We start from the raw sequence: 72,089 nt of genomic DNA, 5'->3' as shown, positions 1-72,089 counted from the left end.
TAGAGAAAGTGTGGTTCAAAGAAGAAAATGAGTGGAACTTGACTGTACATAGAGCTATTTCTTACCTTGCTCAATAATTTCATCTTTGTAATTTCATTTGATCCTCTGGATATGAAAAAATAGGCAGTGTTAATCTCATTTCAAAGACTGATAATTCTTAGGTCAGGTTCCCCAGGAAAGAGACTCTGAGACAGATTTAAGTGCAGGTTATTTATTTGGGAATGCTCCTAGGAACAAAACCTATAAAGCAATGAAGGGGCAAGATTGGCAGAGGGAGAATTTGAACAGCAGTGCAATTGTGACAGAGGCTTCAGTTAATCCCATAGGGGCTTTCTGGAGCTGAGATGGTTTACTAGAAATATTCTGCATGAAGTAAGAGGGTCCAGCCTTTGGACTTCCAGTGTCCATTCATGGTATGTGGACTATCTCCTGGTAAGGGGAATAATCTGGATAACTCTCTATGCTTGGGAGGAATTCCACAGGAATGATGGCTGTGAACTGCTGCTGGCAGTGTTGTGGTCTTCAAGTTGGGATCTTGGATCTTGGTGGCATGTAACAGGATCCTTTACACTCATGGTGAGAGAAACTAAGATTTGTCCATGTTCAACAGTGTCAACTCTTCTTTGCACGCAAATGCCTGTGTTCTCTCTACTATCATGTGAACAAAACTGGAATTTTTAGTTCAATAGGATTAAACCAGGATCATGTAGCTGCAGAAAAAACTAAAAATGGATTTGGACTGAGTTATTAGAATTAGAAAAACCGAAACTAGTCTGAGGAACAAGACCAAGAAAGAATATCATTGATGAAGACTGCTTGAAGGAACCTGTAGTGTTTTGACCAAATAATGAGGACAATGTGTAAGCCAAATTCAGATACTCCAGTGGCCTCCCTCTGAAGAGGTATTAGAGCCATAGAATCATATACTTTCAGAGTTGGAAGGAAGTTCAGAGACAATCTAGTTAATTTGTGTCCCAAGTCTTCTTTTCTTGGTCAGTGAGTGTTCAGCTTCTTTATGAAAGCTTTTGGTGACAGGAAACTCATCAGCTCCTTGACAGAATAGTTCTACTCCTCAGAAAGTTTTCCTTTACATTGAACCAAGGCTGTTTCATTACATTCATTATCACTCATTGCACTTGTTCTCTTCTATACATTTAATACTCCTAGTACCCATGCTAATTGACAGTCCTTAAAATGTTTGAAATTGGTTCTTCTACCCTGTTAAACTAATGACTGTCTGCAGGTTATCTCCAAGCTTTGTTTTCTCTGGCTCTTCTCCAATACCTGCATTACTTATATGATTTTGATATTTTGAATGGATTAACAGAAAGTACATGTGAAATTAGTATGTAACAAAAGCCTATCATGTTAAGTAGGAAGTCTCCCAGAACAGTAGAGAATGAACCAAATATAATACTTTAAAATTCCATTTGGATATATCACCTTGCAAATCATTTTTTTTTTCATTTTTAAAATTTGGTTTATTTTATTTTATTTTTTTAAATTTTTTATTCATATGTTAATCCCCATACATTACATCATTAGTTTTAGATGAAGTGTTCCATGATTCATTGTTTGTGCATAACACCCAGTGCTCCATGCAGAATGTGCCCTCCTCAACACCCACCACCAGGCTAACCCATTCTCCCACCCCCCTCCCCTCTAGAACCCTGTTTGTTTTTCAGAGTCCATCATTCTCATGGTTTGTCTACCCCTCTGATTTCCCCCGCTTCATTCTTCCCCTCCCGCTACCTTCTTCTTCTTCTTTTTTTTTTTTCTTAACATATATTGCATTATTTGTTTCAGAGGTACAGATCTGAGATTCAACAGTCTTGCACAATTCACAGCGCTTACCAGAGCACATACCCTCCCCAGTGTCTATCACCCAGTCACCCCATCCCTCCCACCCCACCCCCCACTCCAGCAACCCTGTTTGTTTCCTACAATTAAGAATTCCTCATATCAGTGAGATCATATGATACATGTCTTTCTCTGTTTGACTTATTTCACTCAACATAATACCCTCCAGTTCCATCCACGTCATTGCAAATGGCAAGATCTCATTCCTTTTGATGGCTGCATAATATTCCATTGTATATATATACCACTTCTTCTTTATCCATTCATCTGTCGATGGACATCTTGGCTCTTTCCACAGTTTGGCTATTGTGGACATAGCTGCTATAAACATCGGGGTGCAAGTACCCCTTCGGATTCGTACTTTTGTATCTTTGGGTTAAATACCCAGTAGTGCAATTGCTGGATCATATGGTAGCTCTATTTTCAACTTTTTGAGGAACCTCCATACAGTTTTCCAGAGTGGCTGCACCAGTTTGCATTCCCACCAACAGTGTAGGAGGGTTCCCCTTTCTCCACATCCCCGCCAACATCTGTCGTTTCCTGACTTGTTAATTTTAGCCATTCTGACTGGTGTGAGGTGGTATCTCATTGAGGTTTTGATTTGGATTTCCCTGATGCTGAGCAATATTGAGCACTTTTTCATGTGTCTGTTGGCCATTTGGATGTCTTCTTTGGAAAAATGTCTGTTCATGTCTTCTGCCCATTTCTTGATTGGATTCTTTGTTCTTTGGGTGTTGAGTTTGATGAGTTCTTTATAGATTTTGGATACTAGCCCTTTATCTGATATGTCATTTGCAAATATCTTCTCCCATTCTGTCGGTTGTCTTTTGGTTTTGTTGACTGTTTCCTTTGCTGTGCAAAAGCTTTTTATCTTGATGAAGTCCCAAGAGTTCATTTTTGCCCTTGCTTCCCTTGCCTTTGGCGATGTTTCTAGGAAGAAGTTGCTTCGGCTGAGGTTGAAGAGGTTGCTGCCTGTGTTCTCTTTTAGGATTTGGATGGACTCCTGTCTCACATTGAGGTCTTTCAACAATTTGGAGTCTATTTTTGTGTGTGGTGTAAGGAAGTGGTCCAGTTTCATTCTTCTGCATGTGGCTATCCAATTTTCCCAACACCATTTGTTGAAGAGACTGTCTTTGTTCTATTGGACATTCTTTCCTGCTTTGTCAAAGATGAGTTGACCATAGAGTTGAGAGTCCATTTCTGGACTCTCTATTCTGTTCCATTGATCTATGTGTCTGTTTTTGTGCCAGTACCATGCTGTCTTGATGATGACAGCTTTGTAATAGAGCTGGAAGTCCGGAATTGTGATGCCGCCGGCTTTGCTTTTCTTTTTCAACATTCCTCTGGCTATGCGGGGTCTTTTCTGGTTCCATACAAATTTTAGGATGATTTGTTCCATTTCTTTGAAAAAAGTGGATGGTATTTTGATGGGGATTGCATTGAATGTGTAGATTGCTCTAGGTAGCATTGACATCTTCACAATATTTGTTCTTCCAATCCATGAGCATGGAACGTTTTTCCATTTCTTTGTGTCTTCCTCAATTTCTTTCATGAGTATTTTATAGTTTTCTGAGTACAGATCCTTTGTCTCTTTGGTGAGATTTATTCCTAGGTATCTTATGGTTTGGGGTGCAATTGTAAATGGGATCGACTCCTTAATTTCTCTTTCTTCTGTCTTGTTGTTGGGTTATAGGAATGCCACTGACTTCTGTGCATTGATTTTATATCCTGCCACTTGACTGAATTCCTGTATGAGTTCTAGCAGTTTTGGGGTGGAGTCTTTTGGGTTTTCCACATAAAGTATCCTATCATCTGCAAAGAGTGAGAGTTTGACTTCTTCTTTGCCGATTTGGATGCCTTTTATTTCTTTTTGTTGTCTGATTGCTGTGGCTAGGACTTCCAATACGATGTTGAATAGCAGTGGTGATAGTGGACATCCCTGCCGCGTTCCTGACCTTAGGGGGAAAGCTCTCAGTTTTTCCCCATTGAGAATAATATTCGCTGTAGGTTTTTCATAGATGGCTTTTATGATATTGAGGTATGTACCCTCTATGCCTATACTCTGAAGAGTTTTGATCAAGAAAGGATGCTGTACTTTGTCAAAAGCTTTTTCTGCATCTATTGAGAGGATCATATGATTCTTGTTCTTTCTTTTGTTAATGTATTGTATCACATTGATTGATTTGCGGATGTTGAACCAACCTTGCAGCCCAGGGATAAATCCCACTTGGTCTTGGTGAATAATCCTTTTAATGTACTGTTGGATCCTATTGGCTAGTATTTTGGTGAGAATTTTTGCATCCATGTTCATCAGGAATATTGGTTTGTAATTCTCCTTTTTGATGGGGTCTTTGTCTGGTTTGGGGATCAAGGTAATGCTGGCCTCATAAAATGAGTTTGGAAGTTCTCCTTCCGTTTCTATTTTTTGGAACAGTTTCAGAAGAATAGGTATTAATTCTTCTTGAAATGTTTGGTAGAATTCCCCTGGGAAGCCATCTGGTCCTGGGCTTTTGTTTTTTGGGAGATTTTTGATGACTGCTTCAATTTCTTTAGTGGTGATAGGTCTGTTCAGGTTTTCTATTTCATCCTGGTTCAGTTTTGGTAGTTCATACATCTCTAGGAATGCCTCCATCTCTTCCAGGTTATCTAATTTGCTGGCATAGAGTTGCTCATAATATGTTCTTATAATTGTTTGTATTTCTTTGGTGTTGGTTGTGATCTGTCCTCTTTCTTTCATGATTTTGTTGATTTGGGTCATTTCTCTTCTCTTTTTGATAAGTCTGGCCAGGGGGTTATCAATCTTGTTAATTCTTTCAAAGAACCAGCTCCTAATTTCGTTGATCTGTTCTACTGTTCTTTTAGTTTCTATTTCATTGATTTCTGCTCTGATCTTTTTATTTCTCTTCTCCTGCTGGGTTTAGGCTTTATTTGCTGTTCTTTCTCCAGCTCCTTTAGGTGTAGAGTTAGGTTGTGTACTTGAGACCTTTCTTGTTTCTTGAGAAAGCCTTGTATTGCTATATACTTTCCTCTTAGGACTGCCTTTCCTGCATCCCAAAGATTTTGAATAGTTGTGTTTTCATTTTCATTGGTTTCCATGTATTTTTTTAATTCTTCTTTAATTTCCTGGTTGACCCATTCATTCTTCAGTAGGATGCTCTTTAGCCTCCATGTATTTGAGTTCTTTCTGACTTTCCTCTTGTGATTAAGTTCTGGTTTCAAAGCATTGTGGTCTGAAAATAGGCAGGGAATGATCCCAATCTTTTGGTACGGGTTGAGACCTGATTTATGACCTAGGATGTGATCTATTCTGGAGAATGTTCCATGGGCACTAGAGAAGAATATGTATTCCGTTGCTTTGGGGTGGAATGTTCTGAATATGTCTGTGAAGTCCATTTGGTCCAGTGTGTCATTTAAAGTCTTTATTTCCTTGTTGATCTTTTGCTTAGACGATCTTTCCATTTCAGTGAGGGGGATGTTAAAGTCCCCCACTATTATTGTATTGTTGTCGATGTGTTTCTTTGCTTTTGTTATTAATTGCCTTATATAATTGGCTGCTCCCATGTTAGGGGCATAGATATTTACAATTGTAAGATCTTCTTGTTGGATAGATCCTTTAAGTAGGATATAGTGTCCTTCCTCATCTCTTATTACAGTCTTTGGTTTAAAATCTAATTTGCCTGATATTAGGATTGCCACCCCAGCTTTCTTTTGGTGTCCATTAGCATGGTAAATGGTTTTCCACACCCTCACTTTCCATCTGGGGGTGTCTTTGGTTCTAAAATGAGTCTCTTGCAGACAGCATATCGATGGGTCTTGTTTTTTAATCCAGTCTGTTAGCCTGTGTCTTTTGATTGGGGCATTGAGCCCATTTACATTCAGGGTAACTATTGAAAGATAGGAATTTAGTGCCATTGTATTGCGTGTAAGGTGACTGTTACCATATATTGTCTGTATTCCTTTCTGGTCTATGTTGCTTTTAGGCTCTCTCTTTGCTTCGAGGACCCCTTTCAAGATTTCCTGTAGGGCTGGTTTCGTGTTTGCAAATTCCTTTAGTTTTTGTTTGTCCTGGAAGCTTTTTATCTCTCCTTCAATTTTCAATGACAGCCTAGCTGGATAGAGTATTCTTGGCTGCATATTTTTCTCATTTAGTGCTGTGAATATATCCTGCCAGTCCTTTCTGGCCTGCCAGGTCTCTGTGGATAGGTCTGTTGCCAATCTAATGTTTCTACCCTTGTAGGTTACATATCTCTTCTCTCGAGCTGCTTTCAGGATTTTCTCTTTGTCTCTGAGACTCGTAAGTTTTACTATTAGATGTCGGGGTGTTGACCTATTTTTATTGATTTTGAGAGGGGTTCTCTGTGCTTCCTGGATTGTCATGCCTGTTTCTTTCCCCAAATTAGGGAAGTTCTCTGCTATAATTTGCTCCATTATACCTTCTGCCCCTCTCTCTCTTTCTTCTTCTTCTGGGATCCCAATTATTCTAATGTTGTTTCGTCTTATGGTATTGCTTATCTCTCGAATTCTGCCCTCGTGATCCAGTAGTTGTTTATCTCTCTTTTTCTCAGCTTCTCTATTTTCCATCATTTCATCTTCTATATTACTGATTCTCTCTTCTGCCTTATTTATTCTAGCACTTTGCGCCCCCATTTTTTATTGCACCTCATTAATAGCCTTTTTGATTTCTACTTGGTTGGATTTTAGCTCTTTTACTTCTCCAAAAAGGGTTTCTCTAATAACTTCCATATTTTTTTCAAGCCCAGCTAGTATCTTTAAAGTGATGATTCTGAACTCTAGATCTGACATCGTACTAATGTCCGTATTGAGTAGGTCCCTGGCAGTCGGTACTACCTCTTGTTCTTTTTGTTGAGGTGATTTTTTCTGTCTTGTCATTTTGTGCAGAGGAGAATAGATTAATGAGAGAACAAAATGCTAGCAGAGTAACCACGTCCCCAGAAAATATACTCTCAACAAATCAGAAAAGACCTGAAGCAGTGGGATAAGAAAGGGAAAGAGAGAAAAAAGAAAAAGAAAAAAAAAGAAAAAGATAAAGATAAAAACAAAAACAAACAAAACAAAACAACAACAACAACAAAAAAACCCAGAATGTGATCAAATATGATCAGGCTGGTATATAGATCAGTGCCACACACTAGATTTGGGGTGTATTTTGGTCTGTTAGAAGAAAGTGCCTCCCAAAATTTTAAAGAAAGAAAAACTTATATATGTACAAAAATAAGTGTTGATAGGATGAAGTAATGGAATATGACTGTAAAGATGGAAATTATAAAAAATTTTATAAAAGGAATTGATAAGAAGTTGTTTGAAAAAAGAAAGAAGAGGATTTAAAAAAAGAAAAAAGAAAAAGAAAAAAAAAGGGAGAGGATGTGATCAGGCAGGGGAATAGAAAATACCATATACTAGAGATTTAGGGTATATTTTAATCTGTTAGAAGAAACTATCTCAAAATTTTAAAGAGAGAACAACTTATATATATAAGCCAAAAATATGGGTACCTACTATGAAGGGATAGAATATGACTCTAAAAATGAAAAATAAAAATGTTTTTTTTTTTAAAAAAAGGGATTGATAAGATGTTGGTTGAAAAAGGGAAAAAGAAAAATTCAAAAAGAAATAAAAAGACAAAAAAACAGTTAAAAAAATTAACTTTAAAAGACTAAGGAATCATGGTAAAAAAGCCATGAATTCTATGTGCAGTATTCCCCTAGCGCTGGAGTTCTGCTGTTCTCATTCATCGGTAAACTTGGTCTTGGCTGGCTGTTCTCGCTGATCTTCTGGGGAGGGGCCTGTTGCCGTGGTTTCCAAATGTCTCTGCCGGAGGCGGAAGTGCCCCGCCCTTGCCCCCTCCCGGCTTAGTCATCTGCTCGGGTTTGCTCTCCGGGGCTTTTGTTCCCTGCGAGCTTCCCGTACAGCTTTGGAGGCGGAGAGTGAAAATGGCAGCCTCCCAATCTCCGCCCCGAGGAGCCGAGAACTCGGGGCCCCGCTCCTCAGTGCGCCCCCAGAGAAAAGCCGTCAGTCACTCCCGTCTCCCCGGTCTCCGGCCGCACTCCGTGCTCACCCGGCCTGTGACCGTGCGTTTCTATCTCTGGGACCCGACCCGGGTGGAGTCTCCAACCCCAGCAGATCCCTGCGGTGCACTCCCGCGCGGCTCCTCCCGGGGGATGAAGGGGAGTCTCCCCGGATCTGCTGCTTGTTGGGTCCCTGCTGGAGGAGCAGTGGCCCGACTGTGCCGCGGATCACGGTTTATGGCCACCCCGAGCTGAGAACCCGCGCCTGGGCTCTGCCTCTGCAGCCGGCTTCCCTGCTCCGTTACCTGGGAGCTCTGCCACACTCAGGCACCCCCGGTCTTTCTGTGACCCCGAGGGTCCTGAGACCCCACTGTCCCGGAGGGTTCCACCCCCCGCTTAGCCACCAGAGTGACATCCCTCAGTGGAGCAGACTTTTAAAAGTTCCGATTTTGTGCTCCGCGGCTCTATCACTTGCCAGAAGCGGCCGACGGAGGCCCCTCCCCCGCCGTCTATCCTCCCGAATATCGCCTCGGATTCACTTCTCCGCACGTCCTACCTTCCAGAAAGTGGTCGCTTTTCTGTTCAGAGAGTTGTTGCTATTCCTTTCTTCGATCTCCTGTTGAGTTCGTAGGTGTTCAGAATGGTTTGATCCCTATCCAGTTGAATTCCTGAGAGGAGACGAAATCCAGGTCTCCTACTCCTCTGCCATCTTGCTCCGCTCCTCCACCTTGCAAATCATTTAAATTAGATTAAGAAAATCTAAGGGCTATCTGATGTCCCAATTCTATTATTTCCATTATTCTCCTATAAATAAGATATAAAGAGTTTTTCCTCTTTTTTTTATAGTTGGTATTTACATGCTAACCTGAGTTTATATATAGTTTGAATATTAGTTCTCAATTCTCAATGAAGGATTCACCTTCTAATGTAAAAGAAAACTTTAAGCCCATCCTCTTGTATGAAGGGATTTTTAAGATGCTTTTAATGTATCTGTTACAGAGGCCTCAGCAATGGTTTTGGCTATAGGACAACCAGCCATATTTATTTATTTATTCATTGACTCCTATGTGTTGCTTACTTATTATATAATCAGGCTCTATTCTAGTTGCTATGCATGAAAAGTAAGTGGAACACTGCCCTGAGAGCTAAGCTATGGTGTGATAGAATTCATGTGAGAATGGAGGGGGAGTTGGAGAGACCCTCACAGAAAGCATGACCTCTGAGTTAGGCCATCAAAGTTGAGCTGATTTCCTTACATGGAAGATTAAAGAAAATGAATACAATCATTGCATTTCATAGAGGGAAAATTTTTAGAAACCATCTATCTAACCTGTATTGTTTAAATGATGAAACTGAGGCTCAGAGAGATTAATTGATTTCTTCAACGTCACCCAAATTGTGGTAAAATAGGATGAGAGACCAAAAACACCCCAGTTATTTGTATACACTAACAATGAAAATTTCAAAAGAAGAAGTTTAGAAACCAATTCTGTTTATAATAGCATCAAAAAGAATAAAAAACTCAAGAATAGACATAACCAATGAGGTGAAAACCTTATATGTTGAAAACTACAATATGTTGCTGAAAGAAGTTAAAGACACAAATAAATGGAAAAACATCTTATGTTCACAAATTGGAAAAATTAATACTGTTAAGATGTCAAGACAACCCAAAGTAATCAAATGATTCAGTGCAATTCTTATCAAAATCTCAACTTGCAGAAAGAGAAAATTCATCCTAAAATTCATATGGAATCTCAGGGGACTCCAAATAGCCAAAACAATCTTGAAAAAGAAGAACAAAGTTGGAAGTCTCACATTTCCTCACTTCAAAACTTACTACAAAACTACAGCAACCAAAACAGTACAGTACTGGCTTAAAGACGGAGACCTAGACCAACAGAATAATAGAACAAAAAGTCCCCAAATAAGTCTTTGCATATATGGTTAGATGATTTTTGACAAGGGTGCAAAGACCATTCAATGGCAAAAGGGCAGACAACCCTTTCAGTAAATGGTGCTGGGAAAACTAGATATACACATGTAAGGAAATGAAGCTGGCTCCTTACCTTACACTTTATACAAAAATTAATTTAAAGTGAATCAAAGACCTAAACATAGGAGCTAAAACTGAAATGCTTAGAAGAAAACAAAGGGGGAAAATTCATGAAATCTGATTTGGCAATGATTTGTTGGATATGACACTGAAAGCTACAGGCAACAAAAGAAAAACATAGATAAATAAATCGGATTTCATTAAAATTTAAAGCTTTATGCATCAAAAGATCATCAACAAAGTGAAAAGGTAGTCCACGGAATGGGAGAAAAAAAATATTTGCATACCATATATCTGAGAATAATATCCAGATGATATCCAGGGTAATAAAGAACTCTATAACTGAACAACAATAACAGAACAATAACCTGATTAAAAAATGGGAAAGAGGGCTTACAACTTCCAGTCTGACATGTAAGAATTTGGAGATCAGTACTTTGTATTAACAATAACTAAAAAGTTGAAGAAACTGAAAAACCAGCTCTTCTTAGATCCATCAGAGCAATGCGGTCACAGGGCAGACTGCTGCTCCTAAAATTGGACAGATGGGGGATACAGAGAATCACAACTCACCAGAACAGAAACCCATAAGCAGAAACCTCTGTTGGAAATAGTACCAGGGTAGGAAAACCTAAACTGCAACTGGCCAATTGCTGGAGGTTCAGCATAGACAAGTCTGTGAGATAAACTCTGGGGGGTGGGTGCTTTTTTGAGTTTTACCTCCTGGAGCTCTACCGGGTTCTCATGGTGAGTATCAGAGAAAACATGCCATTTAAAAACATACCAGAGTGTTCTTTTCTTTGGAAAGAGGGCTGCCCTCAAAAGGATCTATTTTCCTAGAGTCTAAACTATTGGGATTTATCAGAGCCTAGCCACCTTGGAGAAAGGGAAATACCCAACTCCAGCTTATTCTAGCCTTCCACAAAAGGAGGGGAGAGAAATCTTGCATTCCAGCCCCCACCAGCCTCCCAAATTTGGGAGGAGGATACCCAACTTCAGCCTCTTACAGACATTTTGTCCTACCCAAGGCAGGGAAAAATTGAAAGGTACCTTTGGACTTTACAGCCCAGGGGCACACATTCACTGAAAGACTGAATGACTAGAGTTAGTCATTTCACTAAATCACAGGACTATAAAATACTTCCCCTCTCCCTCACTTTATCATCACATTACTAAAGGGTTATTTACCTGAGTTCTTTTCACATGGTGCATCATATTCTGCTTTCAACAACAACAACAGCAACAACAAAACAACAAGTCATACAATAAGGCAAAAAACACGGTTTGAAGATATGGAACAAGCATCAGAACCAGACTCAGATATGGCAGGGATGTTGAAATTGTCAGACTATAAATTTAAAACAATTGTGATTAATATGCTAAGAGCCCTATTGGAAAAATTAGACAAGATACAAGAACAGATGGATAATGGAAGCAGAGAGGTGGAACTCCTAAAAAAGAATAAAGAAATACTAAAGATCAAAAATGCTGTGAAATAAATGAAGAATGCCTTTGAAAGGCTCATTATTAGACTGAAAACACCTAAGGAAAGAATCTCTGAGTTTGAGGATATATCATTGGAAACTTCCAAAATTGAAAAGCAAAAGGAAAAAAGCCTGAAAAAAAATGAAACAGAATATTCAAGAACTGTAGGACAACTACAAAGAGAACATATGCATAATGCTAATACTAGGAGGAGAAGAAAGACAGAAAGAAATGAAAACAATATTTGAAGCAATAATGACCAAGAATTTACCAGATTGCTATCCAGCACTGTTATGGACCGAATTGTGTCCTTCTCCAAGTTCATATGTTGAAGCACTGACCTAATGTGAAAAAGCATATAATGAAGTAAATAACGGTTAAGAGAACTCATGAGTGTGGGGACATAACCTAATGGGACGCGTGTCCTTGTAAGAAAGGAATAGACACTAGAGATCCTATCTTTCTTTCTTCATGCTTGCACAGAGATGAGTCCATATGAGTATATATAGAGAAAGCAGCCATCTACACGATGGGAATAGAGGTCTCACCAGAAAGCAACCCTGATGGCACCTTGATCTTGGAATTCTAGCATCAGAACTGTGAGAAAACAAATCTTTCTTGTTTGAGCTACCCAGTCTATGTATTTTGTTGCAGCAGTCTGAGCAGACTAATACAAACACCAAACCACAGATCCAGGAAATTCAGAGAACATCAGGTAGAATAAATGCCAAAAAAATTACACCTAGGCGTATCATATACAGACTGCAGAAAATCAAAGATAAAGGAAAAATCTTGAAAAAAAGCCCAAAGTGGGTGGGTGGGGGCACCTTACCTATAGAGAAGCAGAGATAAAAATTACATTCAACTTCTTTTTAGAAACCATGTAAGTGGGGCGGCTGGGTGGCTCAGTTGGTTAAGCGACTGCCTTCGGCTCAGGTCATGATCCTGGAGTCCCAGGATCGAGTCTCGCATCGGGTTGCCTACTCAGCAGGGAGTCTGCTTCTCCCTCTGACCCTCCCCCTTCTCGCTCTCTCTTTCTCTCAAATAAATAAATAAAAATCTTAAAAAAAAAAAAAGAAACCATGTAAGCAAGGACAGAATAGAGTGAAATATTTAAAGTGTTGAGAAATTTGAATTTCCCTGATGGCTAATGATGATTAATTTTTTTATGTGTCTGTTAGCCATTTGACATTGAGAGGTGTCTGTTCATGTCTTCTGCTCATTTATTGACTTGATTGTTTTGGGGGTGTTGAGTTTGAGAAGTTCTTTATAGATCTTGGATATCAGCCTTTTGTCTGTAGTATCATTTGCAAAAATCTTCTCCCATTCCGTGGTTTGCCTCTTTGTTTTGTTGACTGTTTCCTTTGCTGTGCAGAAGATTTTATCTTAAGTCCTGAAAGTTCATTTTCACTTTTGTTTCCCTTGCTTTTGGGGACGTGTCTTGAAAGAAGTTGCTGTGGCCGATGTCGAAGAGGTTACTGCCTATGTTCTCCTCTAGGATTTTGATGGATTCCTGTCTCACATTGAGGTCTTTCATCCATTTTGAGTTTATCTTTGTGTATGGTGTAACAAAATGGTCAAGTTTCAGTCTTCCATATATAGCTGCCTAATTTTCCCAGCACCATTTATTGAAGAGACTGTCTTTTTTCCATTGCATATTTTTTTCCTGCTTTGTCAAAGATCATTTGACCATAGAGTTGAGGGTCCATATCTGAGCTCTCTATTCTATTCCATTGGTCTGTGTGTCTGTTTTTGTGCCAGTACCATGCTGTCTTGGTGATCACAGCTTTGTAATCACATTGAGATACCACCTTACACCAGTTAGAATGGCAAAAATTGACAAGGCCAGAAACAACAAATGTTGGAGAGGTTGTAGAGAAAGGGGAACCCTCTTACACTGTTGGTGGGAATGCAAGTTGGTACAGCCACTTTAGAAAACAGTGTGGAGGTTCCTCAAAATATTAAAAATAGAGCTACCCTATGACCCAGCAATTGCACTACTGGGTATTTACCCTAAAGACACAGATGTAGTGAAAAGAAGGGCCATATGCATCCCAATGTTCATAGCAGCAATGTTCACAATAGCCAAACTATGGAAAGAGCCAAGATGCTCTTCAACAGATGAATGGATAAAGAAGATACAATGGAATATCATTCAACCATCAGAAAGGATGAATACCCAACTTTCACATCAACATGGATGGGACTGGAGGAGATTATGCTGAGTGAAATAAGTCAAGCAGAGAAAGTCAATTATCATATGGTTTCACTTATTTGTGGAACATAAGGAATAGCATGGAGGACATTAGGAGAAGGAAGGGAAAAAGGAAGGGGGGCAATTGGAGGGGGAGATGAACCATGAGAGACTATGGACTCCAAGAAACAAATTGAGGGTTTCAGAGGGGAGGGGGTGGGGGGATGGGTTAACCTGGTGATGGGTATTAAAGAGGGCATGTATTGCATGGAGCACTGGGTGTTATACACAAACAATGAATCATGGAACACTACATCAAAAACTAATGATGTACTGTATGGTGACTAACATAATAAAAAAATAAAAATAAAAGAACTGGGCAAAAAAATAAAATAATTTTTATAAATAAAGCAACAAAATAAAAAAAAAAAACCAGCTGGCTCTTGCAATAGTGTTTCTTTCAGTCCTAGAACATGGACATAAATCACTTGTTCATCCTGCTTATTTGATGTGTCAGTACAGTGTTAGTGATGAGATCTTCAGATTTTTAATTTAACATTTCTAGGATTTTTTTAAGCCTTTGGTTTTATGCATGTGCCTGTGTGTGTGACTGGATGCCATTTTTCTATTCTCCTCTATCTCTGGATTTATCTTTATTGTGGTAAAATATACATAATAGAATTCACCATTTTAAGTATATAATTCTGTAGCATGAAAGAGATTTCTATGAATTGCTTGACCATCAACAACACCTCCAGAACTTTCTAATCTTCCAAAAATTGAACCTCTGTGCCCATGAAACGCTAGTCTCCAATATTCCCCTCTCCCCAACTCCTAGAAACCACCCACCATTCTACTTTCTGTTTCTATGATTCTGACTGTGTTAGGTACATTACATAAGTGGAATTGTACAATATTTATCTTTTTGTAACTGGCTTATTTCCCTTAGCACACTGTCTTCAAGATGCATCCATGTAGCATGTTAGAATTTCCTTTCTTTTCAAGGCTGAGTAATAGCATACTGCATGTATGTATCACTTTTTGTTCATCCATTCACCCATCAATGGACACTTAGTTGCTTCCACATTTAGGCTATTGTGAACAATGCTGCTATGAACATGAGTGGACAAATATTTGTTTGGTCCCTTTTTTCAATTCTCTTAGGTATGTACCCAGAAGTGGAATTGCTGACTCATATGATATTCTGTGTTTAATTGTTTGAGGAACTGCCATACCCTTTTGCACAGCAGCTGTACCATTTTATGCTGCCAACAGCAATGCATACAGTTCCAATTTCTCCACATCTTCACCAACACTTGTAATTTTCTGTTTTCTTTTTTGATAATAGCTTGACATAATGGGTGTGTAATAGTATCTCATTATGGTTTTTATTTGCATTTCCCTAGTGGTTAGCAATGCTGAGCAATTTTTCTTGTACTTATTTGCCATCTGTATATTTTCTTCAGTGAGATGTTTGTTAAAGATCTTTGACCAGTTTGTTAATCAGGTTTTTGTTTTCATATTGTTCAGTTTTAAAAGTTCTTTGTATATTTTGGATAACAGTCCTTAAGAGATGTGTCTTCTGTAAATATTCTCTCCCAGCCTGTGGCTTAATTTCTTATTCTCTCGATATTGTCTTTCCCAGAAAAGAGGTTTTTAATTTTAATGAAGTTCAGTTAATCAGTTTTTTCTTTTGTGGATTGTGCCTTTGCTGTTGTATCTAAAATGACATCACCACATTCAAGGTCATCTAGGTCTTTTCCAATGTTATCTTCTAGAAGTTTTATAGTTTTCCATTTTATATTTAGATCTGTGATCCATTTTGAGTTAGTTTTTGTGAAGGGTGTAAAGTCTGTGTCTAGATTCACTCTTTTGCAAGTGGATTTCCAGTTGTTCCAGCATCATTTGTTGAAAAGACTATCTTTGCTCCATTGTACTGCCTTTACTCCTTTGTTGAAGATGAGTTGACTGTATTTATGTGGGTCTATTTCTGGCTCTCTATTCTGTTCCACTGATCTATTTGTCTGTTCTTTTGCCAATACCACACTGCCCTGATTACTGTAACTTTATAGTGAGTCTTGACATTGGGTAGTGTCAGTCTTCCATCTTTGTTCCTCTATTTCAGTATTGTGTTGACTCTTCTGGGCTTTTGCCTCTTCATATATATTTTGGAATCAATTTGTTGATGTTCACAAAATAACTTGCTAGGATTTGGGTTGGGATTGCATTGAATCTATAGATCAAGTTTGGAAGAACTGATATCTTTACAATATTAAGTTTTCCTATCCATACACATAGAATATCTCTTCATTACTTTAGCTCACCTGTGATTTCATTCATCAAAGTTTTGTGGTTTTTCTTCTGTAGATCTTATACATATTTTGTTAGATTTATACCAGAGTATTTCATTTTATGGGGTGCTAATGTAAATGGTAATGTGTTCTCCTTCTTCATTGTCAGTGTATAAGAAAACAATTGAATTTTGCATATTAACCATGTATCCTGCAGCCTTGCTATAATCACTTATTTGTTCCAAGATAGTTTTTTTCTTGATTCTTTTGAATTTTCTATATATGTGATCATGTTTTCTGTGAACAAAGATAGTTTTATATCTTTCTTCCCAAACGTATACCTTTTACTACCTTTTCTTATCTTAGAGCATTAACTAGAACTTCCAGTACTATGTTAAAAAAGAGTGCTGAGAGGGGACATTCTTGCCTGGCACCTGATCTTAGTAGAAAAGCTTGAAGTTGCTCACCATTAAGTATAGTATTATCTGGGGGCGCCTGGGTGGCTCCGTCAGTTGAGCATTTGTCTTCAGCTCCGGTCATGATCCCAGGGTCTGGGGTCAAGCCCCACATCAGGCTCCCTGCTCAGTGGGGAGTCTGCTTCTCCCTCTGCCCCTCCCCCTCCTCTCCTGCTCTGTCTCTCGCTTTCTCTCCCTCTCAAATAAATAAATAAAATGTTTTTTAAAAAAGCATATTATGTGTAGGTTTTTTGGAGACATTATTAAGCTGATAAAATTCTCTATTCTTAGTTGTCTAAGAGTTTTGATCATGAATGGGTGTTGGATTTTATTAAATACTTTTTTGGCATCTTATTGATATGGTCACATGATTTTTCTTTTTTAATCTATTGATTGGATTTTCAAATGTTTAACTTGACTTGCATACTGGCATAAATCCCACTTGGTCACAGTGCATAATTATTTTTACATTATTGGATTCAATCTGCTAATATTTTGTTGAGAATTTTTTGCATCTATGTTCATGAAAGATTTTGGTCTAAAGTTTTCTTTTCTTATAATGTTTTTATCTAGTTTGGCATTAGACTAATGCTGGCTTAATAGAATGACTTAGGATGTATTTTCTCTGTTTCTATAATCTGAAAAAGATTGTAGAGAATTGGTATCATTTCTTCCTTAAATGTTGGGTAGACTTATTTTATCAATATGCATATAATGCTATAAATTTCTCTCTAACCATTGCTTTCACTGTATCCCACAAATTTTCATTTTCATTTAGATTAAAAAACTTTTTTAATTTCTCTAAAATTTCTTCTTTGAGCCATTTGTTCTTTAAGAGTGCATTGCTTAATTTCCAAATATTTTGGTTTTTGATCCATTCTTACAATCTTTTTCCTTTAATGTGTGTATTTAGAACATTGATTTTTAAGGTGATTTGAGATATATTTGGATAAATATCTACCATATTTGTAATTGTTTCTATTCATTGTTGTTGTTTTTTGCTCCTATTTTTGTCTTCCACTACTTTTCTGCCATTTGTGGTTTTAAATGAGCATTTTAAATGATTCAATTTTCTCTCCTTTCATAGTATATAAATTATACTTCTTTTTTACTTTTTTTGTGCTGCCCTAGAGTTTCTTTTTTTTTTTTTTTAAGATTTTATTTATTTATTTGTCAGAGAGAGAGAGAGAGCACAAGCAGGAGGAGTGGCAGGCAGAGGGAGAAGCAGACTCCCTGCTGAGTGGGGAGCCTGATGCGGGATTTGATCCCAGGACCCTGGGATCATGACCTGAGCCAAAAGCAGCTGCTTAAGCAACCGAGCCACCCAGGCATCCCTGGAGTTTCTAATAAACATTTACAACTAATCTAGTCCATTTTAAATAACATTATACTACTTCATGGGTAGTCTATGTACTTTTTTTATTAACTTATAATGTATTACTTGTTTCAGGGGTACAGGTCTGTGATTCATCAGTCTTACACAATTCACAGCACTCACCATAGTACATACCCTCCCCAGTGTCCACCACCCAGCCACCCCATCCCTTCAACCCCCCACCACTCCAGCAAACCTCAGTTTGTTTCCTGATATTAAAATTCTCTTATGGTTTGTCTCCCTCTCTGGTTTCATCTTGTTTAATTTTTCCCTCCCTTCCTCTATGATCCTTTGTCTTGTTTCTCAAATTCCTCATATCAGTGAGATCATATGATACTTGTCTTTCTCTGATTGACTTATTTCGCTTAGCATAATACCCTCTAGTTCCACCCACATCGTTGCAAATGGCAAGATTTCATATTTTTGATGGCTGCATAATATTCCATTATATATAGATATACCACATCTTCTTTATCCATTCATCTGTTGATGGACATCTGGGCTCTTTGTATAGTTTGGCTATTGTGGACATTGCTGCTATAAACATTGGGGTGCAGGTGCCCCTTCGGATCACTACATTTATATCTTTGGGGTAAGTACCCAGTAGTGCAATTGCTGGGTTGTAGGGTATCTCTATTTTCAACTTTTTGAGGAAGCTCCATACTGTTTTCCAGAGTGGCTGCACCAGCTTGCATTCCCATCAACAGTGTAGGAGGGTTTCCTTTTCTCTGCATCCTCGCCAACATCTGTTGTTTCCTGACTTGTTAATTTTATACATTGTGAGGTGGTATCTCATTGACATTTTGATTTGTATTTCCCTGATGCCAAGTGATGTTGAGCACGATTTCCATGGGTCTGTTGGCCATTTGGATGTCTTCTTTGCAGAAATGTCTGTTCATGTCTTCTGCCCATTTCTTGATTGGATTATTTGGTTTTTGGGTGTTGAGTTTGATAAGTTCTTTATAGATTTTGGATACTAGCCCTTTATCTGATACGTCATTTGCAAATATCTTCTCCCATTCTGTCGGTTGTCTTTTGGTTTTGTTGACTGTTTCCTACAAAATATTCCTAATTCTTTTCTCCTACTCCTTGTATTATTGTTTTTATTCTTTTCTCTTATATATAGACGTATGTAAATATATACATGTATAATCAAATACATCATTGCTCTTAATATTTTGAACAAACTATTATCTGTTGACTCAAATAAGAATTTAAAAAATATTTAATTACCTTTATATATTCCTCTTCTGATACTCTTTCCTCTTTTATATAGATCCAAGTTTCTGACCTATACCATTTTTCTTCTTTCTAAAGAACTTCTTTTAACATCTCTTGCAAGGCAAGTCTACTGGCAACAAATCCTCTCAATATTTGTCTGAGAAAGTCTTCCTCTTTCACCATTGAGGAATTAATTTCTCAGAATACAGAATTCTAAGTTAGTAAGTTTTTTTCTCTCAACACTTTATTATTTTTTTAAATTTTATTTTATTAGGTCATGTTAGTCACCATACAGTACATCATTAGTTTTTGATGTAGTGTTCCATGATTCATTGTTTGCATGTAACACCCAGTGCTCCATGCAATATGTGCCCTCCTTAATACCCATCACTGGGCTAACCCATCCCCCCACCCTTTCCCCTCTGAAACCCTCAATTTGTTTCTTGGAATCCATAGTCTCTCATGGTTCATCTCCCCCTCCAATTGCCCCCCTTCCTTTTTCCCTTCCTTCTCCTAATGTCCTCCATGCTATTCCTTATGTTCCACAAATAAGTGAAACCATATGATAATTGACTTTCTCTGCTTGACTTATTTCACTCAGCATAATCTCCTCCAGTCCCATCCATGTTGATGTGAAAGTTGGGTATTCATCCTTTCTGATGGTTGAGTGATATTCCATTGTATATATGGACCACATCTTCTTTATCCATTCATCTGTTGAAGCGCATCTCAGCTCTTTCTACAGTTTGGGTATTGTGGACTTTGCTGCTATGAACATTGGGATGCATATGGCCCTTCTTTTCACTATATCTGAGTCTTTGGGGTAAATACCCAGTAGTGCAATTGCTGGGTCATAGGGTAGCTCTATTTTTAATATTTTGAGGAACCTCCACACTGTTTTCTAAAGTGGCTGTACCAACTTGCATTCCCACCAACAGTGTAAGAGGGTTCCCCTTTCTCCACAACCTCTCCAACATTTGTTGTTTCTGACCTTGTCAATTTTTGCCATTCTAACTGGTGTAAGGTGGTATCTCAATGTGGTTTTGATTTGAATTTCCCTGATTTGCCATCTCTTTTAAAAAAGAATTTTGTATTAACTTTCCTGTTGAATGGAATTCTATTCCAAATGCCAGCAAAGTGAACCCAACATTCATCTGGAAAGAAAAAAATAAACAATGGAATAGTCCAGAAAATGTTGAAAAAGAAACAGAAGTGGTTGGGGATTTACTCAGCCCACCAGTGACAATCACATGGTGCTTTGAACAATTACAATAAGGAAGATAGTGTTACTCTGATGCATAAGGTGGAAGCTGGTAGAGAAACACGGGCAATCACACACACAAAAATGTCCTTAATACACAGTTAAATCTGTTTTAAAAATCTGTGTATATTAAAAAATCTGTTAAAAAAATCTGTGAAAGCAAATGAAAGAAAGCACAAAATATTAACAGAAATTATCTGTAGTTTGTGGCTTGCCCATGAGTTTCATATTCACCTGCAGATTGGTATTTTGTAAGTTTTCAGCAATGATTGGTACAGATTTTGAAATCAAGAAAGGGCATTCATTTTCAAAAAAGAACAGACAAAGAATGCTGCCAGGCCCAGGAGAGCATGAGTATGCTTTTTGGAAAGGCCCTGCATCAGTCTTGCCTGCCCCGAGCAGTTCTGCGCTGCTCTCCCCATGCTCTTGCTCTCACAGTCAACTCGATGTGTGGGCAGAAGCAGAATAAAATGCTGATCTTGAGGAAATGCCGTGAGATGCTATCGGGGAGAAGCTAAGAAGTAATTTTGAATGAAGACTGGAAGGATTTGTCAACAAACTGGAGGGAATCCAGAGAAGAACCAAGGAATGACTGAAGACCTGGGGCTGAGGCTGGCCTTGCAACCAGAGATGAAAAGAAAGTGTGTTTAACTTGGCAAGACTCTAAGTAGAGACTTAAAAACAGCATTGGAGCCCAATCAAACCGCCATTAACAACTGCCAGGCAGATCCCCATCCTAAGTGACCCTGAAAGGTCAAGACAGCCTCTTAAAATTTCCAGCACTTTTTAGTTCAACCTGAGGTTAGAGACCATATCTTCCACAGCACAGACTGCTCTTGCATGTGCGCCAGGAACCTGTCTTCCACGTGCATTAAGGAAGCAAGTACTGCGGACAGAAAGTGGGTCTCCAGGGGCAACTGCAAAGGGTCCCCATGACAGAAGGTGCTGGCAGGGCCAGGATGGGCCAGCGGCTTTCCCCGGGGTTGCACGACATAATGCTCTAACACAGTGGTTGTCTGGGCTTCACTTTTCCAGCTTGTTTGTGTGTTTATGTGCAGAAACAACAAAGGGATGCTTAGTGTTTGATGGCAAAAGAGAAGCAGAGATACATGGAAAAAATAAGGCCAAGGGAGTTGTGAGAGAGACCCAGGGAGGCACTGGGGGGAGAGAAATGAGAGGAGATAGAAGCTGCAGCCCCAAGAAGACAACAGGAAACCAGAAAGGAAGGAAGGTCAGAAGAGGCCATGGTGATCTGTCCTGGGGTGTCATGCAGTTGGAGATCTTGACTCATCAGAGCTGCTCAGACCGTTTAAAGGAGAACAGAGATCTGTGGCAAAACAACCCTGTTTATTTTTAATATGGAATTGTATTTTGGTAACAGAAAGGAAAAGAAGCAAGAGGAAATTAAGAATGGAGCTAAGGAACTCTGCATTGACTCTGGAGAGACTCTCTGAGAAGGGCTGTATTCAATGGCCTGTGGCTGGGCTGGGGCTGCTCTCGTTCTGAATTTGGGGAATTCGTGATCTGGTTGCTTCACCACTCTGAGGCACTTAAACCCTGCCAGAGAGCACATGCTCTCTGTGTCATAGGGAAATACAGATTGCTGATGTTGACTCTAAGCATGGTATACCTATCCTCTCTACTGGAGATGCCCACATCTGAAGACCAGCTGAATTATTTGCTTGCTTTTGGGAGTCAGTTCTGGATTTAAGCATGATTCCTTTAAAAATGTGATGTATTTATTCATACATTTGCAATTAAATATCCCCATATTGGGGGTGTGTACTCGGTTATAGGGGAGCAATTCCCCAAACATTTGGGTACTGCTCCTGCAGACTAAGGCATATAACAGGGTTTCTCTGAGCACAGTGCTCAAAAAGAAGAAAGTCACAGAGAAACCAAGGTTAGACTAAATGTATCTGCACATCAGAATCACCTGGAAACATTTAAGAAATACAGTCTTGGGATTTACTCCAGGACCCTTAAGTAGGAACTTCATAGTGAGACGTAGGAATCTGTATTTTTGAAAACTTTTTTTGTGTCTGAATTAGCATGGTGCACAATGGAATGAAGCATCTTCTCTTTCCTGTCTCTACTTGCTGAATATATTCTGAATATGATTCCCAATAAGAACTTCCTCAGTCAGAGCTCATCATGTCTTTCTCTGGCAACGGAAATGACGTCTTCCATACTGAGTTGGATGATTTCTCCTGACATTTGGATCACCAGATCTCTCTAATAATTCTGGAATTTACACAGCTGGCTGTCCACTAGATGCAATTTGGAGGGTTGCTTGAACAAAGATGCCACGTTGATTCTATTGGTATTTTTCACCAGGTCAACCTCCATATGGTGAATTCACATGCAAATGTCCCTTTTTTCAGGTGAACATTATCCTAAACATTTATAAAACAAGGCCGTTCAGCAACTCCTCTGAGGTCACCAGCCAGTCTGTTTTCATGGCAGCTGTTTGTTGCATGAAAACACATTTGTTAACTTTTCTTTAGTAAATTTATGTTAGGGTGTCCTTGGGTGTTTGGCGGCAGGACAGGAATATGGAAGAAAGGAAGAAAAAGAATGGTGGAGAGGGGTTGGGGGTGGTGGAAATTCTAAACAATGCTCTTTGTCAGTGGGCCTCACTTTGGGTTAGTGCTCAGACTGCAGGCTTGAAGCGGAGGAAAGATGGCCATTGACTCATTGTCACCAACTCTGAGTAAGACTTTTGACCTTTTGGTGTCTTAGTGAATGAACCCACATGGAAAGAAGCAGTGGGAAAAAGTAACATGATCAAGCTGGCCATGAGGTCTCCTAGGTAAATATATGATGATATTGGAATTGAGAGTGCTTGTGACCTTCTGTGGCTTCTTTAGTCTGGGGAGTTATAATTGCTGCAGCTGTAAGACAACCCTGTCATTTTGCTTTGTGGGGAGGAGGAGAGAGCCTTTGATGTGTAACTCTGGGATCACTGTGGGAGCTAAGAAAAGAGTAGTCATCTGGCCCCCGCCCATATTTCCAGTTCTCTGCAGAACAAGTGGCAAGAGGTTTCCATGGGATCGGTTTCTTTAAAAAGTTAATTTGATTGTACCAATTTTAAGTGCGCAATTGGAGGAATTTTAATGAATGTACACACCTGTATAACTACTGCCACTCAAGAGATAGAATCCGCTCTTCACCCCCCAAAAGTCTCCTTGTGCCCTTCCCAGGAATTCTCCCCCTGCTGTCAGCTCCTGGCAACACCTAATGTGCTTTTCATCACTATATGTTACATTGGTCTTTTCTAGAGTCTTGTGTAGATGCAACCTCTTATGTATGTATCCTTTTATGCCTGATTTCTTTAACTCAGCTTGATGATTGTGAGATTCGTCCATGTGGCATTTCATTGTAGGACAGTACCACAATGTGTTTGTCCAGTCACCTGTCCACAGACATTTGAGTCTTTCTGGCTTGAGGTTGTTGTGAATGCAGCTAGTCTGAACATTTGTCTGCAAGTCTTTGCGTGGGCATAGGTTTTCATTTCTCTTGAGTGAAGAGCTGGGGAAGGAACCGTTGAATCATGTGATAGGTGTTTGGTTAACTATAGAAGGGTTTGGCAGTTTTTCAAAGCAACTGTGCTATCCCATGTCCCCACCAGTAGGGTATAAGCCTTCCAATTTCTCCATGTTTTCTCCAGCAGTTGTTATTGTCTGTCTTTCCATTATAGCCAGGTAAGACAATGTGCAGTGGGATCTCAACAGAGTTTTACTTTGCATTTCCCTGATGACTAAGGATGTTGAGCATCTTTTCACATGCTTATTGCCCATCAGTTTTAGAAACAGAACTTTTTATTAATAAGGGAGAGCTATCTACTACATGACATCTGTGGCCCCTTCCACACCAGCAGAGAAGATGAAGTTCTGTTTGCTGGTGTGGAGAGTGATCTTCTGCTTATTGCATGGAGTTGGCCTGGAATGTGGCCACCACGACCTCCTTGAGCCCTCACCTCTGCTCATGATTTCACTCTTCCTTCTGAGATCACCTGTGGCCTTTTAGCAACCTCCTTTCTCCTTCCAGGCTTCCCTCAGTGTTTGTCCTTGGATTCAACCGGTAAAAATATTTTTTTGGTAAAATCAATACACTCAGATCTGCTCTGGTTGATTCATTATGCACTGTCCCCATCTTTGAGGTGGCTCTTACCCTGATGATAATAATCACAGCCTCCTGTAGTAGCTGCTAAGAAGCACCATCCACATTCCCTCTTTTTTGTACTGAAGCCTTCATTTCCCAACTGCCAGGCCTGTTGCTGGCTGACAGATCACAATGAAGTCCATGCCTAGAATTGCCCTGGGCCGGAAGGATCTGCCTTATCCCTGAGGAAATATTTGAAGGGCCATGTCAGCTTCAAGCTTCCTACGGGATCAGTTGAGCCCAAGGCTGCAAATGCATTAGAGTTCACCTTTTCTCTGCCCCATCCTGCTTCTGCCTGCATGCAAATCTTTTGTCTCAGAGCGTGTTTTCCTGGGTGTATTAGCTTCCTGTGGCTGTAATAACAAGGTACCACCAACTGGGTGGCTTAAAGTAACAGAAACTTATTCTCTCAGAGTTCAGAATGCCACAAGTCCAAAGTCAAAGTGTTGGCAGAGTTGGTTCCTTCTGGAGGCTCTGAGGCCAACCCTTTCCATGCCTCTCTTCTACCTTCCGGTGTTTGCCAGCAATCCTTGGCTTGTAGACATATCACTGCAATCTCTGCCTGTCCTCACATCACTTTCTCCTCTGCATGTTTTTAAAAGGACAATTGTCATTGAGTTTGGGGTAGGATTTACTACCAAGGCAACCCATAATGATCTCATCTCAAGATCCTGAACTTAATTACATCTGCAAAGATACTTTTCCCAAGTAAAAATAATATTAATAGGGTTTGGGCAGACATATCTTTTGGTGAGGGGCCACTGTTCAGCCAACTACACTGGGAAATTGACCTAGAGCAGTTGCTGACAGGGGGCTAGCAAACTTATTTTAATGTTCCTACATTTGGAAGATGGATCCACCACCAGCTGGCTGGCAATGGGTGAGTGGAGCATGCAGTAGTGGGGCAATCAATACTTAAACTTCTGCTGGCATTGAACTGGGATGGGAAGGAAATGCATTGGATAGGTGCCTCCAAAATTCAAAGAAAGTGGTAAGGACTGTGGAACCAAATGGATATTATATTGTGACAAGACAGCAAAAGCCTGAGAGTGATTAATCACCAAACTAAGATGAAATGTGAAAAACTTATAATATCACTGACAGCATAAAAAGATTCATCTTCTGAGGGGCACCTGGGTGGTTCAGTTGGTTAAGTATCTGCCTTGAGCTCAGGTCGTGATCCTGGAGTCCCTGGATCGAGCCCTGCATCAGGCTCCCTGCTCAGCAGGGCATCTGCTTCTCCCTCTGCTCCTCCCCCTGCTCATGCTCTCTCTCTCTCTCTCTCTCAAATAAATAAATAAATAAATAAATAGAATCTTTAAAAAAAGACTATCTTCTGTAGATGGAGGGCAGAAAAACTGAGGATAAGTCCTGGGACTTAATTAAGGAGTAGCAGAGCTCCAGAGAAGGCTGGCTTCTTAATCTTGGCAAGTTTGCTATGCCCAGGGAAGAGCCCTGTTTGGGAAGGAGTGGGACTCTGGGGTTGGGATGCACTCAAAATCTGGAATTACCCCAGACTTTCTTGACACTTAGGGCCTACAGAAATGGCCACTTATCCATGGGAGAGTTGAGTCCTTCTCCCCTTGCTTGAGGGTAATTTGAGGTTTCTGCCTAAAACATCCCACACCCTTCCTTTAGGATCTGCTCCATATCACTTCCTGGCCACCAGACCAACCACTGGGCTAACATCACAACATAACAAGGCTGGGGAAGTGCTACTTCCATTAAAGGAAGTGAGAGACTGTATCTCCATAAAGCTGCAAGACTAGCCTACTTGGACCAGCAAGAAACTGAAGGGTGTGTATGTAGCAGGATGCTGAGGGTACTTGCTCAAAAGGGATGCAGTTTACGTTTGGATAAGATGAGAGTTTCTCAATGTAGAAGTATTCTCTTGTGATGCAGGAGCTTTGCCCCAGCAAGGATCCTAAGAAACAGTACTAACACATTGCTATGACGGCTTCTGAGGCTTGGAGAAAGCAAGAGTCACACCAAGTGAAGTAGAAACCATGATCCTTTTGTCACACACATGGACAAAAAGATCAAAAAGTTCAGAGAAAAGGACATGCTGGAGTAAGGCCAGAAAACTCAGCCACCCATTCTGTTCCTCAGGACAACTTGAAGTTCATTCCCCAGAACGATAAGGAGCGTGCTGGCAAGAACTGTACAATATCTCTAAGAAGCACCAGGGGCCATGCTGCTACAGAACGATTGTGGGATCTTGAAATAATAAGAGGACAGTTGGTGGGGCTCAACTGTCAGAAGCAAAGTGTCTGCTTGCATGTCCTCATGACATGGCGCTGGCCTTCCTACAGAACGTGAGAGAAAGGAGAGAGGGTATTCCAAGGGGAGGCTACCCTTTTAGCGATCTGACCTCAGCTGTCACTGCCACAACAGCCCATTTGTTGGAAGTGAGTCACCACTACTGGTCCACATTCAAGGGGAGGGGACACTGGGTCCACCTTTTGGAGGGATGGTGGTTAAAACACTTGTAAACATCTTCTTATCATTGTAACTCAAAAATCTGTGGGTTTAGATGTCGTAGTTCCTAAATGGGAATATTTTCACCAGGAGGCATGAAGCTGTAAGATACAGCTGCTGCCCAGTCTCTGTTGGCCCTTGCGTCAGTAGATCAGAGGGCGAGGGAAGGAGCCGGCAACTTGGCCCAGGGAAGTTAGCCTGGTTATGAGGTGAGAAGGGGTGGTTGTTACTGAGTGGGGATAAGAATAAACACATGACCCACTGGGCCATTTCTTGATAGTCTCCTGTCCAATTTTGTCAGTCAATGCACAAGTATAGTGACTGTGGCCTTAGAGTCTGAAAAATACCACCCAGGTAAAGTCACCTAGAGTAGGAAGGTGCTAGCCATGGGTCAGGGGAATCTAGAATAGCTATAGAGGAGGGAGATGATGAGCCCCAGTATGGGTCCTGAGACCAGATACTGAAGCAGGATTGTCTTCCATCCCATGGAAATTTGTGTATAATTCTCTCTGGAAAAACAGCCACCTAGGATTCTTCAGGAGATTTACCCAGGTGGGGTCCACTTATCACATGAAGGAAGTGCCCCTGGGTCACACAGTGGTGGGCTGTGGTGGATGCAGGGTACATCCCAGACACACAGCCCCTCCTGGACTGAGGCCTTCATTCCTCCAGCTGCTGGAGCATTGCCTGCCTTGGCTAGCAGCCAAGTCTCTCTAGGAATGGCCCTTGGCTGACAGAGCAGCCTCGCTCACAGCTATTACCTTCGTCTCTGGGGACAACCCACACATAATGACTGGTCTGATGTGAGGGTACAAAGCCTGGCCCCTTGCTTCAGTTTGAGACATCTCTGAAGGGCCATCACAGCTCCAGAGCTCACCGGGGAATCCTCTGCAGCCTTGCTGCACTGCAGTTTCCCTTCTTCCCTTCACTTCCCTACAGCTGTTGCTCTCCCCAGCATATCCCCCATAGGTGTCCTATCAGCTCATATGGATCTTAGTGCCCATTTCCCAGAGAACCCCACTGATGACACCACTGTTAATGTAGTGGTTCCTGTTCTGTGCTCTCACTTTGCATAGATCATCTCTCCAAACGTACTCAATAGGTCTATGACGTAGCTACTACCAGTATCCACATTGTACAGATGAGAAACCAGAAATCATCTGCCCAAGTTCAAAGACAGAGTAGATGGTAGTCAACTTTAACTCAGATCTGTCTCTAGAGCCTGAAGTCTTGGAGTTTACCTTTGAAGTTTCCTTATTTTGTGGTCCTGAGACTATGATATTATTTAGCATAAATATTTTGTCATATTTTGGAATGTATCTTCTAAATGACATTATAGATGTAATAGATGTATGGATTAGCTTTGCCTCAGTAACAAACAAGCCTAAAAACTCAATGGTTATAAAAAAATACATGGGTTTCTTGTTCACATTACATGTCAGCAGCTCTGAGTGGTCTGTCATGGCTTTCCTCGGCACATTTTCTCATTCCAGGACCAATGCTAAAGTTTAAGCCCTTATTTGAGTATGTCCTTCTTATGGCAGAGGGAAAAAGGAAGACAGCTCATGGAAACTTGTAATGGAAAACGTTGTATCTGCTCACAGAAGCACATTAGTCCTCAAGCCCAAAGAAAGTGACAGTGATGTGTCCTTCATTTACAGGCAGAGGCGTGTGAATGAGTATGAACGATAAAGCAGCTGCAAGATTGCAATCTTTTGCAGCAGATATCCATGTCAGGGCTATGGCAAATCAATAATTCATGTTCACCAGTTAATTTAAATTCAGAAATCACTTGTGTGATGCATTATGTAATGCACAGTGAAGGAAGATTCCAAGTGTGCAGAAGAGGTTGAGTAAAACCAAGGGGAGGTGCTGTGGTGGCGAGGGGACTCAGCAAAGAGAAGTGTGTGGCAGTTCTACCAGACTAGCCTTTGTGAGTTGGGCAGGATTCTTATTCTCCAGGTCGGGGACCTCCTTCACCCAGCCAGTGTTTGGAGGTATCTGTGAAGGCAGGATGCCTGGGTTTGCCATCATAGGAGAATGCAAAGAAGCATAGTCAAGTTTTTTATTTTCCAAGAGGTTTTTGGTTTTATATTTTTGATGTGAAAATAGTGATTTGGAAATACCTTTTCCCCCCCTGTGCTTTGCTTTCCGTCAAATTTGGTACCACCGAGACCCAATGAACGCTACTTGGTGAGCTGCCAAACTAAACACATCCCAGCCAGCGCCTAATAATGGAAACAAACATATGATGGGAAAGCTTCTGGATGTTTTGTGGAAATAAGCTCCTGATGAGTCTGCAAAAACAATTATTTCTTCTTCGTTCCTTAAATCTCAATAAATTAGATTAAATCCACCAGGTTTCTTTTGTTGTAAGCTGCAGATTTTAATTCCAAATGCCTAGTTTTGACTAGTCATTTCAAGGAGTTAAAAAAAAAAAGTTTGTATCTTTCACAGGGAATCTCCTGTGTTATAAGGAAGTTCCAAAAGATGGGAAATTTTTTTCAAAAAAAAAACATAAAGACTGGCTTTATATTTATTCAATTAGATTTATATCTGTTGTATTAACATTATACAAACTTTAACTATTACTAATTTAAATATTACTTTTAATTTACTGGCACATTTAAAAAATAACCCACCCACTTTACCATAATTGTAGGGACCTGGAGGAAAGCTAGTGACATTTGCAAATTCTCTATTCCTTTGATTAATATTGATCCTGTCATCAGTCTACAGAAATGAGTGTCCAATTCCACATGTACCCATATCCCTCCGTACTGTTGCATACACTGACTCAGACAGCTCTTCCTTACTTGGGAGATTCGAATTTGTAATTATTTACATGAATATCATTCACGTTTGAGCTTTGAGAGAACCAGGAGGATTGTCCATGCCAGTCAGTGCCTTTTTCTCTCTGTGGATATAACTATCTGTTTTTTCATCCTCTATGAACTGGCTAGAAATACAATTATTTTGAAGTTAATTAAAATTAAGCAATTACTTTTTCAGAAACCTGTCACGAGGCCAAAATGTTAGCCTTCTAACTTATAAAAAAAAGAATTAAAAAAAAGTAATTTCCTGAACACTACTTTTTGAAAGATAATGGCCAGAAGACATGAATTTCCAAAGTTTTGCAAGCTTGGTAATGGACAAGGGGGAATTCTCTCTACTGTACAGACTTCTCTTTTCACTTCTCTGCTGTCACTGACACAGCAGCTGCATTCAAGGGAGGGTGAGGCCAGCTCCTTGGAGCTGTGCAGAGTTTTCATTCATGCCCTGTATCCCATGCAGAGTCATGGCAGGTGATTCATATTCATTACAACCTCATTGCTCAGACAATCTACCTGGTAAGTCATAAGACATTTGCTGGTGAAAATATTGCCTAGGTCAATATTCACATGCGAAGTTCAAAGAAAAAGCAGTTCAAATCTGGGTGGGGATGAGTCAGATTCAGAACAAATTGGTAATTTATGAGTTTCTAAGGAAGTTTTTTAAGGTAAAAAGAGCCAGTGACAAGGAAATATCACCTTGATCTTGTTTTCTAAGATTTCACGGAATGCCTCTTAAATATTCCAAATTGCATGATGCTTGAATAATACTGGTACTCTTTGGTTTTATTTGAGAAATTCAGTTTTACCCCTTCTTTCCCCCTAATGATATAAATTGATTCATTTTTTCCAGTCCCTATTCATAATTTATTCATTCAAGAGATATTTGTTGATTTTCTACTCCTATCAGGCAATGGGGATTCAGTAATAAACATTCAGACTTAAGAACTACATCACTAAAACAACTTTTGGTTGCAAGAAGTGCTAGTGAGGAAGTGAACAATGATAATGGAGGGAGTAAGAGGTGGTGGTAATTGGAGTAGGGGAGGCTGTGTTATAGGGTGACCCATAAAGCATGGGAAGGAACCAGCCATGCAGAGAGCCCAGGGGAGGAGATGCCAGGTGGAGAGAACCAGGTGGGAATGCTTTGAGGTGGTCAAGAGCTTGGCATGGTCTGGGAACAGAATGGATCCAATTTGACTTGAGTGTATGGAGTGAGATGAGACTTAGATTCCCCTCTGAATGCAATAAGACACCCCTGAGGGGGCTTAGGTAGGGAGTGATGAGATCTAATTTTCATTAAAGTAGATTCATGACATTAAAAGACAACCTCACACGTGTCAGAATGACTAACATCAACAACACAAGAAACAACTGGTGTTGGCAAGGTTGTTGAGGAAAAGGAACCCTCCTGCACTGTTAGTGGGAATGCAAACTAGTGCAGCCATGTGGAAAACAGTATGGAGTTTCCTCTGAAAGTTAAAAATAGAACTACCCTACAATTCAGCAATTATACTACTAGGTATTTACCCAAAGAATACAAAAATACCAATTCAAAGGGATACATGCACCCCAATGTTAATAGCAGCATTATCTACAACAGCCAAATTATGGAAGCAGCCTGAATATCCATCGACTATTGAATGGATAAAGAAGATGCAGTATATATATACAGTGGACTATTACTCAGCAGTAAAAAAAGAATGAAATCTTGCCATTTGCAACAACGTGGTTGGAGCTAGAGTATTATGCCAAGTGAAGTAAGTCAGAGAAAGATAGATACAGTATGCTTTCATTCATATGTAGAATTTAAGAAACAAAACAAATAATCATAGGGAAAGAGAGAAAGAGGCAAACTAAGAAACAGACTCTTAACTATAGAGAACAAACTGGTACCAGAGTGGAGGTGGGAGGGGGGACAAGTGAAATAGGTGATGAGGATTAAGAAGTGCACTTGTGATGAGCACTGGGTGTTTATGCAAATGTTGAATCATTAAATTGTACACCTGAAACTAATGTTACATTGTATGTTAACTAACTGGAATTTGAATAAAAACATAAAAAATAAAGCTAGGATAAAAAAAAAACAAAACACACACAGAACCCCCCCAAAACAAACCACACCCCTGAAATCACTGGTCTTCCACTTGCTGCAGTTTTCTCCTTTGTATCAGAGAACCCCTAGAGACCTGCATACATGCTCCTAAGTTTCCAGTTCTTGGAGTCTGCTCTCTTCGAACACTCACAAAAACCTCCTTGATCACATTCTGGCTTCATCATGCCTGGCTTAAGATGCTTTTTCCATTGGCTTGATAGTACACCTCCTGGAAGAAGCTGTTACCCTATCATTTTTTCATAACATCAGCTCTGCAACTGGCTTTACTAATGCTCCTTTGCTACCTTCCATCAGTGCCCACAATCAAGATGAAGCATATATACTCTTTCCACTTGTGTTCAAGTGTGTGAAGGTATGAGGAGTGGGTATGGCTGGCTGGCCTGGGATCCAGCCCTGGGTGGAGAAATATAAGAGTACTATGGTGCCAAGGGTTGAAGCAGCCTGTCCATAGCAGATACATGGAAGGCACAGAGTTTCCAGACTGGAGGAGAAGTAGAATCCAAGAGCACCTGTTTGAGTTTTTGCAGTTCCAAGACTGCTACTGAGGATACTCTCAGTGTAACTATTAAGACTTCTAAATAAAAAACTGTATCTGAGAAACAGCCTATTTTTTTTTTTTAAGTTCCTGGAGTATAGCAGGGGAAGGATTTGTAGGTGGCATTAATAGGTGTGCTCAGAAATGTCACACAGGATGTAGGTGGTCAGTGATGGTGATGTCATGGATTTCCACCTGGGAAGTTGGATCTCCAAGGAAAAAATATCTGTTGGATTTGGTGGAAGTTCTGGGAACTCATTGCATTTTGGAGGGTGGAGAGCAATCCTGTGGCTCACTATTCCTCTCAGCAGGGGGAATCTGTCTATGGTGTCATCATGAATTTAGTCCTGGGGTTGACTAGACTAGGGTTGCCCTGCTTGGCAGACTTCTCCACCCTTCTAAGGGAAGATATAATTGTAGCAGGGGGAAACTCTGTAATTCTCTCTAGACTTGGGAAAACACAATGAAAAGGAAAAACACAACCAAAAGGTATTTTGGTTAGAGTTTCCTTAGGACAAATTATTGCAGGGAATTCGTGGAAAAACATTGCTTTCCAATTTCAGAACTACTCAAAATATTGGGTAGCTAAATATAAAACACTGTTCACAGGCTTGCAGGTCCTGGGGCCTGGCTAAAAGTGATGCCTTCTCTCTCTTTCTTCTCTCTCTCTTTCTTTTTAATTTTTCATCTCCAGTCAGCCTTATAAGCTTAACCAAAGATAATTACCAAACAAGAATCTTAATTGTTCTCCTAGCACAAGTTCTTACTTAATTTGAAAAACATTCTTGGTGTTAATGAAATTTCCCTCTGAAAAATAATGGCTAAAATGAAAAAAAGGAATGTTTCATGGCTTGAAAGAGCTCACAAATGCATCTTTCAGGAAATGTTTTATAAAGTCTGTGAAAATCAAAGGAACATTTCAATCACCCATTGTTCTTGGCATGAATTATAGAATAAATAACTCCAAGGATTTTGTGTGTTGGACTGGAAGACCTTGCTCTTCGTGCCTCTAAAGAAGATCTAATCAACAGAAGGGAACTGAGATTGTAAAGTGAAACCTCAACTGTAAGAGGTGTGAGGCTTGATATTCACTTCTAGGTAGAATTATTAAAATGTATTCTTTAGTGATACAACTTTCCTTTAATATTTTAACCTTTTCTCCCTGAAGCAATGAACAACAATAAAAATGTAAAGAAAAAAAGTAGGGAGGGATGCTGTGCTTGTTCAGTCTTTCTCCTCCTCCCTTTCTTGCTTTACATAGATGTATAGTTGATTCTCCTTATCTGTGGCAGGTATTGTTCTATAAAGTCACTGAACTCGCTGAATTAGCAAACTGTTCCCAGGAGAAATGCAATGGCATTCCTATAAGCCTCTGGCTACCATGTTTTCATCAACAGATCAATAGAGCCTGGTTTTAAGTGTGTTTCTTTTTAAAGACACCTTATTTAATCTATGTTACTGTCTCATTAACATTGAACAGCCAATAGCACTGTAACTCATGACTAAATGAAGCTTATTTAACACATATTTGGAAAGGAAAAATTCAGAATGCTATCACATAGGTTTTATGAAATATGCTGGCACTTGGCATAGGCAGGTCCTCAAGACACCTTGAATTCCAAGAAATCTGTAGCTCTTTGTAGGCTGGTCAAGCCCCTGGGCTGGTCTTGTCCAGTACAGATCCCTTTACCTGGAAATTCTTCAGTGTCCAGAGGTTGAGTAGGATCCTGCTATCTGGGAATTATTTGGACTCAATTAGGCCTAGAACTTAGATTATTCTCCTTTGAGAAAGATTTAAAAAATGGGAATTGCCCCTTCATACAAGGATCATTATGAAGAATCAAGCCATGTGCTCTCAGTTGTGAGGTGTTGATGTAGGTTGCTAAACTTACACCTCCTGGAATGTTCTGATTTCTATGAGGTCAGAAGACATTTCCTAGTTCATTATAGTATATACAGGTAGTTTGAGGGACTAGAAATCTAGAGATGGAAGATTCAGGAAAAACTCTTTTCTCCTTTTGACTAAGCTCACTTCTTCTTACTCCCTCCACCCCAGTTATAATTTCCATGAACAATTTTCCTCCTCTTCACTCAAAAGGGAACAGCACTTGGCCTTCTTGACAGTAACTCAAAATGAAATAAAATAAAAATGCGTAGCCGACTTTATGTAATCAAGCAGAAGGTCTTTTCAGGTGAATGTATTTTACCTGAAATGGATTTCTAAGAGAAGCAAGCCCGGAAGACATAGGATAGTCTGGCTGGTATAAATTACAGGATGTCTGTGTTCTGTTTTCCTTGTTGGCACAATGATGATAATGATAACTCTTCTCCCTGATTTATCATGAAGATTCTACATTCAAGCATGATATCTTAAGAGGCTGTAAGCCACCAGAGGGGCCACATGGCTTCCTTACCTAGAGAACCTTATTGATTCCCTGAGGTGCTGGAAGGTCAGCTTGCACTGAATTGATTTGTAACAAGAGTTACCCTAGACCTCATAAGTTTTTGGTGGCCCCTACTTTCCCACTAACCCCTGATTCAGTTTCCCCTGGCTTGCGCAAGGCAAACTCCTCAGTCCCCTTTCAATGGTTTGCCCAGTTGTTACAGGAAGTCTGTGGAGATGAACTTTTGTGAACTAGCTGATAGTTCTCACGTATTTTTTTTTTCAATCTGGGCCCTTTCATTGGTCTCTACTGCTTCTAAAGCCACTTAATGTTGGCACCTAAACACTCAAAACACCTGTTGTATTCTATGTAGAAATGCAGGGGTTCCTTCCACTCCTTGGTCTCCTGGGCTTTGGAGAATCATTGCTTCTCATATATACTTTTCTCCATTTCTTTTATAAATAAAGCCTGAGGAACATCAACTCCTCCTTTCCCTGTAAATAAGCTTCTCACACATTTTCTTTCCCGAGTATATAGATGCCAAGAGCTACCAACCCTACTATAGTTGTCTTGACTTATGGGAATCCTAATGGCAGTTATAAATCTTCTCAGAATGAAGCCCCTGCTTTAGTTGTAAAGTAAATGTAGGTAAGATCACTTTCCTCCTGTACTCTCAGTGGCTGTCCAAGGAAGAAGACATCAGGAAATGTTTGATTTCTATATAGATTTTTCTGCATCATCTGTGATTTCTATAGACTTACATGAGTCAGAGGGGACATAGCAGAGATGTTTTGGTGAAAAAGAGGAAATCTTTAGCTTGTCTCTCAAGTCCTGCCGAAGCCCTGGGTTCTAACTCTGGTGACAGATGACAGTTGCATCCACCCACAGCAAACTAAGTGGCAGCAATTACTCTGTTTATTAGCCAATACTTTCCTCACTCTTTGCTTCTCAGCAACTGTGAGGACTGGACTAGATAAGCAGAGAAAATAAGTTGAAAGTATCTAAGTGCTCTTACTATGAGTACTCGACCTAACTTTGTAGGAGAGGTTGTACTCAAATGAAGAAAAGAAGTAAAATTAAATGGAAATGTTTAGTGTCATTGTTTTGCAGGCCAGTGCTTCTCAAACTAACACACATACACACACATCACCTGGGATCTTGTTAAAATGCTGATGCTGGTTTAATAGGTCTGGGGTGGCACCTGAGATTCTGCATTTCAGCAGATGTTGCAGTTCAAGAACCACAATTTGAGTAGCTGAAACTAAGAGATGTTTACCTTCTCTTCCCCTTTTTTGCTTTCTCTATATATCTATGTAGCCCACCATCAGGACCTCCGAGATTAAAGATGAGAACAAAAGTAAATGAAGCTAACTCTTGCTATTAGTTATTAGCCATTCTCATAAAGACAGTGAGTCCTAGTCTGCTTGGGCCACTGTAATAAGATACCACAGAATAGGTAGCTTCATGAGGCACAGAAATTTATTGTTCACAGCTCTGGAGGCTGGCAACACCAAGATCAGGACACCAGCATGGCTGTCTTCTGCTAAAGGCCCCTTTCCTGTTCCTGGCTGGAGTCTTATTGCAATGTCCTCACGCGGTGGGAGGGACTAGAGATCTCTCCGGAGCCTCTTGTCTAAGGCACGAATCCCATCCAGGAGGGCTCCACCCATGACCTAAGCACCTCCCAAAGGCCCATCTCCTAACACTGTCACATTTGGGGCTAGGATTACAACATATGAATTGGGGAAGGGGAGACACAAACATTTAGACCATAGCACAGTGGGAAGAAGGTACTGGAACAACACTTCTCAAATATTACAGTGCACAGGGATGGCCTGGGGATCCTGCTAAGGTACAGATTCTGACTCAGTTTGTAGGAATGAAGCCTGAGATGCTGGATTTCTATCAAGCTCCCACGTGACACCTAAAATCGCCATTCAAGCTGTGAGTAGTGAGGGTCCTAGCGGACAATAGAGTTTACAACTCACCCATCCTTTTTCTTTGTGTCTGCCTTTGTTGAATTTTCCAGAGAAGATTGAGGGAAAGGCACGAGACAGAAATCTTAATTTTAGTTAACTGGGATACTTGCTAAGATTCTGTGGAGGGGAAGGTGAAAAGAAGCAGGTGGGATGTGAGTGTCCACTTCAGGATGTAGTCAGCTGGGTTCCTTTTGATTTAAGCTCTTTCCCACATGGGTTCATTTGCTGGTTATTTCATGACGTTTGTGCCTGTTCCTGTGGCCCCAAAGCCCCGAGGTATCCAGACGGGTCGTCACTCTGCGCTGCACATTACAAGCCACTTAGAAGGCTGAAGACAAGTAATTTCAACCCAGGGAATTCCCTTCATGACCAGGACTCCCTCTTCTTTTTCCCCACTTTGAATGAATAGAAGTCAGCAGGACTTTCGTCACCTCTCACTTCTGTTCAGTTCAAGTTTCTGTCTGCACATGTGTGCACATATCATTTGGAGGCAAATGATTGGGTTAAATCAGCCACCACTCCAGAGAGACTCTTCATTCCCTAGACTGGCAGTGGCAACTCAGTGCAATTTTCCATATGTACCTAAGCATTGTTCCCTTTAAATTCACCTACAGTGCATCCTACCCCACACCCTGTCACCACCCTACCATTGCGCAGCTCCTGGCTTCAGTCTGGGCTCTAATTGTTGGACACTGACTGTTGAAGACAACCCATGTAGAAAAAGCCCGGGTCATGTTCATGAGCGTGCTGTGGCGATTCATCCATTGCTTACTTTTTCCTTACATACCCGCGTACTTCCAGATGATCTTTTATTTCTGTGCTGAACACAGACACACAACCATATACACATGCATCAGTGTTCTCTGTTAATTTCTTCTGAAATCATATTGCACAAGCATGAAAGCTGAAAAACATCCCACTTCCTTACCAACCAGTTGAAACTTTCCTGATGACAGTCCGAAGTAACCACAATAGGCAATGAGTGAACATTTCAGTTGGGAGGATTTCCCCATCCTCCTCTCCTGTCAATGAGGCATAAAGTTCCCAGCTGATTTCTCCATCTGGCCCTACCATTCCTGGAAACCTGCTTCCAAAGAAGTCAACGGGAAGATGTGAAAGAGGGGTTTGCCTGGGCATAGGAGGTGGAGGCGGGGGCGCTGATGTGGTCTAGTGGCTCTTTCGTGGAACCACACTGGCAGCCTGATGCCTATTTTTGAATGTTAGCACTAACTTACTATAGGGATATAAGCTCCCGAGTTCTCAAAATGGCAAAAAAAAATTAAAATACACGGGAGCTACAGTTTCTCATTAGAAATATTTTGAGCATGAAAATTTTAAGAATTGGCTTCATACATAAAAATCTCAACTGACTTTGGATAAAAATATAAGCCACAATTTCAACAGGAAGGGCTTCTCTAAACACACTCATATACATACACGATACAGAACAGCTGCATTAGGATCTAATTTCTTTTTAAAATTTTTAAAAATGATTTATTTATTTTAGAGAGAGAGAGAGAGAGCTTGTGTGCACATGCATGCGAGAGTGGGGGGAGAGACAGAGGGAGAGAATCTCAAGCAGACTCCCTGCTGAGCGCGGAGCCTAATGCGGGTCTTGATCCCATGACCCCATGGGCTGAAATCAAAAGTTGGTCTCTCAGTCAACTGAGCCACCCAGGAGTCCCAAGATCTAATTTCTTAAATGTTGAAGGGCAGACATCTCTCACTACTCCCTACTCTCTTTCAGCTTTGATCCGAGAGGGTGGGCTGCATGTTAGTTTTTCCAAAGCGGGTGAGAAAAATTCTTAGAATTATTTTTTTGTGAGACAGTTTACCATGCCACATATAATTGTGCAAAGCCAACTGTCACAGTTAAAGGCAGAATGTACAAAGATGTACAATACCAACAGCCAACCCTTAGTGATGTGTCAATGTATGTTCATCAGTGGCAAAAAATATACCCTCTGGTGGGGGTTCTTGGTAACGGAGGAAGCTGTGCATGTGTGGGGACATGGAGTATATGGAAAATCTCTGTATCTTCCCTCAATTTTGCTGTAAAGCTAACACAGTTCCTAAAAAATTGTAGTAAAAAAAAAATACTCAGAGAAGATCTTAAAAAATCTGTCATCTAATTTGTGCACAAAACTAAGTCAATCCTCATTCCCATATTTGAATTATGTTTTGAACATAATTGGTGAAAGTTACTTGAGCAAATTTTCTATGTAGGTACTTTACTAGAAGAAATAATCAGTAGAAAAAAAGTAACAAACTGTGCAATTAAAAAAATAATATCTTCTTTTAAGTTCAAAATATCACTCTATGTCATGAAAATTATGTAATGTTACTTAAAAGTTCATGGATCTGATATTAGATAATTTTTCTGAAATAACAATAAAGCTTTTCTAGAAGACTTTAAAAAGTTGCCTTTCTTTCCTTTACTCTTTTAAATGTAGGAGTTCAGTCATAAGGCTTCAAAATTTCAAGGTCCAAAGGCCGTTGAGTTTCCTAAAGTTACAGATGTTTAACCACCAGCTGCACCATTAATGCTAAAACGTCATCCTTGAGCTGGCTGCATCAAAATCACTTACAGAATTTTTTTTTTTTAAAGATTTTATTTATTTATTTGAGAGAGAGAATGAGATAGAGAGAGAGAGAGCATGAGAGGGGGGCGGTCAGAGAGAGAAGCAGACTCCTCGCTGAGCAGGGAGCCCGATGCGGGACTCGATCCCGGGACTCCAGGATCATGACCTGAGCCGAAGGCAGTCGCTCAACCAACTGAGCCACCCAGGCGCCCCACTTACAGAATTTTTTAAATTTTAGATTACAAGGCCCCTTTCAAGTATCCATTAAATTAAATCTCCAGAGGGGAACGAGGAATCTGTGTTTATGGTTCCCAAGTGTTTTGGGAATCACTGAATTCAGTGGTTCCTGTTTGTTTGTTAATTTAGACTAGAAAAGGAGGACTGAACAAAATTACACTCAACGATCCTTAAGTTCTAAAATTTTGTGGTTTAAAAAAATTGTAAAACAATTCACACTTAATAGTACAGTATACAACTAACACTGAAGCCAAGGAATAAACAATCCCAGAGCTGTAAAAATCACTCACTCTATGTGTTCCCCAGCACAATTCTCCCTCCCAAGGAGAAGGAACCACTATCCTAACTCTTGTGATAATCACTTTCTGACTTTTCTTTAGTTTTACCGCCTATGTATGAATCCCTAAACAAGAGTTTATTTTTGAATTATATGTACATTGATTTATACTATATGATCTCTTGTAGGTCTTGCTGCTTTTGTTCAAATTATGCTTATAAGACCCATCTACATTATTATATAGCTGTAATTCAGCCCTGCTCTCTGCTGTATAATATGCCATTATCTAAATAGACCATGGTTCATTTATCCATTCTACTTTGGACAAACATTTAGATTTTCTTCCTAAGTTTTGGATATTATTAACAATAATGTAATTAGTGTTCTTGTCCTTTGTCCTGGTGCACATATGCATAAATTTCTTTTGAATTCATGCATAAGTGTGTGCATACACACTTGCACACACCCATACATATGGGCAGTCTTTGCATTGCACAGAACCACGTTAACTAAAACCCGTACATATCCCAACTGTGCCTGGGCTTGGCAGACTTGTGGTAACTGTTACCAATACTACCTCAGTTGCTACAGAACTGTCCGGAGTGAGGACACAGTTTTAATATGCAGAAGTTTCAGTTAACAGGACATTGTGCAAAGCAAGAACAGCCTCTAATACACACATATGCCTAGGAGTGGAATTGATGGGGAGTAGGAATTCATATCTCAGTTTCATCAGTAGTACCAACCTATTTTCCAAAGTAGTTGTACGAATTTATTTTTCTATCAGCATTGTTTCAGAAGTATCCATTTTTCCACATCCTTACACATACTTGGCATTTCCCAGATTAGTAGTGAAGGTGAGCACCTTGTTCCATGTTTTTGTTGGCTATATGTATTTCTCTTAGGTGAAATGTCAGCCTAGCTATTTTTCTATTTTTCTGTTAGGTTGTTTTTCTTTTTTCTTACTTATTTATAGAAGTTCTTTATATAGTCTGATGTGTTTTTTTTGCAGATGTGTTATAAGTATGTATTTCAAATTTATGAAATTATTTGATGAACAAAAGCTTTCAGTTTTAAATGTGGCAATATTTAAAAATTAACTATATTTTCCTTTGTAGTTATGCTTTTGTGATTGCTTAAGAAAGACTACCCTACCCTAAAGTCTAAAAGATACTTACTTAAATATTGTCCTAAAATTTTAAGGTTTTGCTTTTGGCATTTAGGCATTTAATTCATCCGGAGTGGATTTTTGTTTATAGCTGAGGTAGGAACCTAATTTCCTTTCTTTTTCATCTATGTGTCGATAATTTTTCCATATGTATTTGTGAGTAGGTCCTCCGTTCCCTAATGATCTGCCATGCCACACCCTGTCATATATCAAAGGTCCATTAACATCAGTGCATCTGGATTCTCTATTCTGTTCCACTGGCTAATTCATTTGTCCCTGGACAAATACTACATTGCCTAATTACTATCACTTTATAATGAGTCTTTCATAATTATTCTCCTCAGAAGCGTTTTTGCTATTCCCAGTTTTTTGTTTTTTCAGTTAGATTTTAAAATCAACCTATCAAGCTACATGAGATTTTAATCAAGGTTTTAAGAAATCTACCGATAAGTTAGGGTCAAATTAGCCTCTTTAGAATATTACTAAGCCTTCCTGACCATAAATTTCTCTTAAGTTATCCAGATTTTCCTTAATATCTTTGAGTAAGTGTTATTTTGGGTATGGGTCTTATTCATATTCTGCTACATTTATTCTTAGAAACTTTATAGATTTTTCTATTGTAAATGTTATCTTTAAAATTATATTTTCAAAGTATTATTACAGAACTGTTGGTAGGGAACCATTCCCTTTAAAATTAGGTAGTGCCTAAGACTGTTTCCTATCACTACCATAGTCAACATTATACTGGAGACCTTAGCTATCACAATGATACAAGAAAAATATTAAAGGGGTTAGGTTTGGAGAAGAAGGTCATTATTTACAAATAATATCATTGTACACATAGAAAACACAAATGTATCTATGGAAAAATTACTTAGAAATAACCAATGAATCACCAAGTTGACCAGATATAAGACCGATATGCAAAAGTCAACTGTGCTTCTTTTTTTAAGGACTTTATTTATTTATTTGTCAGAGAGAGAGAGCATAAGCAGGGGGAGTGGCAGGCAGAGGGAGAAGCAGGCTCCCCGCTGAGCAGGGAACCCTATAAGGGTCTCGGTCCCAGGACCCTGGGATCATAATCTGAACTGAAGGCAGACACTTAACTGACTGAGCCACCAAGACATCGCCACAAGAGTCAATTGTACTTCTTAGTTGTACTTAGATTGCATGTGATAAAAGTGTATATTTAGCAGATTTAGGGAGAAATATGTCCTGGTACAATAGCATTCTGTGAAAAAGTATTCTGTTTTGTGGGTGTGGTTTACCATTTAACAAAACAGTATAGAAGCCAGAATCTTTCTATTAATTGCCATTTGGGATTCGAACAAGTTAGTATCTGTTATACTAGTATACAAAAGTGATTCTTTAATACAGAACTTTAAAAAGACAACAAAAAAATTGATTAAGAACAACTGAATCCATACTATAGAATGAGACTATATGCAAATTACTCATTTATAATACGAATAGTCATTATATTAATACAACACACTAGAAGTAACCCAAAGTATTATTCTGAAGACAAGTTCTAATTCCTTCTGGTAGGGTTGCTGAAATATGTAGGGATGGTAGGGGTAAGGCTCGCTGTCTAAATGCCATTCATTCTGTTGTGTCATCATCCATAATCTGGATTCTTTGTTGATCCTTTTCTGGGTGTTTGGTGCAAATCTGAACTGGAATGGTCACCTCTTTACATTAAGCTAGATAAGAAGTATTACTTTTTTTTTTGAAGATTTTATTTATTTATTTTACAGAGAGAGAGAGAGAACACAAGCAGTGGGAGTAGGAGAGGGAGAAGCAGACTCCCCGCTGAGCAGGGAGCCGGATATGGGGCTCGATCCCAGGACCCTGGAATCTTGACCTGAGTCGAAGGCAGATGTTTAACCGACTGCACCACCCACACATCCCAAGAAGTATTACTTTTGTTACTGTTTGTTTTTTGCAACTTTTTAGCATTTATTATTTTGGTGAAGAGCCTGTGTCATTCTCTAGCCAGATCCACACACTTGATTTTAAGCTCCTTCATTTCTTTCTGGAAAACAGCAGCTGTTCATTACAAGGGAAATGGTTAATCTGTTTGTGTAGGACTTCATTCTTCTGTTCGGACTCATTGTTTTCTTCTCTTCCCCTTTTCAGGAGAATAAAATATGCTTTCAGATTCTTAATAGTTTTGATTCTTCTTGGACAACTCCCCCATATTTATAGTGGCCATGGGAATTCATGGCATCTCTTCCTCTCATTCACAAACTCCTCAGGAATGACTTTATCACACATTTCACAGTTTAATCTCTCCCTGCCCGCTACCGGAGAGCTGCAAAACCCCTGTAGGTCCCTATGTTCATGATTGTTGAATTCTGTTTTAAATGGTTTTGGTTAATGTGTACCTCATGTTTAAAAAATGCAATAAATAAAAAATGCAGTGACAATAAAAAAGAGAAAATGTCTAGGAAGAAAATTAGAATTGTGCAAAATCTATGTGAGGAAAATGTTAAATCACTGAAAAACATAAAGGAAAAATTGAAAACTTGGAAGGGGTATCTCCTACCCGCAGTAGCAAGATTCAATATCCTAATGAGGTCAGTTCTTCCTCAATCAGTTTATAAGTTTATTGTGAGCACAACAGAAATACTGCTGTGATATTTTTAGAACCAAATACACTAAATTCCAAGTTCATGGGTAAAGAAACTGTGAGAGGAAAGTCCAGAAAAATCTAAACAGAAAAACTAACTGGAGTATAGAGGTATATTTATAATATAAATCTACAGTAATTAAATATCATGGCATGGGAGTATAAATAAATCAGTATAAGTGCATAAAGTGCATAAAGACTCCAGAAACTGATCCAAAGACATATGGGGATTGAATATGTGAAAAAACAATCATGGCATAATATTGATGACATTGAACATTTGAAAATTTATTAGGGGAAAATAGTACTTTGGATTCTTATCCCTTTCCACATTGAAATAAACACAAAATAGGTGCAAGATTAAGTATAAACAGGGAAACTACAAAAGTACTGAAAGAGAATTTTTAGCCAATATTGGTAAAAGGAAGACCTTTTTGGGCATGGCAAAAAAATAGGAAAATAAAATATTGATAAACTGATAAATTTAATTAGAAAACAATAAAATGTTTCTGTTACATTTTGTGCTAAGAGGATAATTATGAGTTTTAATGCTTAAATATTACTCTAGCTGAGTAAGTATTTCTACACTTATTAAAATGAAAATGTAGTTGGGTAGAAAAAAGATTTTATTACTCTCTCAGTTAAGTGTTGGCTACTTGAACTGCAAGACTACTCTTGCTCTTGATATAATTTAGTTTTGTTTTATTTTTTTGTCTTCCTCTCTTCTCTCTCTCCCTTTTTCTGTTCCTTCTTCCCTGCCTCCCTCCCTCCCTCCTTCCTTTCCTTCCTTCCACAAGTACCCAGAAAGTATTTATTTTTTTATTTTTAGAGAGGGAGGTGGGAGAGGGGCAGAGGGAGGGGGAGAGAGGGAATCTCAAGCAGGCTCCACACCCAGTGAGGAGGCCAACGTGGAACTGGATCCCATGACCTTGAGATCATAATCTGAGCTGAAACCAAGAGTCAGATGCCTAGCTGACTGAGCCACCCAGGCGTCCTAAATCCTTGGATTTTATTGGGGTGATCCTTTAGTAAACCTTGCAGCTTCTATAGTTCTTGAGAGAGAGAGACAGACAGAGAGAGACAGAGACACAGAGACACACAGAGAGGGACAGGGAACTCATGGGTACTTTCTGTCTGCTGTTCACTCATGCGGTCATTCTATCATGTCTTTGATAAATATTTGTTGCATAGCTATTTTGAGTAGATGTTACTAACATGGGGAAGAGTGTCATGATGCCTGCCCTTATAGAACTTACAGACTCTCAGAAGGAGAGGGGAGGATTCCTCTTTTAGTTAGACAACACTTGATACGATGTAAATTGACCAGTCTATGATCAGCTTGGTCATCCCCAAAGGTGGCCAGGACCAAGTTATGGTGTCATTAGATTTTTTTTTAAGAACTGGCAATTGAAAGCAGTCAACCAATTCGTGTTACTGTTTAAATGCATTCTTATGAACATTGTCCTAAGTTCTGGACTTGTTAATAATTTTATGAATTGCTAAAGAAATCCTTTTCTTCACTACTTATTGTGATTAAAACAGGAATATATTTGTTTAGTGACAGTGGCAAATTTAACCTGGCTTATCATCAAATTAATCTCCTCACCTACTTTTTTGCTGGTATTACTAAATGAGGAGAAGAAAATGATTAAGCCCATCCCTCTTGGGCTTCTTGGTTCTCTTAGCATCATATATGAGTTAATTGCTATTTGATGAGAGTGTTCATTAGGGTTGGTGAGGTAAGATACTCTAAAATCAGTGTAACTACACACACCTGAGGTTTGTTTTTCTTTTCACCTTCACTGGCTGTCAGTTTATGGTTGTGCATAGATATCCAAAAGCTTTTCCTAGTTCCTTGAAACCTATTTGCTTTCTCAGCAGATTCCCCCTTTCGGAGCCCAAAAGTACACTGTTAAGTGGCTCAAACGTGAGTCAGGTACTGAGTAACACTTTCAAAACAGAATGCTAGCCTGGTTGTGTCCTTTTGGTTTCCATACAAATAAATCAACCATAGATCATAAAACTCAACCTGTAATAACAGTCACTAATATTTAATAAATTGCCAAATGGTTTGAAAACCTGTTCAAATATTTCGCACCACCCACAAAAGCAGTTGAAATAAACTGCTTGGTTATGAAAATCACGTAGCACGTAATTATTGGCATTATCATGTTCATTTATTCTCTCATTCTCTTTTTGGAAGCAAAATTCTTGGTTTGAAAAACAACTTTTCCGTGGCATTTCCCATTCTGAGTTGTGATGTGAATTTTAAGTAAAAAATAAACTTGGAGCAGTGATAAAAATGAAATTGGACCTTTTTAAAAATAAGAAATCACAAACTATAATTTAAATGAATCACTGCTGATTAATATAATAATAATTTTCATAAGGAATTTATTGCATTGTGTATAGAAAAGCCGCTATGGAAATGCATGAAAGTACTATGGTGTGTCAAAGTTTTAGATTAATTTTTTGTAAAAGAAATGACTTGGAAACTAAACATGTGCCTGGGTTTTGCACAGTGAAATTTGGATTTGAAAAGAAGCCGGGATCCTGACTTATTTATCCTGGCCAGGACTTTAGTTACTGATGTCCTAAGCAATACTGAGTTCATGTACTTCAAATGCTGTTAGAAATGGATATCCAAGCACCTGCTGAGGTTCCTGCCATCGTGCCTATCCATAGAATGGGTCTTTTGATTTTAAAAACCCTGAGGTGAGTCTACTCTGGTCCACAAACCAGGGTCAACAATTTTGTCAGCCTGGCCAAGTATTAGAAATATGTTGGAAAAATAAAGAGCCTCCCAATTTTAATGCAGCTTTACCCAAAGTTAGTTGTTATATACTCAATGTTATGTAACAGGAGGCTTTGCCTTTTGATGGCTACTGATCCCAGGGAGTCAACTGTCAGTGACAAGTAACTGTCAAGATCATGATCACACTCTCCTCTCAGAGTGCCTCCTGATCCCAGGGAGTCAACTGTCAGTGACAAGTAACTGTCAAGATCATGATCACACTCTCCTCTCAGAGTGCCTCCATTCAGTATCTTAACATCTGGGAATAATAGGTAGGTTGTTTTGTTGACACTTTCCTGTACAAACTAGATTAAAATCTCAGGCCATTTCTGGATGGGATGAAGGTTAGGATTAGGTCAGTGGCAATAGAGTGCTCATGATGAGATGAAAAATCCCCATGTAGGCAAGTTCTGAGATTGCCTTGCAACACTGACGTAAAAGTCATCCATCAAGGACCAAATGGAGACTTTAGCAATGGGGCCCAACACCTACCAGGTGCAAAGAAAGGTGTGAAAAACTCCTAGCACTTCTTAAAAGGCCTTCAAATTAATTGCAGTTGTTAAACCGTCTGAGCCCACGTTATGTAATTTCTCTTGCTGTGGGGCTGCAACCATCATTTATCTTCATTATGTAGGAGGAAGTTAAAGCACAAAGGATGGGTGATTTACCAAAGACTGGGGAGAAAATCTAATTAGAACCTTAGACTTGGTAGCTTTCTCTTTTCGCGTAAGTTCTCTTGTGGCTTTTACTGAGTCTAATGAACTGCTTGCATAAGGAATTCGGTTCCAGGTCTGAACAAAAGCATATAACACCATTCCACAGCGTAAACTACTCTGTTGCGGGAAGAAGTCTCATGTGTCAGATAATGATCTGAGTGGCAGATACCTATGGATGAAGTGACACAAACAGAGGAAACACACCCAGAAGAAGACAATCTTGTAGTGCTTTGCTATAGTATCTTAACATACTTTGTAGGTGACACCCTCCCCCCTTCTCCCATCCCTTCCATTCTTCAAATAGCTAGTCTAACCCAGTGTAGGTAATTTTCCCCCTAGCCAGAGACTGGTTCAAGAATTGTCAGGCCTAAATCAACGAGAGCTAGCAAAATGTAAGGAGAGTTAGGATAGCTTAAAAAAAATCTAGTTGAAAGAGGAAAGCAAGACGGAGAAAGAATATGTATACGTATCCAGCTGCCAACACAAACACAATCTCTAAGCTGATGGGAATGCAGAGGGAACAATTTGAACATTGTTCACCTACCTCCTTGCCTCCTCAGCCCTGGCCATCCCTGGTCATGAACAAGAAGGCGTTTTCTTAACTGCTACTGGTGAACCAGCCATAGAATCAAGCTGACCTTACTGGGACGGGTAGAGTAGGGAGATACCAATACTTAGATCTCCTTGATGGTGATCACGAGCTACTAAACCAACCCACCCTGCAGCCCTTTAACGCTGGGCTTCCTCTGATGTGAGTTAATGCATTTTTTTTCTCATTATATAAACCAGTTTGGGTTGGGTTTCTCTACCTGTAATAGAAATTCTAATCAATATACCATGACATATGTAATATTTGCTTCACGTCTTATGGATTTTGGGCGTCTGTGTGCTGGTCGGTCACCCTTTTGTTCACACCTCAATCTGCCTGCCCTTCTCTGCACTCCAGAAGGTTGAACTTTGGACTGCATCACCTGGGTTCTAGTGATTTCTGTCTTCTGGTTTAGGTTCAATGAGTTGGAGGCAGGCACTGGTAACATATGGGAGGACAGAAGAAGACATGAAGGAGTTTCTTCAACATTCCCGTCAACTTAGAAACTACATCTTTTGCCTTAGAATCAGCTGTGCCAATCCATGACTGTAGCTTCCAGAAGAGGACACTCTTCCCTGGCTCTATACCTCTTTCCTGCTTTGTTTCTTCATCCCCGGGCTGGTATGGTTGCCCCTATTGCCCGCCTCTGGCTGCCTGGATGCCCCATGTTTGTCCCCTTAAGTTTGTCATACCTCCACAAGTGACCTTTCATTAAAGTCTCCTCATTCAAACCATCTGCAGGGAATTGTGTTGTCTTCCAGGACTTTGATATGTGTGCTACCTGCCCCACTCTCTGGCCTTCATTTGTTCTTCAACCCTGAACAAAGCTATTCAGAGCAGATATTAGGGTTTGATGAGGAACTTGGAGACTTTCTCCTGCCAGCTTATTGATTGACTTTGGATGGGTAAGGGATTGGCAAGATTTTTATGCAAACATTTTAGGCTTTGTGGACTTTGCCATCTCTGTTGCAACTACCAATTCTGCCATTTTTAAACAAATGGGTGTGGGTATGGCCCAAAACAACTTTATGTATACAAACAGGTAATGGGCTGGATTTGGTTCCACAGGTCACAGTTTGCCAACCTCTGAGTTAGTTCATTTAGTTTATGACTCTGAAGTAAAGGAACAAAAAGTGCTACTCTCCAAGACAGTTACAAAGAAGAATCATGGTGAGGCATGTTTTTTGATTGCAAGGTGACTACTACATATGATAAGTCATTCTGGGGGATAAATTTTATCAAATATATCCTGGAAGAAGACTCCTTTTTCTACCAGCAGACGGTCATAGCACAGATGCAGTGATCACCAGAATGGAAGCACTCACTCTTGGCCCGCCCTTCCAAACTCCCCCTGGCACCTGAGCTAGATGGTCTTGTATAGGGGAAGGCTGGATTTTAGAAACCACTTTTTACTACTTACTATTTTTTTTTAAAGATTCATTTATTAGAGAGAGAGAAAAACCCAAGTGGACTCCTTGCTGAGTACAGAGCCGACGTTGGGCTTGTTCTCACAACCCTGAGATCAGACCTGAACCAAAAAACCAAGAGTAGGATGATTAACAAGCTATACCACCCAGGTGTCCCTACCACTTACTATTTATTGTCAGGCAAGGACAGGCATGGGGCATTTTCTCAGGGTAGCTCCCAAGGCTATAAGAAAGTTTAGATTGGTGAGCTACAGAAATCTCATGTCTTCCAAGTACCTTCTCAGATTTTTTAAGGTCAATACTACCTCTCCCTCTGTTGTTCTTCCATAGGACTCTCCTGGTAGATATCTTGGGGTTGATACTATGTTTTGGTGTGCAATAAGTTGGCAGTGAACATCTCTGCCTTCACCTACTAAGTAATATAGGCCTTGAGGACAGAGATAGACTCAAGTCATCTTTCCATGTGCCATGAAATCTAGTACTGGGCCTTGTACTGCTTAATTGATTGAACTGAATTTAAATTCTTAATAATTGTATTAAAACTTGAAGACATACCTTCAGTATTGCCTGGAAGAAAAGCACAAATGGAGGCCCATATAGCCCATGCCTAAATATGGGAGGGCTACACATCAAACTATGTCTATACACTCACTTATCTTCCTACCCCTGGCCCTGCAGCCTGCTCATTGAATTAGCCTTTGTGATTTGAGGGCAATGCTCTCCTCCTGCCCAGCCCCTGTGCTCAGCCTGAGAGGGTGCATGGTTCTCCTGGAGCAGAGGGAGGTGAAAACTATTCCTGAGGGAACCTGGGGTGAGCACTGACTTAGGTTCCCGGGGAGACAGACTGGGGTAGGTACTTCCCCTTACACCACTCACTCTTGTCTGACTCAGGACTCCTAGGTAGCTCTAAGGGCCTTCTAGGACAACACCATCTAAATATAAGGGAGCAAGAGAACAGATATCTGGAGAATTAGTCTGCTAGACATCTACTTTGGGCAATGGAGGGCAGCCAACTTAAACAACAGCAGACACTGTCTGTTCTCTTGGGGCAGTGGCTGTGATCATGGCCAACCCTCCCCAACCCTACACCCCCACACACACTCTCAAGCATTCTCAACCCTGCTTTTTCGGCCCTGCTGTTTCAGTTTAGCTCTCGCTGTCCTCTCCCATAATCTTTGTCTGTTCAAGTAGTTACTGAACTTTCTAAAATCTGTTGGCATAGACAAGGAAAAGTCAAGCATCTTTTATTGCAGAGTTTGTGATCCCTGGGGTGCACTGGGTAGTGACCTTCTTACCTAGGCCCAAAGGGCAGCAGCAGAACCCAGAAGGTGCCCTAGAGGATATTATATGCATCTCCCCAGTGAGTCTGCCCCCTGAACGATCATTCCTGTTGGAGCATTTTGCTATGGCTGGTGTATACCAGTGATCAGATTCACCCACAGGCCTTGCTAAAATATAGGCTGCTGAAACTCACTTCCAGAGTTTCTCATTCAGTAGGTAGGTTTTGGATGAAACCCGAAAATTCACACGTCTAATAAGTTCCCAGGTGATACTGCTTGTCTGAGGTGCACACTTTGAGATCCCCTGGTGTATATGATTGTATAGTCAGTAGACACTTCAAAATAGCCATGGTTCTCATAATTCCACAGACATGCAATGGGTTACCCTAGCTGGCACTCGCCCTAAGATATTGTTAGAAACTTGATCTTTAGTAGCTGGGAAAAGAAGGAAAACATTTAAAGCTGCAAGCAATTTCCAGTCTCTAAGGGTAGTGACATGAATTTACCTCAGAGGCAAATTGTTACTTTTGGTCTGGGAAAACCACTTGAGTCTGCCATTTATTTACAAAAATGTAAATCAAATATTCACCCACTGTTCTAGAGGGAAATGTAAAGTCAGTATTAACCTGAACACAGATGTTTGAGAATGAGAAGTTAAGTGTTCTATTTGATAACATAAATTTTGGAGGAAGATTGAGCCCAACTTCTGTCTGGGAGACATAGTTGTCTGGGCAGGGGTGGGCTAGGTGGGGGGGTGCACGTTCCAGCATTTCTAGGCCTGTCTGATTCTGAGGGCACTTTGCTTCAAACTGTGGCCTTTTCTTGCAGCTCTGTGTGTGCAGCTATTGTTTTCCAGAACTCCAGGGCTGAGACCCAAGGACTGAGGGAAGACAGTACCTATAGAAAAGCAGATCACAGGCGCCTGGGTGGCTCAGTTGGTTAAGTGACTGCCTTCGGCTCAGGTCATGATCCTGGAGTCCTGGGATCGAGTCCCACATCGGGCTCCCTGCTCGGCAGGGAGTCTGCTTCTCCCTCTGACCCTCCTCCCTCTCATCCTCTCTGTCTCTCATTCTCTCTGTCTCAAATAAATAAATAAAATCTTAAAAAAAAAAAGAAAGAAAAGAAAAGCAGATCAACCAGGCACTTGGTATGTCTCACAGATTTTCTGATGTAATTTTTCTGCTGGGAGTTTCCTCCAGAGGAAAGGAATATTTCCATGTCAGTCTACCGGGGAATAGGGCATTTAGCCTAGGAAAGTGAGGAGGGAGGAGATGTTATTCAGAGTGGTATGGTATTCAGGACCTAAGGGAGCTAGCTGGCCCTGGATTCTGAGGGTGACTAGTTCTTGGATGGCCTGATGGTGACAGGGAGCTTGAGGCACGTGAGCTGGGAGCTAGCCTGAGAAAGGGGGCTTACTGCATGAAGACCCCTGAAGACAGGACAGGACTGAGGGCTCAGAAACTCGCTACTTCCAGTCCAGAGTTATACTTTCCTTCTCTAATACCTGAGTTTTTGGTGAAATATGGTTCAAGGTTGGAGTTTAATCTTTGTTGGGACACCAAGGTTACTAGCTTGGAGCTAAGTTGCTGAGAAGAGGGCAGGGCTCTTGCCCAAGATCACTTCTCAAGGAGAGTGGATTTCCCCATAGTGTGGGGGTGTCCCAAGGATTGCTTCAAGGAGGTAAGAAACAGGAGGAGCCCAGGCCTGAGTAAAGTGACACCATGGTGGGGCAGGGCAAGTTCCTTAATAAGAAGGTTGGAGCTCAAGATGAACCATAATTTTGAAGTCATGGTATGATAAAACTGTGTATCTGAGATACAAAGTGAAATACAGTTGGTTGGCTTGGTTAATAACTAGAAATAATTTAGGGACAGGCATTATATGTGAACATCCATCCTTAAGATCAGATACAAAAAGAAAGCATTCCCTTTTTTTAATAAGATAAGGTAATTCAAGTTTTCATGACAAGTGAATATATCCAAATAACTACATCAGCAAGAAATGGAATGCTTGATCTGTAGATCTTAGATAGGAAATGAAGTTTCATTGTATGAGCTTCAAAAACTCCCTCTAATTAGGCAAAATGATTTTCATCAATTCTATTAATCTTTCATGGCACATATACAAAAACCCTAACCAGAGAAGGAAATAAAACTATGTTAGAGCAACAGAAGGGGTTGAGTAGGTGCAGAAGGTCACTAAAGAGAATCAATTTTCCTGTAATTTTCTTGAGAGCTCCAAAAATAACAAACAAATATCAATTTGGAACCAGATTCCTCCCCACTTCATCATGGCTCCCAGGGGCTAGCAGACTGGACAAGGCCGTCCAGAAGGTAGGACATCTTGACTGTAGCCAAAGTAAGCATACTTGTGCAGAAAACCAAAGCAATTTGGGAAGAAGAAGCCAACATGTAACACATGCTGATTCAGTGAAAAAGTGAATTTATATCTAGTACATCAAAGAGTTGGATCAAGGACAGCACAGTGCAGGCACAGGAGCCTTGGACATGATTACCAATAACTCACACTGGGAATAAGTGGCTTATGCGGAAGGCAGTCATCTAATACTTAGCGAGAAAGAGTGCTTATTTTCTGTTGAAGGAGTTGTGTATTCTGCGGGCTTCTTGATCTAAAAAATCTCAAAAACAAACGAGTGTGTCTTCTACCACTGCTTTGACATTATTTTCTTTACTACGTACTCTTCACTGTAGGAATTATGGTAATGTTACATAGGCAGGTTCATATGACTAAGTCCAGACCTCACACACTGAACTGTTTACAACCTTTTTTGAGTTGCTTCTTAAATGTATGCCTTGATGTCTCCTTTCAAAAAAAGATTCATATTTCACTGAGACTGTGAAACACTTTTAAAATTTCATCTGACCGCATTAAAGTGAAAAATCAAGGGATTTTATGTTTCCACTTAGAATATGTTACAGACTAACTGACATTAGACGGTATTTCTTGACTGTACCATTTTTTCCCTGCTTACATAATTTCCTTGGGAAACTGGACTGGCGTGTAATTATCATTTAACCACACTTTTCTAGGAGAGATTTCAGAAAGTCTTTTTAGTGTCTTCCTATCCATCTCCCAGGCCTCTAACCACAGCAGAGATCATTCCTCTCCTTTGAATAATGGAGACAGTGAAGAACCCCTGAGTGAAAAAATTTGCCCAGGATGATCCTGGGGCTCCAGACTCCCGACCAGAGCTTACTGCCTTGGTCTGCAAGGCCTTCGGTGATGTTGAGCACACATCATTCTTTGTGGGGAAGCTACTATTTCTACAACACCAAAAAGTGGCATAGAATAGAAGAAACACGGGAATGCTCCAGAACTGAGGGAATTGGAAACTGGAGGACATTCTATTTTGCTGGAACTCCTCAAACTAGGTTTTCGTCACACCCAGCACACACTGCAAATATTTTCTCCTTAGTCTGTAAGACACTTGTATTTCAATAGTTCTGATTAGCTGATCCTTCATGCATCAAAGTAGTTGTTCTGCAAGGTCCATTTTGGTGCGAAAATATTTAGGGTGACTTTTAAAAGCATGTTTTGAAGGGGTTTTCCTTTGGAGTGATGAGATTGTCTTGTTGGCAGGTGTGAGTGGAATTTAAGTCCTAATTACAATCCACGCAGATAATCCGTTAAGCCTATGTGGACCTCACCCTGGATTGCCATATATTTGGCAATCTTATCTTTTATGGTATCAACTAAAATATGACCTATTTGACCTACTGCCTAAAAAGAAAGTACTAGAAAAGGGTGCCTAGGAATCCCAAAGCATGAGGGTCAATGTAATACATTTCTACATACAATCAGAGTGCCTGCTTTTCAAGGTACCACGCCCCATGTTTGGAAGAACATAAAGCACGATCTTTGCTTTTAAGGAGTTTAACTTTGAATGAGGAGAAAGAAACTCACAAAAAGGTAATAAAAGCTATACTGAGTACAAAGTATTACCAAAGTATAGAGGTGGAAGAAATCTTTTTATGGGAGATAAGAAAGGCTTTGTGGCTAAGACTGCCTTTGAACTACCAAGTGGCCGGAGATGTCACACGGGGAGAAGTAGGCTGGGGTACCGCCTCAGGGGTACTAAAGGAAATATGAGCTAATTCAGGAGTGAGCCATTGGTCCGATGAGACTTAAGCAAGTTTTTCATGTTTGTAGCACCCTCCAGAAATGCTTATAGAGCATTAAGCAAAAATACTCACTCACACAGATATAAAGACCTGGGTGGTCTTTTACATTCCCCCATTTTACAGCTAATCGATGGAAGAGCCTGTCACATGGCATGTCCAAAGGACAAAGTGGCCAGTTGCAGTTGAGAGTGTAATGATCTAATGGGCCCCACAGACGCTAGTTGGCGTTTGGGCAACCAGCAGATGGTGGCATACCCTGAATCTCCACACTGTGCCCCTGGATCTGTGTCTGGTTTTCAGGTCTAGAGATTTGCCTTTGCCTCTTTATCTTGGAACAGTTTGCTATTTTATAGCAAGACACCTGTCACTTTGTCCAGATTATTCACAATCCTCATCATCATGTTCTCTTCCAGTGTGGATTTATTAATTGACAGTAGGGGACCTGTCATAATGAAGACTGAGACACTAATGTCCATAATTAAGAAGATATGCCTCCTCACAGGTATGCAAGACTTTCCACTGGGTGCTGAGAGGACAAGACTGGAAATTTCTGTTTCCATTTTAATGTTAAAATAGGGAAGAGATTAAATTTGCTAACTTAACAATGTGCAGTGTCAGGGATGTGCACATCAGAATCTCATTCACCTTCTCCAAATGTGGATGTGAGGCTAGAGGGACACTCTTGGATTGTAAATTTTATTTCTGCAGATATTTACATTATGTTTGGATTTTGTTGCGCTCTAAGTGAAGGAGGTTCCTATCACCTTATATGCCACCTGCAAGAGGCACTTTAATTTATGTTGAACAAAATACACTTCCAATCAAGATATTGAATAAACTGGATGGAGAAGTGGGGTCCTTTCCGAACATAACCTTCCTATGCACTATGGAATTCCACTCTTATTACAAGAACTGGTGACATGAACATGAAAACTAGCCCCATGTAATTTTACTATGAGATGGCAAAAGATGACATATCCATAAAGTAAATAAGGATCTAGATGTGCTTTCCCACTTCCTGAAGGTGTTGGAGCAGGTGGTTACAATTAAGGGACTTGTCCTAAGTTGAGTTAGCACTAACTCCTAAATTAAACTCATAAAATCTTTTTTCCCCTCCAGAACCCTTGAGAGGAATACAATTGCTTAGCATCGTAGACACAAATATGAGTTTTACATGCTATAAATAGTTATGCTTTTCTAATTTGTTTTTAATCTCTTTTTCCTTTTTAGATGAGGGCCCTGGGTAACTGATATGCTACTCTGCCAGCCCCTGGGACCTAATAAATCTTCTGATAATTTTAATAGTACCTGAAATCTACTAGCGTTGTAATGTGCCCTCCCACCCTCAGCCCCAGTGGCAGCGACTATAAAATAATACAAGAGAATATAGGAATTAGTTTGTGTTCCCGGGTTAGGAGTATAAGTCATATTGCAAGATAAAGCTATCAAATGAGATGGTACGAACAAACTAGCTGAAGCCAGCTAGAGATCTGTCCTGAATTTGAGCTTCTCACTTTTGATTTGGAGTGATGTTTAAGCAAGATAAAAGAAAAGTCACATGGGTGGGGTGTGGAATACCCCATTTCATAGCAGTGAACCTGAGCACTTCCATCAGGGATGACCACACTGCTTGTCAGGAATTAGGTTCTCTCAGGGATCACCTAGGAAATCAACGCAAAATGGGTTTCATTGTTTCTTGCCAGCTGGTGTCAAGTACCTCATCTGAATGAGTCAGTCTAGTTTACCAAACTCCCTAATTCACAGTGAGTTAATATACCCCCTTGGAGAATGTGGCTCACTCCCGCTCTGCAATTTATGTCACTCTACAAGAGCTGTTGACTTCGGTCCAGTGTCTTGCTGCCCTATGTTTCGGAACATTGCCTTTCCCTCTGCATTTGCCGTTCAAGGTACCTAGAACTCTGCTTGGGGAAGTCAGCTAGTGGGGTCTCTCTACATCCTACTAAGGACTTTCATCTAGACTTTGGCTCTTTTCCAGGATGAAGCATGCCCTAACTGAAACCCAGCACCTCAGAAACGAGTGAAGAGGCCACAGCCCTACGTCTGGCTAGTCTGGAAAGCCTGAACCTCTTGGCATAAGGAGTACACTTCTTTTTAATTCCTGCATGTATCATAGCAGCAAGACCAAATAGGTGGGAGCCAGCTTACCTGTTAGCTCTCCATCAGATGGCCCTGGCAACAGGAAAGTGTGCCACCATGATGGGAGGAGGATTATTTACGTGGAAGAGTGGCAGAAGAAGGCTGAACACAGACATTGACTAGGCATTTTGACAACATTGTGCAGTTGGCTTCCTTTTTGCCTTTAATGGAATTAGAGTTGGTTGCCACCTTCCTGCCATCACTAAGGTCGGGATGAAAGACATTGCAACAGTATAGGACTCAAAAGAACCATCAAACACATGCTATCCAAATACGGGTGCTGGCAATCAAAGGCGGTGCCAAGGGGCAGTTCTTAAAGCTTTATGGCTAATGACCTCTACCTACTTTAAATTGCCTTAGGACATTCTGAAAAATTCATTTTTCTTTTTTTATAAGAGAATAAAGGGTAGGAGCGTTGTGTGTGCATGTGTGCATCCATGTGCATGCATGTGTGCAAGCATATTGTGCTCATGCGTACACCCTTGCTTTTGCCTGTGTGTGTTTGTCATAAAACTTGAAAGAAAGTACAAGTTTTAGCTGAAATGAAAGCTTTTTATAGCAGAGTTATAAATCACTTCAAGGAGTGATTTTCAGTTAAGAGCTGACAGCTCCCTTGTGAAGTGACCATGCCAGGCCTGCCATTCAAAGAAGATTGGAGACCAATCTTGTTTGTCATCTGAAATGGAAGTGCTATGTTCTTGGGGATGCCACGTGAGAAGGCAAGATGGAGTGTTCCTGCAATTTGCACTATCTTTGGATGAAACTAGAAGGAGGTGTTAGTATGATGTAATACATAATCCTGAGCATGAAGTGATTAAGCAGTTGTATACTGAGCTACTGTCTGGGGCACAGCGGAAACAGAAATGCTGTTTATTGTTACATGAATGATGTCTGGCCACCATGTTTCTCTGCAATAGAGGATCCATTAGCAGTTTTGACTCCAAGCAGTACGTTACTGCACCTGCGTGGTGTGCTTTAGAACATTTTCCCACCCTGCAGAGTTCTCACTCCAACACTCCAAGTCCAGAGAGAGAAATCAGACACAGACCTCTCAGGCGGAAAGAGGACATCCACAGCACAGTGGAGTCAAAGCTAAAATTGACAAGTTTAATGGAGGTCAGCAAAGGCATGCATAGAAGTCCATCTAGAGACTCCTCTTTAAGCAAAAGATGAAGCCATCCTGTCCCGGAAATGAGAGGTGGACTTGGCTCCAGTATACCAAGCCCAACAGTCATGAATAATAGAGGACATACAATGTCTACACCAAATAAGAACTCAACTCTCATCCTGCCTTTAGTCCCAGTTTCTTAGTGTAAAGAAACTGGAGACTAGACATCAGAAACCATCGTATCTGCATTAGAGTTCACTGGATATAATGATAAAATCTTGACTGGCGTGAAAGCTAGAACCCTACAAAAATAGTGGGTTTAAAAAAAAAACACCTAAAATGATTTTTTAAATTAAAAAAAAAATCCATGGCCAAAAATATGTTGTCTTTTTCTTGCCGTATCAACTATTTCATGGAATATTGACTATTAAAAAGAACTTGTTGTAGAATAAACAAGTCACGAACAATGCCAGTTAGAGGCAGAGACAGTTCCAGCAAAAAGGATTTGGATGTTTATCTCTACCCAGTATTAGAATTTCTTGCTGAAGAAGCCTCTTTAGGGATGGTGCAGACTAGCCTTTCAAAGTGATGTCACCATCATTTACTGCTGTTGCTGGGCCTTCTCTGACGTGAGGCACAGGGCCAACGTCAGACTTAATTTGTCATTTTCGATGTAGCTAAGAATCTTCTTTTTAATTGGAACTGTGATACTGTCTTGCTTCTTCTTCTTCTTTTTTTTTTTTAAGATTTTATTTATTTATTTTACAGAGAGAGACACAGCGAGAGAGGAAACACAAGCAGGGGGAGTGGGAGAGGGAGAAACAGGCTTCCTGCGGAGCAGGAAGCCCGATGCGGGGCTTGATCCCAGGACCTTGGGATCATGACCTGAGCTGAAGGCAGTCGCTTAACGACTGAGCCACCCAGGCGCCCCTGTCTTGCTTCTTTTCATCTGCAATCCTCCTAACAATGTTTGACTTCACTTAAGATTTAAAACATTAAAAAAAAAAAAAAAAAAAACTGGGAAAATTTAGGCATTCAGAGAGCAAAATCCCAGAAACAACTGTATTCCTTTTTATGAAAAGTATTCATTTGGTCTCCACTTTATTCCTTTCTAGAGATGGATTTTAACATATAGTTTATATATGTATAATTTGCACATAGCTTTTATGTCTACATCTTGAGGAGATTTAGAAATGGCTGTAATTCTCATTACTGAGTTTAGGGTCTCAGTTTTGTCATATACAAATATTTGAATCAGTAGCCTTTCACTGGTGTGAAGCCAAGAGCCTATGGTACAGAGCGGGCAAAACCAAAATTAGCAGCATCCTTTGCAACCCTCTGCTTAGTGAGGCTGATTTCTGCCTGGATCTGCAGTGTGTCCAGTGGCCCCCAATGTGGCCAGCACCCCTTCACCCCGTTGTGCTCTGTGTAGGAGAGCCATACAGCAGATGAGGACAAAAGGAGGACAGTGTCCACTCTGAACCAAACATGTAACAATCGTAAGAGGTTTGAGTTCAGCAGTTTGGAGTTGGGGCTGGATTTGGGCACTTCCTTCCTTAATCTCTGGAAGCAGACCTGGGACATTGGGCTATTTCCCTTTCTGGTCCTATAGCAAAGTGGCTTCTGCTCTCACCACGTTGCCCCTTCTACTTCCTGCTCCATCGACTTCACGGACTTACACTTCTGCAAAATTAAAAGCAAAATCAAGGTTCTTGTTGTGAACATCTCACTATTCACAGTTCGAGCCTGTCCTGAAAATGCCCCGAGTGGTCCCCACCATCCAGTGTCCTTTTGTCGCCTTGTCCTCTCCATGACAAGGAATCTTCAGTCTGTAATCAATCAGGGAAGGCATTATTCAGACTGGGGCTTGGGTCCCTTCTTTGGGTCTCTGTTGGCATTTAGCCACATGGAACCTAAAAATCTCTTGAAAGCGAGGACTGAGAAAAGACCACTGTCGTCCTTGTTACATGTATGTTCCCACACGCCTGAGTTTCTGCCTCGGTAACTGAGTTCTTTTTCTTTTTGTTGAGGCTGTGTCTACCACCATCTGCCCCCATCGTATTCTTTCCATGGGGTCTCCATACGAACACCTTGGAGCTCATCTTGTCTTAAGCAAAACTCCTCCCCAGGAATTGGCCAAAATGTGGGCTGGAAGTACCTGGGGGTACTGGTCATATGTTCAACACATGTAGAAACTGCAAAAAGCATTTCCTCGGTGCATTTCCTTTACGTTAATGCCCTTCAAAATCTAATAATATTTCATTTATGGGAAAAAGTAAGTTGTTCTCTTTCAATGAGGCAGATCATTACTTTTCCATTTCCTTACGTAGGTATTTGTGCTGTCCTTCATAACCTAGAGGCTGCACACACACCAGTCGGCGATCTGCAATGGGAGTTATTTTTCTAATAAACAGCACATGATATTGTGCTGATCCAGGGCATGGTGCGTCATCCAGAACCCCAGTGACCAATAATGTGTATTTGTAAAGTTCCTGCCTGGTTTGGAAATACAGTTTATAATATGTCTTTCCCTCTGTGAAGCTCAATCATTTATTTCAGTCAAATTCCTAGGTATTTCATGTTTAGACTCTTTATGAAGGAGCGCAAAATCGTGCGGTGAAGCATTTGGGCTTTGTAGTCAGAAAGATCTGGAGTAGAGGCCAGGCTCTGCTGTGAGCAGCTGAGTGGCTTTCTGCAACTGTACGTTCTCAGAGCCCCCGTTTCCTCCTCTGAAAGTGAGAGCACTAGTCAGCCCTGCCTGACCGAGCCATTTGTCCTTTCGAGTATCAGGTTGCGTGGTGCAGATGACATTAGCTCTATAGCTCCTGGCACCTAACTGGAACTTACTGTATTCAGTTGGTTTAATCTTAAGGCATGGTGGCGAGACACCATCCTCAGAGTGTACAGAAGTAGTCACTTTGTGAATATTATTATAACCTCCCAGGAGAATATTCTGTCTTTACTCTTGGGCTTCCATGGCATCCGACACCCCGTGGCTGTCCCCTGGCATCTCTGGCCTCTCGGTGCCACATCTTTCTCTCTTAGTTGTTCAGTGTCATCCTTGACACTGTCTTCTCCCACTTCCCCTAAGCCACGCCATCATCGAGCCCTACAGATCTGTCCTCTGAAATCCACCCAGTTCTCCCCATATGCAAACGCCTCCCTGCTGGTCTTCCTGCATCCAGCCTTCCCCTCAGTTCACTTTCCACTGGATAATGATTGCTTAAAAATGCAATTTCAATACACTATCCTCAGCCAAACCTTCTGCTTAAAACTCTTCCTACGCCTTGTTGTGAGACTGAGGTTGTTGGCCCCATCCTCCGGGCCCTGTGAGGTCCAGCTCTGCCTATCTGTCTGGCTTTGACCTGCATCACTCTCCCTCTGCGCTCACCCGTGCTGGCCTCCTGCTCCCAGCAACCCCCCGGGTTGCCTTGACCAAGCAATTGTTTCTTTTCTTTTCCGGAATCTACTTTTATATTTATAGCCAGAGGAGAAGAATTCAAAACTTCCTTTTTCTTCCTAAGGGCATGGAGGTGTTTAGCGAGTTTGAATTTTCCACAGAATTTTGGAGCGTGTCAGATGAAATGTCAAAAACAAGCCCAACGTATTATTATGATTTGAACGAGGCCCAGACACACTGGTATTTCTAGTAGGACTGAAATTATTAGACCAGCAGCCCTTCCCTTAGCATGTGTGAACTTCAATTTCTAGGCCAGGGTCTAGCTAGAAAAGTGCTGACATTGGAAATGTTATATAGCAGAATAAGGTAGTGGAATGTTTTATAACCTCAAAAAATACTGAGTTTGGGATTCAGATTACTCCGGTGGCAATGAAGTATCCAAAGGTAGATAAGTAACTCACCAGGAGGCCAGGAGCTTCAAGCTGCCCCTAGAAGTGAGGACTCCAGGGTCTAGGGCAGAAAGCTGTACTGTGTAATTTCTAGGGGACACCCCAACGGGATCCTCCTCCTCTATGCCTGATGCTGTTCTGACACCTCCACTTTATTTTTGCTCACTGCTGGTCAGAGCCCAGAGGTTACTATAGAGGGGAACAGGTAACTGTCAGGAGAGCGTGGGCTGGAGCTAGAAATGCTGCTGAAGGGCACCCAGCCCCCAACAGAAGTCTTTATACTCGATAGCTACCCAGGATGGGAATTCCCAGTTCTTATGCTTCTAGGTATCTTCTGGAATATGTGGGCAATACAGCAGTAGTCAATAGGTCAGGTTGGTGGGGACGCGGCTGGAGGTGGTTGGCATGTCTTATACGGGGGTTGAGAGCCCATTAATCCCTTCTCTATCTGCTTCTCAAGTCCACCAGCAAGAGTGAAAGAACTGTTGGAATTTTTACTGTTTTCAGTGTGGGTCAATTTATTTCAACCGTTGATGACTTCAAGATTTAAGGTGAGCGTTTCTACAAGTACCAGTATCCATCGGCCATTTATTATGATGGAGTTTTTATGACAATTTTTGAAGGTTAAAGGAGGTCTTTCCAGATCTTTTGGTTTAGGTTAGGCCCCTCTGTCATGCCCTCTGTAGCACTTGCTCTTTCTCTGTTCACAAAACATATCCCATTTTTAATAGTCGGTTTAGCATCCTTATTCCCTGCCACACTGACTGAGCCTTGTGTGCACATGGGTCCTGCCCATCTTATTTGCTGTTATTTCCCCATGTGCTGGCTCTATAGAAATATATATAAATATAAGTGTAAATATAAATTTAATATCTATTAAATATGATATATATATTTAAACAATAGATTGATAAATGTAAGCCAAAATCAGGTTATGTCCCATTAAATGAGAAGTTCCACAATATAAGTATGGCATCTAAAATGAAGAAATTTACTACTGTGATTTAACCAGGGCACCTTAGAACCTCTTTATACTGATGTAATAATAACTTATAACAGTAAAAATGCTGCTAGCATGTAGGTAACACAGAGTGCTGGGTAATGTTCCAGCACTATCTACATTCAGTCATATCCTCATCACAGCCACAGGAGGTAGGTATGGTTATTCCCAGTTTACAAATAGGGAAACTGAGCCCTAGAGTACCTGGAGGCTGGGTAATGGGTAAGGGGCAAAGCTGGGGCCCACACCCTGCTCACACCCAGCTCTGTTCTCTCCATTGTTGTGGAGAACTGAAAGTCAGTGCTAAGATCAAGAAAACAGTGAACAAGTGTGTTGTGAGGTGTGCTCTGTCTGGGGCCCTGAGAGGTACCTCAGCCCAGTTGGATAGGATTCTATCTCAGCCCTGAAAGAATCACTAGGAGTTTAGTAGCATTTAAAAAGCTAAATAAGGGGCACCTGGGTGGTTCAGTCATTAAGCGTCTGCCTTCGGCTCAGGTCATGATCCCAGGGTCCTGGGATCGAGCCCCGCATCGGGCTCCCTGCTCGGCAGGAAGCCTGCTTCTCCCTCTCCCACTCCCCCTGCTTGTGTTCCTGCTCTCGCTATCTCTCTGTCAAATAAATAAATAAAATCTTTAAAAAAAATAAAATAAAATAAAATCTTTAAAAAAAATAAAAATAAAAAATAAAAAGCTAAATAAAAACACAAGGCAATAAGGTCTCGGTGCAGACAGGGATGATTGACTGATTGTTAGATGAACTGTGCTCATCCAAACGCCGTGGTGCAGAGGAAGGCAGGGGGGTCAGCCAGGCCTGGAGCAGCCTGGGAGGTTTCCAGGGAGAGTAGCTGACCCTGAACTTGGCCCAGAAGGATGGGTGCAATGTGGATGGTTTGGCACGGATAAGAGAGTCACAGAGATAACACAAGCAAATATGCCACATGGTAAGTGTTTTTAATACAGATTCAAGATCATGAACAAAGTACTGTCCTGAAGCGCAGATTTTTCTCCACCTCTGAGAAGAATGGGGGATTTTTGGTCAAATCAGTAACTCTTTTTGCCCCAGATGTGTTTCTCTAGCTATAAAATAAAAATCTGACCTGCCATCCACGCCCCCCTACCCCCGTAGAGATTGTTGAAGGGGTTAAAGCACTTGCATCAAGCTTTCGGGGGGCCTCTCTAAAGCAGGTATGCACACCCAAACTGTAATCACCACTATTGTTTTTGCTGATGGTTTTTATTATCGTTATTGTAAAACTGCCCCTTGGGAAGCCTAACTTTTAGTGAAGTCACAGCTCCAACAATTAACTGTCTGCGTTGTGTCCCACGTGACCAGAAAAGGCGGGCGGAACCCTGGCTTCTCGAACCTTCCTCCAACAGCAGCTCTGCTGTTCCAGAAGGTTTCTGCGGTGGAACCCTGCTCCCCATCTCCCGCTGACCGGGACTGGCCCTTCCATAGCTTTTTTTTTTTTTTTCTCTCCAGCATAGACACTGTTTTAAAAAAATGAATTGATATTTAAATATCAGAAAATTTCAGATAAGAGTCTAGAATTCTAGCTTCCCCTCCACAGAACTGACAATGGGCCCGCGTTTTGGTACCTGTCGCAGTGAGAATCTACCAGTCCGCTGAGCATATGCTCACGCCTTGACCAGCTCCCCATGGTCTTTGTCACCATGGGCATCTGTATCTCTTGGCAACATCTGTCTATTTTCCATCCAAAGCACTGGTGGGTCTAGGGTGAGCTGCCTGTGGGGCCACACGAGGTGAGGAAGGTGCTGGGGCCGGGCCAAAGCAAATAGTGGTGGTGACACTGGAGACTGAGTCAGAGAGAAAGAAGGGGTCTGGATTCGTAGCCTGGGGCCCAAGCCCAGAGCCAGGAAGTCAGGTACTGGGCCCCTCTGGTTGGTGATCGGGAGTGGACAGCAACAATTCTGGAGCAGATTCCTCAAGCCCCAAGTGTCTGCCAGGCCATGCCCTTTAATGACACAGTTTATGTTGATTAGACTTACACACTATACTCATACTTACACACTATAAACGCTGGGCAATTGCATGCAGATGTGACCTTGCATGTGTATATACCCACACCCACACCTAAGCCCCCCACCAATAATTCTGATGTAAGAGTTGGGGTGGGGGGCTTGGGTTGACAGCATTGAAAGCTCCCAGTGCTTCTAACAGACAATGTGCAGTCAGGGTTAAAGATGAGCACTCTTAGGTGAGCTGATCTTTGTGATATTCTTTTTCCACTCAGTAATCTCAATCTGACCCCCAAAGTTGATCATTCTCTAAATAACTCAGTTCCTTTTGCATAAAAACCCCTTATTTTGTGGCTCCTCCCTTCCTCTTTCAGTTACGTAGGATGGTGTCTGGGTGGGTGAAGGTGGCTGACTGTGTCTCATGGCTGGGTGGTTTCGCTTTGGCTCTTCTGGATGACCTCATGTGTCCTCCTGGTCACTTGCAACTCAAGCTGGTCCCGAGTGAAACATGATTTGATGTGTCTGACAGCCTCTGTGACCTTGTCCCAGCCTGCCTCATGGGAGTGCCACGCCCTCCAGTCCTCCTCCTCTGGGCTAGGAGATAATGCACAGGACTCTGCACCCCCCATCACAGGGACCCCACAGCAGTCCCCTGGCCTTGGAGTGCCCCTCTCAGGGCCTGTGCCAACTTGATTTCACCATGAGAAATTGAGTGTAGCTCGCCAAAGTATAATAGGGCATGGCATGTCAGATTTTCACTTTGTTTAAAGGGGCCTCACTTGGGTAGGTGCAGAGGCAGCTCACAAGATGACCTCCTCTGAGTGCTAATAAAATTGAAACAAGTACACCCTGTGCTCAGTTTTCCCCACTATCTGCACAGCTTCCCTCTGGTTTCCCAGCTCCTGCTTCTCCTGCCTTTTGCTCCATTTTTTCTCCCAGAATATCTGTGGCTGTCAGGGGCAAATTTATGTATACTCCCTTCCATGTCTGCCTGGGATTTCCCTCTCCTTTCCTGACTCCAGCTTAGCTGATGGGAATCTCACACATAAGGGGACCTAACTCATGAAGAATTCATCTTGTTGTCCTTATTACAAATTAATTTTTGTTAATTCTTCTTCTCTTTTCAAATATTCTTGGCTGTTCTTACCCACTTACTCTTTCAGATGAAATATCTGGGAGATTTACGGTCATGGGAAAAAGTTTCTTATATTAGATCTGGAACACTTTGTGGGCAAAGAGGAGTGTCCCAACTCTATAAGACAAATTTCCTTGTGGCAATATCAGGGACACTTGTAAGAATTCCTCAAAGGCTGTAGCCACTATAGTAGGATTTAATATTTGGATTAGAACAAAAGGACACGATGCTTATTGGGAGCTGTTCACAGATATTCTGACTCTCCTGGGTGGAAGGAATCTCCTTCATCTGCTGGAAGTTAGTTGTGGCCATAAGATTTGCTTTGGCCAATGCGATGTGAGGGCCAATTCTGGCCAGCCCCTTAGGAGCCCGTTTGAGCTTCACCATGGCCTTGGTATCCTGGGCCAGGACACGGGGCAATGTTCTGGGTGGTGGCTGCTCTGTCAGCTGAAGTCCTGGATTGAGAATATCTGTAGTAGAACCCCCACACAACCATTAGTGTCTGTGTGACATGAATGAGAAACAAATCTACATGGTTTTAAGCCTCTGTGGTTTGGGGTAGCTAAGTGTCTCCCATCATAACCATCCCAAGTACAGTGAAGAATTTGTGCGTAGGTGGCCAGGATGCAGCCCACCACACCTCACACCCAACTCAAGCACATGTTTTCTTTGCTCTCTCTCCCTCATTTTAATCATTTTATTTTTGTCGAATGATGAATTCATCCTTTTAGAAAACCGATTATAAGTCTAAAACCACTCGTATCTGTCGAAGAAATGGTCTCAAACAAGGACTGGGAGAAATGAGCAACTTCAAGCAATCAAGGAGCATGAATTTGGTGGGCTGTGCGCTCCAGCTTGCTGTTCACCATCACCTGGCTAACAAGTGTGAAGCAAGGGGTGCTCTGTGCACGGACACACATTGCCGTGAGCAGCACCTCTTGACATCCTGCCCCTGCCTCCCTGCTTCTCATCCTGCCCTCTCCCTTCTCAGGTCCCCACAGAGCTCTGCAGATGAAACCTGGGGGGGGGACTCTAATGGCTCCATTTTTGGGATATGGAATTTAGAGATAGTTGGTCCTGAGCAACCAGCCCTCTGTCGCTCTCATCTGGGCCCCACATGGCTATTCTAGTCAAGAGGCACATAGGCATTTTTAAGCTGCTGCTCCCTCATCACACAGCCTGTAATTTCTTTAACCAAAGTATCACAGCAAAGCTACTCATCTTTCGAGTTAAAAAGTCTCTAACTGAGGGGCGCCTGGGTGGCTCAGTTGGTTAAGCGACTGCCTTCGGCTCAGGTCATGATCCTGGAGTCCCGGGATCGAGTCCCGCATCGGGCTTCCTGCTCGGCAGGGAGTCTGCTTCTCCCTCTGACCCTCCCCCCTCTCATGTGCTCTCTCTCTCTCATTAAAAATAAATAAATATTAAGAAAAAAAAAAAAAAAAAAAAAAAAAAAAAAAAGTCTCTAACTGAAATGTTATAGCATCGAAATGCCTTTAATTATCCCAGATTACTAACCCCTTCCTCCAGGGACCCACCCATCTGCTTCAGTCCCTAGAAAGAGGACACCTGCTACCTAGTCACTCTTTTCTTGTTTTTAATGGATTTATCTTTTTTGCCACTTTATTTACTCCGAACTGACTTAAAAGAGGACCCAAGAAGGACAAGAAAGGCATGTTTATATTTCAAGATAAGAAATAAAATACATAAGAGGTTAAACAATGTAGCCCAGAACCAGAATGAAATAAGGAGAGCTTGAAATCTTTTTCTCCTGCTAAATATAGGCTAAAATCTGATTTTTTTTCTTAAAAGGTCACTAAAGTTTCACTGTGTCCACAGGGTTAAGCCAATTAGCTCAGGAAAAGATCAATGGTTTCTTATAGTGAGACAGACAACTTCCTCCCCCGACCCCGCCAAGACTCCTCATACAAAGGAAACCATATGAAGTAATAACAAAATCCTCTCTGTAAACATGTGACAGATTACACAGAGTTGTCACTTATAATTTCCCTTGGTATAGAATGATGACATCATACTGGATTTCACTTGGCAAAACAACCCATGGGTGGTGGGGCAGAATGGAGTCATGGAATTAGGCTACCCTGGAAGTCTGCTCATGAATCAGCTGACTGATCCAAGGACAAGTTTCAAGCTATCTATAAGGGGAAGACCATCTCTCCACGAACTGCTATTTGTCTGGCCAAGTTTTTGAAAGGCGTAGGGCAGCAGTGAATTAGAGAATATGTCCTTTACCAAAGAGATGTTCCATGTGGCTAGTCAAGCGTAGAGCCATATAGACTCTTTAAGTGCCGTTAGCCAGTCTTCATGCAAATACAATGCAATAACCCCACAGGGCGGTTCACAAAGAGGTCTAACAATATGTAAGGTGCTCTTTATGCTGGTGGCCACATAAGTTAGCACAACATTGTCGGTAAGCATATTATTGACAGACAAACATATGTACACCCTTTGATCCAGCAGTTCTATTCCTAGATTGCTTCCTGAGGAATTATTTCAGAATGTGTGCAAATACGGTATTTGTCCTATCACTGTATAGGTTAATGAGAAAAGAATGGGAACACTCTACATGTCCAGCTCTAAACTGTGCTTCCAGCATGTCACAGAATATTATTCTGCTATTTAAAATGATGTCTCTGGTGAATATTTATGGGCACAGTCTGTATGTTATACGTGGGTAAATTTTATATGAAGTGGTTTACTAAAGAGTATGATGTGTGGTCTCATTTTTATGAAAAATGGTGCCGATGTTCTATGTGCATGTGTAATAGCTATTTTCAATATGAAACAATTTTTTCTCTGCACATACTTCTTTCCGCTAATCCCTTTGGGCTCCCATTTCCTTTCTCTTTAAAGACAGACTATCCCATCCGTTTCTAGTCACTTTGAGTTATTACAAGTACTCTCCGGTTTAAATTTTCAACCTCAAACCTGGGTCCGATGTCATCACCCAGGTCCTGGGTGTCAGCAAGAGGAATGTGGAAGGTGGAAGGAGAGTCTGCTCCCCTCCTCTCAGGGAAACGTCTTCTCCTTCAGGATCTGGCCACAGGCAGTACCCTTCTGGTCTCTGCTGCTTTGGTTCACAGCAGCCAACAGCATGGCCCCTGGTGAGGTGGCCATCCAAATGCAGACTCTTCCAGAGCTTCCGAAGGAGCCTCACGAAGCCTCCCCGCTTTACACTTCCCTACCGTGCCGGCCACGTGTCCACTCTGCCACTTCCTGCCATACACAATCACATGCATTTTCCTCCCGGGATTCCCTCGCTAAAGTGGGCAGCAGGACGAGATGGGCTGGACCCAGGTACCTCCTGTGGCTTCCATTTGACCATGCAGGAAACTCATGCCCCTAGCACATGCCAAATTGTACCACTCCACTGACACTGCCTCTTGCCACCCTGGCCTCTCTCTTATGGTCATTCCCTTTGCTAATCAGGCAGTCAATTAAGCAAGTCCACCACCTAAGTAGACATCCAGCTGGAGAGTGTTTGCCAGTCACCCATGATTGCAAGTACCCCCAGTTTGCTTTGGTGATTCCCTTGGCTCTGTCCTCACCTGCCCTTGAAGAGGGAAGAGCACGGACATCTTCATTAGAGGAAAAGGTGAAAAATTTTATTTTTACCTTAAATCTAAATACTCTACAAGGCCAATGACTTCAACAATTCCCCCTTGCTCTTCTTACACAGGCTCTAAAGGAAGGACTATTGGGATATTGGCTGGCTGGGGATGTTGGGACTGATTTTGTCACCCCTTATTCAGCCCTGGGATAACATGTCTAGCCACATGACTGGCTCTTTATCTCACATGGGGACCTTAGCACCCCTTGATTTCAGCTTTGGGGCTTTAGGTAAATGTTAAGGATGATGGAAAAAGTTCCAATCAAGTTTTTTTATAAATAAGCACATACCCATACGCACTCCCAGAAGGAGTTCAGAAAGGTTATACATCAGTGTTAACAATGTTTAGATAGTAAAATTGTGGTTTTTATACTTTTCAGCCTTCTTTTTGCTTACATGTTCTAGTTTTTCTACCCAAAACCTGCTTTGCATTTATAATGAAGGGAAAAAGTAAATGGTATTTATATTTAAAAAATCAAATGTTCATGCAATAGGTAAAGGGATAAATAAATTAGGATATATCCATGCATCGCAATAGTACAAAGTAATAAAATGGAACAAACCACTCATACCAAACACAGCATGGATGAATCAAAAAAATATTATGCTGACCAAAAGAAATCTGACACAGAAGAATATACGTATGATTTTATTTATTTGAGGTTCTAGAACACTTAAAGCTCATCTAAAGTGATGGAAATAAAATCAGTGATTACATAGATTGAAAGGTGGGGAAGACTGCAAGGAGGCACAAGGAAATATTCTGATTTTATGGAAATTTCTTATATCTTTATTGGCGTAGTGGTTAAATTGGGGTAGACATCTGTTTATACTCACTGAATTGTACATTTAGAATGGGTGCATTTTATTTTAAGTAAATCATACCTAAATAAAGCTGATGTTTAGAAGAAGGTTTTTGTTTGTTTGTTTTTATTAGTGAGCTATGAGATCTAAAGCTGTAAAACTCTTTAGAAGAAAACACAGGGATAAATCTTCATGAACTTAGATTTGGCAACATTTTCTTAGCTCTGACACCAAAAGCACAAACAATAAAAGAAAAACAGATAAATGGATTTTATAAAAGTTAAAAATTTTGTTCATCAAAACACACTATAAAAAGAGTGAAAAGACAGTCCAAAGAATCCCTAAGAAAATATCTGCAAATCATATATCTGACAAGGGTCTATAACCTAGAATATATAAAGAGTATTTACAACTCAACAATGAAAAGACAACTAAACTAAAAAGTGGTCAAAGTGCAAGAGTAGACAGTTTAGACATGAGCAGTAGGGGAGAAAGGAGGATAGCAGATGAGAAAATGCCAGGGACCAAAGACTCTGCCCAAAGACTTCCTGTCTCCCTTAGAACAACCCCTTTTGTGGTTTAGCACAGTCTGATAAGTAAAAGATACAGGCTGCAGGGACTTTTCCAACTTTGGTGCATGCCCACCTAAGGAAAACCTTGTCAGCTAGAAACCTCAAGGCTGTTATAATATCATTATAATATCATTTGCATTGCAGATTTTGCCCCCCCGCCCCTGTGGGTTTTGCTTAGGTGCTCATGGGAAGGTGGCAGACAGGAACATGCACAAAAGTTTGGGGGAGGGGAACCACGGCAGACTCAGAGGGTAGTATGATAACTCTCTTTGCTGCTTTAACTCTCTATTGAATTCTTTACTTCTGGAAGACAAGAATCTAGCAATTTTACAATCTACTACCTGGTAACAAAAGGACTTGAATAGACATTTCTCCGAAGAAGATACCCAAATGACCAATAAGCACACGAAAAAGCTCAACATCATTAGTCATTAAGGAAATGCAAAGCAAAACCACAATAAGATGCTAGTTCATACCCACTAGGATTGCTATAATTAAAAAAACAAAAAAGAAAAAGAAAACAAGTGATGGCCAGGACGTGGAAAATTAGAACCCTTTGACATTGCTGGTCAAAATGTAAAATGGTGAAGCCACTGTGGAAAACAGTTTGGTAATTCTCAAAAAGATAATTATAGAATTATTTTATATAGCCCAGTAATTCTATTCCTGGCATATACACAAAAGAATTGAGAGCAGTATTCAAACTAAAACTTGTGCACAAATGTTCATGGCAAGACTATTTGCAATAGCCAAAGGTGGAAGCAATCCAAATGTCCATCAGGAGATGGAAAGATAGATGAAATTCAGTATAGCGGTACAATGGAAGGTTATACAGCGCTAAAAGGAATAAAGTACTTATACATGCTATAATAAGGATGAAGCTTGGGGACATTATGCTCAGTGAAGGAGGCCAGACACAAAAAGCCACACATTATATGATTCCATTCCTATGAACCATCCAGAATAGAGAAGTCCATACAGACAGAACACAGATTGGGGGTCACCAGGGGCTGGGAGGAAGGAGGGCTGGGGAGTCACTGCTTAATGGGTATGAGGCTTCCTTTAGGGGTGATGAAAGTGTTCTGGTAATATGACGATGGTTGCATAACTTTGTGAATGTACTGCATGACACTGAATTATGCACTCCAATATAATTGAAATGATGAATTTCAATATCGTGTATTTTACCACGATTAAAAAGAACAGTAAGCCAAAAGCTATAGTGAGACAATTACACATATTTTCCATTCCTCCTGTTATCAGATGAGGGAATTTCCTGAGTTGTGGTCCTGGCCTCTCAGCCTT

The sequence above is a fragment of the Mirounga angustirostris genome, unplaced genomic scaffold (assembly GCF_029215605.1).
Source record: "Mirounga angustirostris isolate CCGP_5_RB_7025 unplaced genomic scaffold, mMirAng1.0.hap1 SCAF_12, whole genome shotgun sequence".
Taxonomy (NCBI): domain Eukaryota; kingdom Metazoa; phylum Chordata; class Mammalia; order Carnivora; family Phocidae; genus Mirounga; species Mirounga angustirostris.
Note: the sequence above shows the minus strand (reverse complement) of the source record.